The 72089-nt window shown below is 36.0% G+C and overlaps 2 protein-coding genes across 6 annotated transcripts; both read left to right on the top strand.

Moving 5' to 3' along the window:
• The first annotated feature begins 7889 nt into the window (after positions 1–7889).
• LOC128201153 (uncharacterized) lies at positions 7890–9320 on the top strand. The gene has a single exon (XM_052897142.1). It carries the CDS (start codon positions 7890–7892, stop codon positions 9318–9320), a length of 1431 nt encoding a protein of 476 aa, XP_052753102.1.
• Positions 9321–23778: 14458 nt separating this feature from the next.
• On the top strand, positions 23779–71710 carry LOC113519456 (transcriptional activator protein Pur-alpha). 5 transcript variants are annotated; one of them, XM_052897167.1, is made up of 9 exons: positions 23779–23918; positions 54690–54737; positions 58704–58816; positions 61399–61563; positions 62200–62378; positions 64141–64246; positions 65864–65986; positions 66793–66903; positions 68975–71710. In XM_052897167.1, the coding sequence occupies exons 1-9, from the start codon at positions 23876–23878 to the stop codon at positions 69002–69004; spliced, it is 918 nt and encodes a 305-aa protein (XP_052753127.1). In that variant the 5' UTR covers positions 23779–23875; the 3' UTR covers positions 69005–71710. The 5 variants fall into 5 exon arrangements, with proteins under 5 accessions (XP_052753127.1, XP_052753126.1, XP_052753129.1 ...); XM_052897166.1 differs by having other exon boundaries at positions 64141–64264; XM_052897170.1 differs by lacking the exon at positions 23779–23918 and adding an exon at positions 24206–24404 and having other exon boundaries at positions 64141–64264.
• The last annotated feature ends 379 nt before the right edge of the window (positions 71711–72089 follow it).

The following is a 72089-nucleotide window of genomic DNA, read 5'->3' as shown; positions in this document are numbered from 1 at the left end:
TGGGTCTTCAGTTTGTTTGCCATTCTAAGTTGTACAAAATAAAATCACTAAATCTGAACATTTTTCTAAATAAACACACGCCAAATAACAACGAAATTTTCAAACCCCCTACTTCGATAGCAGGATACGTCGTATTGGCATAGAGACTGGTGCTCGCGTCCCGATTAAAGTGCTGAGAAGGAACACCGGGGGGTTTTAGCCGATAAGATACTCACATATCTCCCCAGAGGTATGTGGGTCTGCATGAGCATTTCCCTTCGACAAAAAAGGCTCAAAATTTTGTATCCTTTTCAATCTTTACTATAGTAAGGCAGTATAGTAATCTTCTTAAACAAATATATAAATATCAATGCTTGTTTATTAGTCTCGCTTTAATTCATAAACAGCTTGTCCGATTAAAAATTATATATTATTTTTTTTCATTTTATTAGTTATAATACTAGGATTTGGAACGAGGATAAACATCAATGGCGAATACATCACTCGCCTTCGTTTGCCGATGATATAGTAATTATGGCGGGATCCCTGGAGGATCTGAATACTATGCCCAATGACCTCAATGGTGTTTCTCAACAGGTAGGTCTTAAAGCGAGCATGAACAAGACTAAAATCATAACTAACGTCCATCTCACACCTATACTGGTCATGTTTGAGAACACCACGCTCTAAGTTGTCGACGATTATATATACCTGGGACAACTTGTCTGATTACGTAAGTCCAACTTCGAACGAGAGGCAGAATTAATCACTTCTTCCTCTTGTTCGAAGTTAGTGATGCGGACTACCAGTCCCATTCAAGGCGACCTTCCTGTGGTCCCTCTGGAAACAAACGTTGAATTCAATGTGGTGAGTGCGAAAGCGAACCCATGTCTCCCACATATGGCACCTCGAGGGTATATCGTCTGGTTTTTGGTGGGTACACCCCCGCCTAACGGGGGAATTCCCACAGTACCAATTCACCTCCCACAAGGTGTATGGGTCTGCATAAAGCATTTTCCAGACGTTAAAAAAAATGAAAGGTGTATTGTGTATATATCACGATGGGTTATCTGACCTGCCCTTTCATTATCATATGTCGCATAGCATATTCGCCTGCGCTAACTGTATACGCTGGTAAAGCACCAGTAAGGGATTATAGGCGAAAATGAAAAGGCAGGTCTAACTGACCTGCCTTTTCCATCGTGTAGAATTTACTTGGAATAAAACACGATGGTTTTCAGGGGGAATCGCGAGGAGGTCAACCTGGCAGAGTGTATTGCTAGCAATGGGGCTAATAATCTCCATTATTAACAATCCCTTCTCCCCCCGCGTATACTGTTAGCACAGGCGGAGTTACCATTCCATTATCATCTATTAAAAAAAAACTTTGAACAAGAGGTTAACTGACAAATCCAACTCGGTTGGCCAGCATTCTGGAGACTACACCGTATCTTCACATCCAGAATGCCTCAAAGTTTGAAGACGAAGGTCTTTAGCTAATACGTGTTTCCACTACGAAACCGAAACAAGGTCTACACGATTTCCCGTATGAAAAATCTTTAAATTACTCGGCGAACTATGGAGACAAATATGTTTGGAGTATCTACGTGACAGAATTCGAAACGAGGATATCCGCAAAAGAACCACAGTGACCGATATAGCCAGAAAGATAAGCAAGCTAAAGTGGGTATGGGCTGGTCACTTAGCTCGAAGTATGAAGAACTGATGGGAAAGAAAGGTTCTTGAGTGGCGACCTCATACAGGCAAACGCAGTGTAAGACGTCACCCCACTATATGTAGTGACTATCTCAAATACATAGCAGGGAGTCAGTGTATGCAGGTGACTCAGACCGTCCTTTATGGCAGTTTATGAGGGAGGCCTATGTTCAATAGCGGACGGATAATGGCTGTGACGATGATGATACGAGGATGGTTTCAAAGAGAAAAAGTCGAAAAAACTCTAAAGTTCAACTGGAAAATAGAAAATTTAAAGGTGGTTATTTTGTATGAGCATTGCTACCTTACCTCAGCTTACTTTTAATAAATGATGTTGTATTGCAAGTGAGACAAACTTTACCAGGTCCTCTAGTCTAGTTTTATATATAAAAGGACGCTAATAAATGCTGGAAGAAATCTCTTTTAGAGATAAGTTCGCCTTTGCTAATATTGTTATTAACTTATTGTTGTTACTGTATGTTTTAGTGCAAAATTATACTCTACTACGGTGATGCTGTCCTTTTCACACTACATTTTTTTATTTTATTTATTTAAACTTGTGTAAGGTGTAGCACTTATAATTACTACATTGAGTTAATATAACTTATAGTACATATACTTACAGAAGAAACAAGGTATTGGCATTGATTGGCGTTGAAGATCTGCCTTCCCTGTCGCAGCATCTTACTGGACGGCAGGGTGCTCACATAGAGTACAATAGCTCCCGATATCAAATATAGATTTTCACGTTTTTTTATGCAACTTAGAATGGTAAACAAGCTGACGGCCCACCTGATGGAAAGTGGTAACCGTCGTCTATTGTCATGGACGGTACCATAGACATAAGAGAGTCGACATCGTACAACCCGCCATAAACTAAAATTTCATTCTAACCATCTGGACGAGTGGCGGTCCTCCACCGTGCGTTTTTCAAGACACTTTCTCCCACGCACAACCACTCTTTGGAATCAACTGCCAGCAACAGTATTTCCGAACCGATACGACAATATAACCTTCAAGAAAAGAGCATATTCCTTTTTAAAAGGCGGGCAGCACACCTGCAATGCCGCTGGTGTTGTGGGTGATCATGGGCGGCGGTAGTCACTTACCATCAGGTGAGCCGCATGCTCGTTTGCCCCCTGTGTTGTAAAAAAAAGTAACATAATAGAGTATAGTGTTTCACCTATGATACCTCTCATGCGTTTCCATTCCTAAGGACTAAGGTGTTATGCCCGTGTACTCTGTAAATTCACTACCATATCCCACTCTTCTAACCGAAACAGAATATAGAGTACTCTTGCCCAAAGTCTCTGACTAGGGTGGACTAAATTTAGTACGCAATTTGCAGTGAATATGCAAGCTTGTACCTTAGCTTGCGTATTCTCCGCCATTTGCTGTGGCTCCAACATTTCAGAACATGTCCGTTACCACCGCCAAAAACATTCGAGATTATTGATGTGGACATTTCCAGTACGATTAAATTCCAAGGTCATCTGGGGAACAAGGTCAAGCTTGGGAGTGGTAAATAAAGTGAAACAGTACTTCACCCCAGGACAGAGACTGCTATTATATCTCATAACTTCGACCCCATATGGAGTATAGTTCTCATTTTTTTTATGGGTAAAAATGGTATGGTAACTCTGCCTGCGCTAACGGGATACGCTGGCGGAGCACCGGTGAAGGGTGATGGATGGGAATGAAATCAGGCCAGTTAGCCCATCATGATGAATTCATCAGGAATTAACCATGATAGTTTCCAGGGAGCTTCGACCCTTTCGAGGTTTCGACCTGGTTAGGTATATTGCTAGCAATGGGATTCTCAGTCTCCATTATTAGCAAACCCTTTCCCCCCTATAGTTCTTATTTGTGGGCGAGAGGTCCTGGATACCAACTTAGTCCTCTTGATATGATCCAGAAGCATACTATAAGAATTGTGAACGATCCTAGGTTAACAGGCGGTATCGAGCTCCATAATTTAAGGCGAGACTTTGCTTCTCTTTGAATCTTTCTACCATCGTACGGCTCGCCATCGACAGGCAGTTCATCCTCATGTCCTACAGCCTCAATGGTCGCGTACTGCGCGGTTTCAGAGATGTTTCCTCCCACGAACGCTCGGATTGTAGAATGAACTCCCTGCCGAGGTTTTCCCAAGAGACTACAGCATGGGGTTCTTCAAAAGGGGGGTAAAGAGGTTTCTTCAGGGTCGGCAACGCACGCGTAATACCTCTGGTATTGCAGGTGTTCATAGGCTACGGTAACCACTTACCATCAGGTGGGCTGTATGCTTGTTTGCCACCTTAGTGGTATAAAAAAAAATCTTATACCGCCTGTATAACGGATTGTGTTTTGAACAACTGAAGTTCTTATATGATGCCTACAGCTACCTTTCACCATCGTACCGTAGAGAATCCATCCTTCTGTGATGTATGCGGGTATACCTAGTTTTTTATAATAATTATATTTATCGGGTAACTGTTTTAGTCTAAAATAGAAGTAATCCGATCCAGGTGTGTTTTATTTCTCTCCGTCATATTAATACCTAGAGGCGGTAAATAACTATCAAACAGTAAATCTTCTTCATCATTCATCACAGAACCAGAATGGTTGTACAGTAAATGGACAGTGAGGTTTCAGAGGAGTTTCCTCCCGCGAACACTCAGGTTGTGGAATGATCTCCCTGGTGAGGCGTTCCCTAGAGACTACAACATGGAGTTCTTCAAAAAGGGTATTCGTATTAAGGGTCAGCAACATGTGCGTGACTGGCCTGGTGTTACAGACGTCCATAGGCTACGACTAAGTTTACCATCAGACAGGCCGTATACTTGTTTGCTGTATAAAAAAAATAGTCTCAAAACGGAAATAAAAATCATTATTTTATGTAAACCCTTGAAACTACCAATATTTTCTGTGATTTGTTATAATTATCCAAACTATCAATTTATGTACCTTTAACATTTGCTTTTAAATACAGACATATAACGGAATCAATTCTTCTATAAAATCCACTGTGTTTCTATATTACAAAGAAAATAATCAGATTTTTAAGTTTCTTTGAATGTTTTTCGATGATAACAATATTTCCTTTTAAAGTCAAGATTGAAAAATAAACGAAGATAAAAAATAAAACCTCATTTTACAGAATAGTGAGTATACTTTTTTCTTAATTTGCCCAACTACTGTAACAAATGTCTGGTGTAATGATAATAATAATAATAATAACCCCCCCAGGGGATTGAACCTTGACGTGGTGGGGGGGCTTAAGGGAAGGAGGTACAAATTAGTAGTCAGCACATCTAGACTAAATACCCCATTCGGGAGGAACTAAGCTACAAAGCCTGCACAACAAGGCTACCCTTCCTACTAATCATCCCAAATACAAAACCCTTATGGAGCAGAATATTAAAAAATACAATTTACGGTCGCTGCCCGGGGGTCGCCGGGGCGCACCTGGAGCCGGTGCTGGGTGCTACAGTTTACGGGACACCGGTGACGAGGCGCTGAGCAGGCGGGCACTCGTTACACAAGATGCTACAGCCGGTCGTCGGGAGTTGAACAGGCGGACTCACGACGTAGAAGCTACAGCCGACATTATAGACGACGACTCTACCTCTTTATACTCATCCATTCCTTCAACCCCTCCTTCGTATATTACAAAACGAACTTCATCATCTAGTACACTTGATAGTGTTGTGCAAGAGGCCAATACTGACCATGTACTTGCACCCACATCAAGTATCCCTCGTAAGCGCAAACGATGGACAGTTGAAATGAATAAATTCATACTGCGCACTTATCTTTTATTAACATCACTAGATACTGACAAAAATGCCTATTTAGAAGCACTCCATCTGAGATTTATAGAAAAATACCCACATATGCAAGTCAGCCGTCAGAGAATAGGTGATCAGCGCAGAGCTATTTTACGAAACAAACTTCTTCCACAAACAACAATAAATGAAATTTATATGGAAGTGACAGAAAAATTACAGTGTAACCAAAACAATATAAACCAAATCACCAATGAACATTCACAAGTATCCAATAACATAAATCAACAAAATACTACACAACAGCCCACGCAGACATCTCAAATAAACTCAGAAACAGGAAATAAGCAAATTAAACAAACCCGATTAAAATGGACAACTGAGCACAATGAAACCCTAATGCGATTTTACTATCGAATCACACTTTTGGAGACAAATAAAACTGCTTATAGGAAGAGCTTACATGAGAGTTTTATTACCCACTTTCCATCACTCGCTCATTTAAGTGAACAAAGAATAGCTGATCAGAGAAGGGCTATCATAAATAATAAATATATAAGTGAAAACAGATTAAATACAATAAGACAAGAAGTGTCTGAAGAGCAACTCACTCAATCAAATCAAATTAACACAGATAATCTAAATCCTGATACAAACACTACACATAATTTTGTCAATGATAATATTGAAATAGAAATAAATAGCATGTATAATATAGAACAAAATGATCAACAACTATCATCTCCAATGAATACAAGAAACCTAGAAAGAGACTTGAAAATTGACCAACTTTTTGAACAAGCATTACAATACTATAAATTTACTAACCCAACATCCAGAACATATATACCTAAACAAAAATCATCATATAAATTTGCGAAAATAGTTGATTACATAAATACAATAATTATCCCTGAAAACATCAACAACAATACAGACTTTAACACTTTACAGACTATTATATATTGTGCAGCCTGGACGGCCTCTAAAGCTAATGGGGCAAAATTAGAGCTGAGATCAACAGATAAAGAAAAAATTACTCAAAAACAATACAAACCGAGCTGGCAGAAACGACTAGAGCATAAGGTAAATGACCTCAGAGCAAAAATAGGTAAAGTAACACAATTTATTAACGGAAATAGAAATAAAAAGCTTAAGATACAAGTAAATAAAATAAAAGAGCAGTACAAAATCCATTCCATACATGAATCACCAAATACATGTTTTACACATATATTAGACACACTGAAACAAAAACTTTCAGTTACATCGGGTCGGCTAAGAAGATATAATGCATGTACACTAAGAAAACAACAAAATAATCAATTCGACACTAACGAAAAACAATTTTACCGAAACATTAAACAAAATACGACAAACACACAACACAATAATAGCAATGAGATTGACACACCCAACCCCGAAGAATTACAATCTTTCTGGGCAGGAATATGGGAACAACCTGTTCGACACAATTGCTCTGCTGATTGGATCCAAAAAGAAATTAACAAAAGTGATATAACAATAGAACCAATGGCATTTGAACATATTCCGACAGATATATTTGAAAAGGTACTTCGTAATTCATATAATTGGAAATCACCAGGTTCAGATTATATACATTGTTATTGGTATAAAAAATTTACAAATACTCATATCCATTTACTTAACTACATAAACAATTTTATCCAAGACTCTAATACGATGCCTTCCTATCTAACAATGGGAATAACATTTATGATACCAAAAGACCACAATGACCGTAAAAATCCGTCCAAATATAGACCTATAACTTGCCTACAAACACTATACAAAATACTTACTGCCTGCATAGCTGAATTAATATATCAACATGTTGACACTAATAATATTTTGAACGAAGAACAAAAAGGATGCCGGAAATTTTCTCAAGGATGTAAGGAGCAATTAATTATAGATTCAGTAATACTAAAACAAGTTCATAAAGCTAAATCAAACTTACACACTATGTATATTGATTATAAAAAGGCATATGACTCAATACCTCACACTTGGTTAGTACAAATCTTAGAAATGTATAAAATTCATCCAAAAATAACAACTTTCTTGAAAACAGCAATGGCAAACTGGACAACACAATTACAACTTAAAACTCTCACAGCTACAATACAAACTATACCGATCAAAATACAACGAGGCATATTCCAAGGAGACGCCCTCAGCCCACTCTGGTTCTGTTTGGCTCTAAATCCTCTCTCAAATATGCTTAACTCTTCTTCAGTAGGATACCCTTTAAACTATAAAGAAACTGATGATCAGTCTTCAAATATGAATAAAAATGTATTAAACCATTTATTGTATATGGATGATATAAAATTATATGCCGAAACCGAAAACCAACTGAACCAATTAACTAAAATAGTAGAACAATTTACAAATGACATAAAAATGGAGTTTGGATTAGAGAAATGTAAAATAAATTCCATTAGGGCAGGAAGTCAACACCCATATAACTACACATTAGAATCAGGAGAACAAATAACATCACTTAGCGAACAAGAAGTATATAAATATTTAGGTTACAACCAAGCACTTTTTATAAACCATAAAGAAATAAAACTAAAACTACAGCAACAATTCCGGCACAGACTGAATGCGGTATTAAAAACCCAACTTAATTCCAAAAATATGATTAAAGCGATAAACACCTATGCTATACCCATACTAACTTATTCTTTCGGCATAATAAACTGGACCAAATCAGACCTAAAATCATTACAGCGCACAATCAACATAAATATGACAAAACATCGTAAACACCACCCTAGATCTTGCATACAAAGATTAACTCTACCTAGAAAAGAAGGAGGCAGGGGTTTGATTGATATCGTAAACTTACACAACACACAAATTTCAAGTTTAAGACAATATTTCTTCAGCAAAATGGAATCATCAGCGCTTCACAAATCCATAGTACAAAATGACAATAAATTGACACCTTTAAATTTGAAAGATGGAAGTACACAGACAAATGAGATGCTCGTCAACAATCAAACTAAACTAACGGCGTGGTCTGAAAAGTCCTTACATGGGAGACACCGACACGACTTATGTCAATCCAATGTCGATAAAGAAGCATCGAACGCATGGCTAAGTCGAGGAATTTTATACCCGGAGACTGAAGGTTTTATCATAGCTATACAGGATCAAGTCATTGAGACCAGAAACTATCAGAAATATATTACAAAAACACTCACCTCTGATACATGTAGAAAATGCAATAGCTCTCCAGAAACAATTCAACACATTACAGGCTCATGCAAGGCAATAGTACAGACAGACTACAAGCACAGACACGATCAAGTAGCTAATATTATTCACCAAAACCTAGCACACAAGTACAATCTAATACAAAACACACATACTCCATATTACAAATACACTCCACAAACTGTGTTAGAAAGCGCGACACATAAGCTATATTTTGACCGAGCCATACTCACTGATAAGACCATACATTACAATAGACCAGACATAATCTTACAAAATAAAACGAATAAAATAACTTACCTAATAGATATCGCCGTCCCCAATACACATAACATCCAGAAGACAATAGCAGAAAAAATAAGTAAATACACAGAACTGAAAGACGAAATAACAAGACTTTGGAAACAAGAAAAAGTTTATGTGATACCCATTGTCCTCTCAACCACAGGTGTTATACCCAAACATTTACACCATAGCCTGAAAGAAATAGACCTGCGTAAAACACTATATACAACACTACAAAAAGCTGTAATATTGAATACATGCAGAATTGTTCGAAAATTCCTGCAAATAGAAAACGAAACATTTAATAATACCACAGTGACATAACATGTAATAGTTGCATACACATAGCCATAGGTGCGCGAGCATGCACATGCATATGCATGCATGGGCGCGCACACACACTCACAAAAACTCACACACTGCACTTACTTGGTCTCGGCCCGTAAGTGCAGTATACGCAAAGTAGCGTATATACCAGCTATAGCTGAGTAATAAAGTTTGCATAAGTAATAATAATAATAATAATTTATTTGGAACAAAAACATTGGTTACAATATTATTGAAAAACGATGATATCCGCAGAAGTATAAAACTGTGTCGCGAATATCAACGCCCTCCTCCTTATAGCAGGATTCCAAAATAGACAAAACGTATAGTAGTTATTACATCAACGAAGATAATTGTTTGTATCTAGCAACTAACCAACCACAATACTAAATAATAACTATAAACTACAATAAATAAAATAAAAAAGTAAAAATTTAAAAAACAGTAGCCTACATGTTAACTTAAAAAATAAATAATAATAATGTGTGTGTATACGTGTGCGTGTGCGTGAGCGTGTGCATGTACGTGTGTGTGTATATGTTTGTGTGTGTATGTGTGTGTGTGTATGTGTGTGTGTGTATGTGTGTGTTTGTGTGTTTGTGTGTTTGTGTGTGTGTGTGTGTGTGTGTGTTGTGTGTGTGTGTGTATGCAGGTGTGAGAAAAGTTATAAATTTATTCGGAAAATTTTATAAGATCTTCTGTTTCATTATAAGATAAGGATTGGAGAAATTTTAAACATTTATCTTTGCATAAATGGTAAGGTAAAGGATATATCTTTAATTCTTTGTTTAAGCTATTATATAGAGAGGAACTAATATGCTGATAATGACGGCTCGCTATAGCAGTGCGTCGAGGTTCAACTTTACAAATTTTATAAGAATTACGCTTCGATTTTATCAGATTTAGTTCATACGGTTGTTCAGAATGCTTACGTAGCATAGTATTTAAAATAAATAATTGGCGAACAGTTAAAACCCGACAGAGCACATACAGTTCAATAGTGGGAAATAAAATTGGTTTTTTAGCCATTACTTTCAAAACAGCTCTTTGAGCCCGTTCAAGCTTCAGCAAAACTGTTTTAACAGCTCCACCCCAGGAGGTTATACAGTATGTTATTACAGACTGTGCCAGTGCATAATAGACAGTTTTTAGGTTGTTAAAATCCACGACACCTCTTAACCTCTTAAAGACGAATATCAGTCTTCTTACGCGGGACACAGTACAATCAACATGTTGCCTCCATGTCATCGAACCGTCCAACGTTACCCCAAGATATTTTATACTAGTAACACGTTCCACGGATATACAACTGCAAGGATTAGAAACTGTTGGAGTTGGACAAATATGTGGACGAATTGAAAACGCGGAAGAAGGCCGAGAGACACTGTTTATAGAGAAGGGAATAAATTTTGTCTTTAAGAGATTAAGTGTAAGAAGGTTCGACTGAAGCCACCCCATGACATGTCTCAGTGCATTCTCTGAATGCATTTGTGTCTCCGTCCAGGTACGTCCACTGATGAGGAGAACTGTATCATCCGCATAGGTAACTATTTTACAGTTTTGAATAGTTAAGTTACAAAGATCATTGATATAAATTAAGAATAAGGTAGGCCCTAAAACACTACCCTGAGGAACACCATAACTGATATATTCATCTTCACTTACATAACCATCAATAGTTACACACTGAGTACGGTTTGTAAGATAGCTTCTGAACATATCAAGAGCTATACCTCTAACACCCACACTTTCTAGTTTCCGAAGCAAAATAGGAATAGAGACAGTATCAAAGGCTTTAGAAAGGTCTAAGAATATACCCACAGTTTTTTTCTTATTGTCAAAGTCTTTAATAATTGTATTAGTAACTTCTAAAACTGCATCCTCCGTAGATTTTTTATTTCTAAATCCAAATTGGTTAGGTGATAGTATATTACGACTCTCAATAAATGTAATTAATCTACGGTTTAGGATTTTTTCAAATATCTTTGAAAAAACGGATAAGACTGAAATAGGTCTATAATTAGAAATAACATCTCCATCTCCACTTTTAAAAATTGGATGTACTATTGCTTTTTTAAAAGCGTTAGGAAAAATACCCATATTAATAGCACAATTGAACACATATTTCAGTATGGGAATAATTACATGTCTTGCTGACTTAATTATTGAAGTAGAAACACCGTCCCATCCAACAGCACAGTTGGTCTTTAAATTAATGATAATATTTTCAATCTCCTCTTCATCCACATCGAAAAAAGCCATAGAATTGGGAGAAGATGGACTGCAGGTATCATGCCTGTGTTGTAGAGGCGTAGCTGAATCATGTCGTATCCGTGAAACCGTGATTCAATGGTGGATGCTAGATTCTTGCCAATGTTAGCAAAGAATGTATTAACGGAATTAACAGAAGATAAGGGATTATTACTTAATTTCAATAATTTTGTGGAATTAGTTTGTCTTTTCTGAAGATTTGCCATTCTCTTTATCAAACTCCATGTTTCCTTTGAATTCTTTTTGACCCTTTGGATCTCATTCTGTTGAAAATTCGTTTTAATTTTTTTTAAGAGATTATTACAAAAGGTACGATACCGTGTGTAAATTAATTTATGAGTTTCATTATTGGGATTCTTCCTAAATTTACGGTATAGTTTGTCTCTATGTCGTATACATTTAAGTAGGCCAGGAGTAATCCATGGTCTAATGATGCGTTTTCTACTGGAAATTTGTATATTACGACTATGAGTTTTGACAACGTTGGATACAATACTAACTAAGAGATCAGCAGACATATCAGGATTATTAGAGTCAAATACGGGAGAAAAGTCTGTAGATTCTATTTCTTTTACAACAGCAGAGATATCACAATGTTGAGAGAAACGCCTTGCAGAGGTTGAACTTACTTTAGTATGGCAATGGAATAAAATAGGAGCATGGTCCGTTATGAGTGAATCAAGAATGATGGTGGATGCATAACCCAAAGAGCGCAGCATAACATGGTCTAAGCAATTGTTTTCTCTCGTAGGCAAAAGATGAGTTGGGAGCATTCCATGCATCGCAATTAGATTTAGATATTCATCGGAATTCGAGTCAGTATTAGTGGGTGCTATGTTGATATTTATGTCACCAATTACAGCACAAGTTTTAAAGTTACTTAACATCTTAAGTGTATTATCAAGACTTTTGTAAAAAGAAATTAAATTATTATATGAAGGAGAGCGATATATTGCTATGACGGCAAGGTTATTGGAATATTTTAAGATAATACAATTTGCATCCTGAAACTCGGGAATTTCTACAATGTACTGAAGATCGCTTTTAACATATACCACTACACCATCATTTTGTTTTTTAAAATTAGATTTAAAGGATTCATAGCCGGAAAGTATGGGAATATAAGGGGTTTTGCTCAACCAACATTCCGTTAAAATTATAATATCAATATTTAATTCTATTCTATGAAGTAATGTTATAAAGCTATCAAAGTTACAATTAATACTACGAATATTGACATGAAAAATATTTATTGAGTTTGTGTCCGACTTTAAATTTATAGGAATATCCTCGGGGGAACATCTTAGTGATTCTGATAAAGAAATTTCTTCGATATCATCATTAATTTGATTAGTATTATTCATAAGAGATATAGGAAACAACCAAGGATAAGAAACGCGGATCATGGTTAAACCAGAGAATGGGATCAGTGAGAATGAAATCTAATTGAAATAAATTGAATATAAAGTTATTTATGTCAGAAAATCTGTAATATAGATTAATATTGTATTGTAAGTGATGTGTATAATTGTATGTGTGTGTTATAAATGATTGAAGATAAAAAAGTAGGCTAGTGTATACATTATTAAGAAAATTACATAGTACAATAGTAAAGAAGACTAAACAAATATTACAATATTTCATGAATATGTAGCAAGCAAAAACTGTTTCTGTCACCAGAGTACATAGTCATTTTGATATATTAATTTTCTCCAACACGGTGTCATCTGTTACTGGAATCAATGAACCATTATCACTTTTGCGAAGAAATATTTTTCCATGGGATACCCAGCAATATTTATAATCGTTAGTTTTTGCAAATTCTCTGGCCAGATAAAACAATTTCTTCATTTTGGAAGACAAATTTTCCGAGATATAAATAGGAGATACTGGCCCACTTAGATGAAGCGTTTCTGTAGTTAATTTAGAGCTTCCCTTGTTATATTTGCGGTACATTGCAATAATTTTTTCCTTCAATATAGAGCTCGTTAGATCTACTATGATGGTTTTACTAGCTTGTTGTTTGGTTTTTATGCGAAAAATGTCTTTTATTTCGCTGGGTTGAACTGGTATACTTAATACACCGCTAGTTTTTATAAACGTCTCTAAAAGAGAATTCTTTGTTTCAGTAGGAGAAGTTGGAATATTCCTAATTTCCAAACAAGTCGACCTATTGTTACGTTCAAGAGTTTCTATCTTATCTTCCAGCGTCTTTACATACCGCATATCTGCGTTATGGTCAGTTTCCAACTTGTCCATTTTTGATTTGAGTAAGTCGTATTTATGAGCCAAAAAATCAACAGATATGCGGAGATCCTCAACTACAGCACACAACCGTTCATTCCTCCTATCTTGCTCATCCCTAAAATCTTTAAACATTTGTCTCATTTCTGTTATAAACGAATTTAACATCTCATCATCATAAAGTGAGTGTTTTCGTTTGCGTGTAGCATTAGTAGTTTTCATCTCATTCAGATTTGGTTCGGAAGAAGAACCATGTAACTGTTCCGAATGAGGTAATCTTAAAGCTATGCCCGCGTCACAAGAGGGACGGTCTGGAGCAACAGTGGTGGACACATTCAGCTCTAGTTGAGTAATACCAGTGTGAGGTGCAGGTGAAGGCGGAGGTGTGCGCTTAAGTGGCATCGTCAATTATTACGTTGAAAAAATAAAAAAAATGAATAAACAAAGAAATATACTGCTGAAGCTAAATTCTTAAATAATATTTCAATGAAATAACCACCGAACACAAATTTCTTGCAAAAATTCTTTACAAAAAGAAAAAAAAATTGATGAGAATCGATCCTCGGAGTATTACTTAAAACTTGCACGTGGTGCCACTTCGCCAACGAGTAATCGTAATGAAATGTTGAATTATAGTATCACTCTTCAGTACCGCTATTGTAATATACTGCATGAAATTTCAGCGACCACGAGTCAAGGTCAAACCTTTGTTTTGTTATCAATTTGTAAACGGGTATGTCGTTGAAATGGTCTTCTACAAAATATTCATGCACTATTTATCGGTACTCACGATACTTATTTGTCGATGAAATATAGTCCGTCGTAAAGATCTCACTTTGTTCTTTAGTTTGGTATAATATTATTTTAGAAATGATAACTTTTACCACAGATTTTAATTTTAAAACAATGGAGCTAACACAAATACGTCTTGTTTTAACGGCAGTTGCGGGGGGGGGATAGTCAGTTACATAGATTAAGAATAGTAGCTAGTTATTTTCTGCTTCAACGCTACACTACCTACCAAAAGCCACAGACATTAAAAACATAGATGTCTGAGAGTTAATGAATGAATCATAACTTTATTTGCTTAACTAAGAACAAAAATTAGGTACGCTGTCATTGATGAAGTGTAAGAAAGAGACAACATGACTATCACAGTAGAAATGTTATCACCGTACGCCTTATGAAATATCAATAGAATGACGTCATTGAGCAAACGAACAAAAAGAACATTTATTTCCTTATTCACGATATATCATCATCATTATTAATCATCCATTAGCTCCCCATAAGGATCGGTTCTGAGTCAACTGCATCTGCTGACTCATGTAATGCATTTTAGGTTGTCACTGCATCTAGTAGGGGTTGTCCTATACTGCGTATACTTTACCCGTACAGGGTCGCCACTCAAGAAGCTTTCTTCCCCATCGGTCGTAAGTTTTTCGAATTATGTGACCAGCCCACTGCCACTTCAGCTTGCTTATCCTTTGGGCTATGTCACGGTCACTTTGGTTCTTTCACAGATATCCTCTGTTCGAATTCTGCCACGCAAAGAAACAATATATAAAAGTAGCATATAGTCGGAAATAATATTCAAGATCATAGATTAAAGATAGTCCCGCGGTCCTCTCGAGATCAAAAATATAAACAATGTAATAGCTGTTTCAGGGATATAGGTTAGAAACCGCAATTGATCACCGGATGGTAAGAAATACATTAAACCTCAAAAGGTTAAAAAAATTTCATCGTGCCATCGTTATCCAAAACCCCGAGAACTTTCATCTTTATTAAATCGCATTCAGTGCCTGGTGAAGTGTGAAATAGCGGACTATATTAACGATAACCTAGTGGAAACTGTTCTAGCAGTGGGAGCTAAATTTTGCAACTTCGTATAACGACCGTACTCCATATAAAAGGAAAAGGCGTGAATTGTGGTCCCAGTCTTCAACGTCTACATCAGTATATAGACAGCTTAATACGTAAAACTCCAAATGTACACGACGTGATATACGCCACTTCAATACTACATACATTGAGCAGGCAATAGAGCGGAATCAAGGCTCCAAAGTGATGGCCAGAGTTTTGGCTATTGGGCGAAGTCAACTGACAACGTTGAAGACAGACACAGGTGATATAATTTCCAACACATCTGAGATTTTGAGTGAAATTGAGAAGTTGTATGGACAGCTGTGCACAACGTCATTGTTACATTAGTATGTGAATAACGACTAAAGAGCTAAAGTCCCCCGACACTATACCGATGATAATCCGGACATAAGTTTGCAGGAGATTGAAGTAGTTTTCAAAGAACTCAAAAACGGCAAGGCAACGGAGGAGGACGGAATTACAGCAGAACTTCTATGAGCTGGTGAAAAAATGGTACTTGTAGTCTTTCAGAGACTATTTAACTTCATCATTAATAATGGTGTTATACCCGAGGCATGGAGCAGAAGTGCGGGAGTCCTATTCTTCAAGAAGGGTGACAATACCCTATTGAAGAACTATATAGGAACCGCGTCTACGTACTATTTTCTAGAGTCTTAACCAATTATCTCAAGTGCAAACTTCCACCCACCCGAACAAACTGGTTTCCGAAAGGGCTTTGTATTATAGACCACATACACGTAAAACCACATCTGTTAAATGCCTGTTTAATGCAGATAAATAAATATTTAAATTAATATCATTTCATATAATTTCATTTCGTTTTATTTAATTTCTTATCAAATCGTTTCATTTCGTCTCCTTTCATTTTATTTAATTTCAGTCTTTGATCTATGGGTGTTGCCGGTGATGAATTACGAAACCGAAATATGGTCTTAGATGGTTGGCCGTGTACAGAAGTTTCAAGTGGCTCAGCGTACTATAAAAAGGGCTGTGTTCAAAGTTTCTTTGCGAGATAGAATCCGAAATGAAGATATCCTTAGAAGAACCAAAATAACTGGCATACTCCATAGAATAAATAAAATGGAGTTGCAATGGGCTGGTCACGAAGTTCGAAGAACCGACAATGGATAGGGAGGAAGAGTTCTTGAGTAGTTGCTCTGTATGGATAAAGGTAATGTAAAACGACTTATATGGAGTGATGACCTTAAATGCATTGCAGGGAGACAGTAGATGCATGTGGCTCGGGACCGTTTCTTAAAGCAGTATACGGAGAAGGGCTATGTTACGTGGACAGTTAACGACTTATTTTACGTAAATTTTCTTTTAAAATTAATATTATACATAGTTTTACATGTTTCTTACAATCTATGACATTTATATATGTAATATTATATATAATTTTGATTTTCATCATCGTACAACCCGCCATAAACTAAAATTTCATCCTAACCATCTGGACGAGTAGCGGTCCTCCACCGTACGTTTTTCAAGGTACTTTTTTCCACGCACAACCACTCTTTGAAATCAACTTCCACCAGCAGTATTTTCGAACCGATACGACAACATTACCTTCAAGAAAAGAGCATATTCCTTTTTAAAAGGCCGGCAGCACACCTGCAATGCCGTTAGTGTTGCAGGGGGCAAACGAGCATGCGTTTGCCCCCTGTGTTGTAATAAAAAAAAATTCCTTATTTATTATAAATTAAAATATTTATCAAATTTAAAAAGGGGTCAAGGTAGTCATAGTTTCCTACTGTATTAATCTCACGGATGCAGAAAATGTGCCAAATGTTTAAAGTGATTGCCTTAATGCCAGGGTTATAAAATGAGTTATTACAGTTTTTGCTTTAAAAAAAAGTATCAGTTATTTTTAGATCATATTTTATGTGTATTCAATGGCAGAATAAGCCAGTCAGAGGTCCGGGACGGCAAAGCTGAATGAGGCCCTCATTTTAAGAAGTTATTGTAATTTTACGAACTTTTTATTCAATTCATATTTGTTTTTATAAGTGTTTGTGTGCGAATTTTTATATGTATATTTAATCTTTTTAAAAGTTTATTAACATACTTATGTTTGTATGTTTAAAATATACATAGAATTTAAGCACGATTATTCGGTATTTTTAAACAAACTATGTAAAATAATTCTTCGATATGGTAACTGCGGGGGGAAAGGGATTGTCAGTAATGGAGACTCAAAATCCCATTGCTAGCAATATACCCAACCAGGTCGACCTACTCGCGGTTCCCCCTGGAAACTATCATGGTTAATTCCTGATGAATTCATCATGATGTGCTAACTGGCCTATTTTCATTCTCATCTATCACCCTTCACTGGTGCTCCGCCAGCGTATCCCGATAGCGCAGGCGGGGTTACCATACCATTTTACTATATTTAGTTAAAAAATATTTTCAACCAATTTAAAAAAGGAGGTTCTTAGTGAAAAAGAAATAGTTCTTAATTTGAATATAGTTCTTTTTTTGTTTTTGCAGTTGTCTAAAATTGGTATCGAATATACGTTGATACGGAAATAATTCTTTATTGTATTATTTCGTAAAATCACAGGTTATGGGCTAGTTTTTGCGTTTCTGCGCGTAAAATAAATAAAATATAGTAAAAAAAATAAATAATATATTAAATACCTAAAAAAGTGAAAGTAAAAGTAAAAAGAAAAATTCAATCTGAAAATGGCCGTCGCAACAGCAGAAGAAATTCACCGAGTCACTATTTTAGATGATGTAACATTATTTCAGTTATGGAAATTCGAATTAAGGATTCTGCTGGAAGCGAAAGGATTAGTTTTATATTTACGCTGTCTATATATTGTATATAGACAGCGTAAATATAAAACTAGAAAGCGAACAATCGGATAAAGATGCTTTGACTAAGCACATCATCCTTCAAACAGTATCAAAAAAATATAAAACACAACTATTTGATTGTACGACTGCTTATGAAATGTATAAAGTACTAAGCGATTTATTCGAAGGATCGGAAGAACGAAAAAAGATGAGTTTGTTACAAGATTTCTATAATTATAAATTTGAAAATGATATGACAATGGATGAAAATTTCTCAAGGTTTGAAAATTTGGTTCATAGATTAAAACAACTAAAAATGCCCTTTGATGATGCGTTAGTAGAATCCAAAATATTAAACATATTTTCGAATATTGACTCTTACCAACCGTTTGTAACTGCGTGGGAAAGTACTCCTAAAGAAGAAAGAACATTAAAGAATTTAAGATTGAGATTAGTAAAAGAAGAAGAAAGGAAGAAGGAGAGTGTGCAATCAGTGGCCTTAGTTGCTGGAAATAAAGGTAGAATGCTGAAAAAAGAAGGTAATAATAGACAGACAATAACCTCGCATTCTTCTAATAGGTGTTTTAAATGTAATAAGTTCGGTCATATAGCAAAATTTTGTAGAAATTCTTTATACTGTAAAATTTGTAAGAAAACTAACCACAAAGAGAAAGATTGTTTTTTTAGAAAAAATAAGTACGATAATAATGTTGCTTTTTTATCCTCTAGCCGTAATACAATTAAAATGTCAGAAAGTTTTGTTCTCGACTCTGGTTGTACTGTACATATGGTCAATGACAAAACTTTACTTTCTAATATCAAACCTAAGACTATTGATGTTGGTATAGCTAAGAAAGATGTTAGTATGAAGTCACAATATGTAGGTGATTTTATTGGAACTAAATGTGATGTAACAAACGTATTATGTGTGCCGGATCTTTCGCGTAATTTATTATCTGTTCCAGAGATTGTTAGGAATGGTGGTTCCGTTCTATTTAATAAACATGGTGTAGAGATTCGCAGCAATGGTAAAGTAATAACTGGTAAGAAAGAAGACTCAGGTTTATTTGTAGTTAAATTAGAAAAAGAAGTAAAAATAGAAGAACAAGTATATTTATTAAAGGAAAATGATAATTCTGCAGAAAATTGGCATAGAAAATTAGGACATCCAGGTGAGAATATTTTAAAAATTTTACCTAATGTAGCGGATGGTGTAAAAATAGAAAATAAGGAAGGTATGAAGGCAAGTTGTGAAGTATGTATAAAAGCTAAACAAACTAGACTGCCTTTCAATACCGTAAGAACTAGAGCCAGCAGAAAACTAGAAATATTACATACAGATGTTTGTGGTCCTTTTGAGATGGAAACGTGGAATGGTAATAGATATTTCTTAACTGTTTTGGATGACTATAGCCATTACACTAAGGTTTTTCTACTAAAATTTAAAAGCGAGGTTTCTACTTGTTTAAAGAATTTTATTGCAGAAGCAGAACGTGAAACCAACTTGAAAGTTGTGACAGTTCGTTGTGACAATGGTGGTAAGTATACTTCAAATAATTTTAGAATGTATTGTAAGGAAAAAGGAATAAAACTAGATTACTCAATACCATATTGTCCTCAATTAAATGGTAAAGCCGAACGTTTAAATAGAACCTTAAATGAAAAAATCCGTTCATTGCTGTTTATGGCTGAAATGGAAAAAGAAATGTGGGGTGAAGCTCTTTATTGTAGCGTATACTTACTCAATAGACTACCAAGTGAGTCTATAAATAATAAAACTCCTTTTCGAACTATGGAATGGAAAGCTACCAAATCTTTCGAATATTCGTGAATTTGGGTGTGATGCCTTCGCTAAAAAATTGCCATCAACTAAAAAATTGGAAACCAGAGCAATAAAATATAGGATGATCGGATATACAAATAACGGATACAGACTTTGGGACGATGTTAATAGAAAAGTTATAGTTGCGAGAGATATCACATTCGTAAAAAGAAATAGTAAAAATATAAACACCGAAATAATTACAAAACCAGAAACTATTAATGTAAAAGTCTACTCAAATAACCAAGATGATCAAATTGAAGAAGTAATACCACAAGAAGAAAAAGAGGCAGAGAAAAGAATTTTAGAAGAAACGGGACAAAGAGAGGCTGAAGAAACAATAATAACATCAAAAAGAACTAAAAAATTACCAGAAAAATATAAGGATTATGTTTTGCTTACTTACGAAGAAGCATTGAAAAGTTCTGAAAAAGAACAATGGGAAAAGGCTATAGAAAGTGAACTGAATTCTTTACAAGAAAATAATGTTTGGAAAATAGTAGATAAAACTGAGACGAAAGGACATAAAATACTTTCTAATAAATGGGTGTTCAGAATTAAAGAAAACGGAAAACATAAAGCCAGACTAGTAGTTAGAGGAAATGAACAACAAGAGGTAGATTATGATGATATATTTAGTCCAGTTGCATCTCAAAATGCTATTAAAACTTTGTTTGCTATAGCCGCAGCCAAGAACTACAAATTAATGACGTTCGATGTAAAAACAGCGTTTCTTAATGGAAATTTAAGGGAAGACGAGCAAGTTTTCATGAAAATTCCTAAGGGAGTACAATATGATTCAAAAAATAAAGTTTGTAAGTTATTGAAGTCATTATACGGACTTAGACAGTCTCCTAAAAGATGGTATGAAAAGTTCAATGAAAAAATAAAAGAATTAGGATTTGACCAATTAAAAAATGAGCCATGTATATATAAAAACCAAGATGCGTCAATTTTATTAGCTATTTATGTTGATGATGGAGTAGTAATTGGTAAAACAGAAGAATTAACGCAATTGCTACGTAAATTGAATGAGAAATTTGAGATTACGTCTTATAATGAACCCTCTTTGTATTTAGGTATGGAGTTAAAAGTAAATGAAGTAGGTTGGCATTTGACTCAAACTGAATATACAAAAGCACTTTTAAAAAAGTTTAATATGGATAAATGTAAACCAGTTCCCACACCCGTAGGAGAGGGTGAAATAGAGTCAGATGGAGAAATAGAGTACTATGGAGAAGAAAAATCAAATTATCCTTATAGAGAAGCCGTAGGAAGTCTCTTGTATTTATCGACCAGAACTCGGCCAGATATAGCATTTGCTGTTAGTAAAGCTAGTAGGTGTATGGAGAATCCTGAAAAGAAGGATATAATTGCCATAAAAAGAATTTTTAGATATCTTTCTGGTACTTTAGAAGAAGGTTTGTGCTACAAATTCGGTTCTGATCTAAAACTTACCGTTTTCTGTGATTCAGATTATGCAAGCGATCTTAAAACAAGGCGTAGTACAACGGGCTATGTTTTAATGATGTCAGGTGGTCCTATTTCATGGTGCTCCAGAAGACAGGCAATTGTATCGTTGTCTTCTACAGAAGCAGAATTTATATCTGCAGCTGAATGTTGTAAGGAGGCTATGTTTATAAAATCTCTTCTTAAAGATCTGAATATTGATATAAAACTTTCATTTCATATTGACAATCAGAGCGCTATTGCATTAATTAAAAATGGTGTGTTTAATAAGAGGTCCAAGCACATAGACGTTCGTTATCATTATATACACGAGTTGTATCAAAATAATGAATTTAGCATTACCTATTGTCCAACAGAAATACAAATTGCAGATATATTTACAAAAGCATTGAAAAAAATAAAATTTAACAAACATAAAAGTTTATTGATCTCAAGTATTTGCTAAGTTTGTTATTTAATATTGTTTTTTGTCATTATAGTAATGTAACTTCTTATATATAATAATACTTGTATTAAGTTGTGCTAATTCGTAAAAAGTTAAACTGTCATGTGAAAAGTGTGAGATTTATTGTAATAGTAAAATGTATGTTTATCTGTTATAATTTTCACGTAAACGTAAAAATTAGGAGAGGGTGAAAAAGAAATAGTTCTTAATTTGAATATAGTTCTTTTTTTGTTTTTGCAGTTGTCTAAAATTGGTATCGAATATACGTTGATACGGAAATAATTCTTTATTGTATTATTTCGTAAAATCACACTTAGTTCGGTGGTATATATATTTTTATTACTTCATAACTTAATCACCTTCATAAACTTAACATAAAAGAACATTTTACGGATTGGTCTCATAGAATTTTTAAAAAAATCGCTTTCGTAGTTTAGTTTTTAAATAAAAATAACTGGTTTTGTTAAAATTATAGTCGGTTTTTTAGTAGAACACAATCTTAATTAATACTATATATTTTTTTTATTATAATAGTTAGGTATTTAATTTGAACAGTTACTTTTGCAAATAAGTTGAATCATCTAATAATAACAGCGGACGTAGAGAAAGAAAATTATTTTCGTTCTTGCTCACACTTTTGTGTTTTGTTTATAAGGATGTTTCGTTCTGTTATATCTATTATAATCATATCTATTATATTCAATAGAAAGTTCAATACATATTTTACATTTCGTTGGTGCTGCCTCTGTTGAGCAATTGAAGAACTAGGGTAACGTAAGAGATCTTACTTTTCAATATTGTAAACGGTTGTGCAATTTTGCGCAATGTTTGCGATTGCAGAGAATAAGAGTGGTTTACAGAATTAAAAATTATAGAGTAGCTAGGTGTTTTTATGACATTTACTGGAATAGTACTTTTTCACAATATATATGTAATGACATACAATTATATATTGGTAGATATGTAAATGTTATACTAATTAGATTGAGGTTTATTTGCATATACGACAAAATAATTATTTTAGTTTCTAATTTATAAATTAGTACAATCAACAAATCATTCATTTAATTAATAACATGATTAGGTACTTTATTTTGTAATTAGGTACTTATCTATCTTTACCATTCTATAGGTTCCTATATTAAAGTGGAATTTATTATCTATGGTAAACACTAGTGACAATTTTGAAGTTCCGTATCTTTGAACGCGTAAAATAAATCAGTCTAGCTAATGCCATTGCTGACAAAGAATGTCAATTTCAGATGACTATAGACAAAGGTAAAATGGGTTATTTTTAATGTCAGAAAATTTTTTGAGTGTAATGTATATATATAAAATTGTTGTGCAATATAATAAAATTGAGATGCATGTACTTTTGCATTCTTTTAGAATAATTTTTATTTAATAAACGTATTTTTCACAACATTTTCTTTAAATAATATCTTGTTGAAGTCATAACATACGTATTTTAAAGTTTTTTTTTTAATTTTGTTGTATGTTGGCAATATAAAAAACCTACGTTTGATGGCTTTAAAATCATAGACAATTTGAGTTGTCGAGAGTCTCAAAAAAGGATCGGCGGATCGCCTGTAGAATTCGGTGTGGATTGAGATGTCGGATATCGGCAGCGGTGACGAGGGGATTTCTAGTCAGAGTACGTATTTATTCAATGCGGTGGAACGTCAGGAGTCTCCTGAACCCCTAGGGCGGGTCGTTTATGGTCGCGAATAACGTTCTCGGCCATTCTAGCGGTCAAAAGTAAATATCTCATTGTTCCTGTTTCAAAATGGCGAAGTCGGTTCTGATATTTCTTCGGCTGTGAGGCCTCGGAGGGTTCCTCGTGCAGGACGGTCCCTCAGAGAGCGAGCGGCGGCGCGACGTCCCGCCCGGGACCGGCTCCGGCCGACCGCCGCCGGAGGTTGACGACCTATCGATTTTTTTGTCTGCGACCTCTCGTCGTCGGGTGGGCCGTCGGCGGCGGCCGGGGCGGCTGGCGCGCTCGCAGCTCTCGCTCCACGAGCACGGCGGCACGACGGCACGCTCGCGCGCGCATCGCAGCAACGCGCCCTCGCGCCTGCCACCCTCGCGCCCTTTGTCTACCGCGCAACAGCGTCAGCTGAGCGGCGCGACACCATGGCAGGTCAGTGGCCGCTCCACCCGGGTCTCGCGCGTCTACCTCTCCCACTGACCTGTCTCTAACTCTACTTGGTGTCGCATTTTAGTCCAACTCCGGCCGTAACCCGCATTGTTTCGCGAACGTCGATTTTAACCTTCGTTCTGTAGTGCTTCTTTGTTTCGTGAGTGTCTGTGATCTGTGAGTTCTAGAAGTGTCAGCAAAGTGCATTTTTGTTGTGTCTGGTGTTGCTATGCAGTGGATAAGTGCATATTGTGTCTCATGGACAAAGGAATCTGGTAACAAAGGAACTGTCAATGTGACTGCTACAACCTAATGAAAAATGTGCTTGAATATGTTAATAGTGCTTACTACTTCTTCAGACTGTGTGTAATGAAGGATTAGACAACAGGGAAACTTACATAGCAGAATAGAACATCATGTGTAATGTGGCTCTGGTTTTCATTCTTACAGGATCTTAATATGGTATGATCTGCTTAATGGGTAAGTGAATATTAATTTATTATATGTTTATTAAATTTGCTGCTGTGAAGACAAGTTCCTGTTTGTACATCAAGCAATATTTTATATTGCATTTTCATTTTGATTAAAGTGTTTGCATGCTCCATGTAATCAAGAACCAAAAGCAAAAAAGTAGAGTTAACATGATAGTAACCAAGAGGGCTGAGTTCTTTGTTCACTAAACTTTGCTTCTGCATTCTAAAACTTGAGCTCAATGAGGGGATGCTAGCATATGTTTCCTCTCCTTGAGGTGAACATTTGTTACTAAGTTGCATTAAGCAACTGTTACAAGTGGTAATATTAATTTAACCATGAATTTGTCCTTGTTCTTACTTAGCTCCTAGATATGTAAGTTAAAATGTGTTAGTTAATGTTACTCAATACTGTATCTAAGGTAAGCATTGTCAGCAAGAAAGGTTTATAAGCATTGCATAGCAACCAATCAATCTGGTGTAACAGATATGTATTGAATATATTGCATATAGTTACCAGGTTTTTTTTTACATTAATTTATATATGTCATAAGATTGTTGCTAATTCTTCTATCAAGTGTGGCAACAATTAGCAAAGCCCCTCTTACATTCAGCGGTGAACAGTTGATGACTTTTATGATGATAATAATGTCATAAGACAAGAAAAGCTAGTATCAGAAATATTAAGGTTTGTGATAATGTTTGGATGATTGTGACTCGACTACATTTAAGCAGCTGAATGGTTTTGAATGAAATTTGGTACAAAAATAGATTACATGTGTTATATCTTAATTCATTGGGTCAGAGACACCCTAATCACAAGTAATATTATAATTGTGAAAGGAGATTATAACTGATTTGTGTGAATACACAGGTGGAGAAATGCTTTAATATTTGTTTCATATAGCTGTGGTTTTAAAGCTTAGAAAATAAGCATATATAGTGAACTCAAAAGGAAACCCTACTAATATCTTGGAAATTTAGCCATATTAGTGCAATGAAATTAATAATTTATTTATGTTTTAATTCTTTTAATTGCAGTATGTAATAAAAATGTGGATTCATTAATGAATATTATAATTTATTCATCACAAAGTGGTTATTTTGTAGAATTCAATAGGAATATATTTTTAACAATGTATTAGACAGATGGCCCACTTCTTATTACTGCTGCGGTATGATGGTGGTGCCTTCTCATGTCAAGTTTCTAGGCCCTTAAATGCCTTTGATGTGGCTTACCAGATGATAGCTTTGTATGCTCTCTGAAACATGAAACAAGTAATAGTCATTTTTCAATTAAGTAAATAAAAAATAATAAAATAAATAATCTTTCTTATTCTAATACTAATGAGGTAGTTGGAGTTTTTTGTCAACTGTAGCTGTTGTGGTAATCATACCATTTAGCATCCCTACATTGCCCTGCACATATTAAAACCTAATGTATGATTTGGGTGGGTTCTAATCTTGGGATTCCCAGATTACAATCAAGCATTGTCCGACTTGTAGAATGTATAAAATACTTTAAAGCCACATTTTGGTGTCCGAATTCAACTTTAGCATCGCCAGTTCTAAAAATAACAAGCTATATATAGCTCGATAAGATATCGTACACAAATACAAATAAATATTTATCATGAGACCCCTCCTTTCACATGAGGGGTTTGGCGCCGGTGATAAATATATGACATCAAAGAAATTCAATAATATTATGAATTTATACAATTTTCAGTAGTATTACCATGGTCTGTCCCAGAATTACTTATTAATTTTGTATATTAATTTAAGTTTGATAGATGTTCTGTCTACAGGTATTTGTTGTTAGGTATCAGTACAGTATATCAATATATTATCTTTGAATCAATATCCTCAATGCTGATGGTCATGATTACCTTGATGATATAACTCAATCTATTCAATATAACCTTCAAGAAAAGAACATATTCCTTTTGAAATGTTCAGCAGCACAGAAATTCGTCGGGTGTTGTAGGTGCTCATGACTGGCAGTGGACATTTACTGGCTGTCAGGTGAACTGCATTGTTATTTATCCCTGTATTATAAAAAAAAGATGGAGGTTATATAAAAAGTCATCTGCTCGGGTTCCTCTGTACCACTTGTGATTCTGCTGCATAGCAACTGTGTTTTCAATGGGCTGAACATGAAAATGTAAGCCTGCACTATTCATATTCACTGCTATTCCGCATTATTTGCTTATCAGTGAATAATGGTAGGTGAGGATGAAGTGACATCAGTTTATCTATTGTGAGAATTCACTAGGAATTAACCACAATGATTTTCAAGGGTGATCACCTGGAGGTATATTGCTAGCAATGGGGCTACTAGACCTCATTATTAATAATCCCTTTTTCCCTGCAATGGAACTGGTTTTGGATGAAAATGGGGTAGTATTCCCGTATGTGCTAATTGTTTACGCCAGCGAGGCACTAGTGAGAGTTGATGAATGAAGATGTAAGCAGCTTAGTTAGCCCATCATGATAAATTCATCAAAAATTAACCAAAATGGTTTTCAGGGGAAATCTCGTGGAGGTCGACCTGTTAGGTTATATTGCTAGTAATGAGTCTCATCTCTTTACTAACAATCCCTGTCCTCCAATGTGAAAATGGGGTGGTAACCCCGCATACGCTAACGATATACGCTGACGAGGCACCAATGAGAGGTGATGAGTGAAGATGAAAGTAAATCAGTTGGCCCATCGTGATCTATTCCACAAAAATTAACTACGATGGTTTCCAGGAAGAGCCGCGTGGAGTTCAATCTGATCGGGTGTATTGCTAGCAATACAGTTGTTAGACTCCATCACTAAGAACTTCTTGTCTTTAACAGCAGCTGTGCAATTACAGGGTATAGAGAACAAAGGAGGATAATATAATAGTCTTTTTTTAATGGGTGATAATGGAATTGTAGCCCCGCCTGCGCTATCGGTATACGTTGGCGGGGCACCAGTGATGGATGATAGGTGACGATGAAAGCAGGTCAGTTAGCCCATCGTGACGAATTCCATTACAATTAATCACGATAGTTTCCAGGAGGAACCGCGTTGAGGTCGGCTTACCCCACAATACAATGACTTACCCCAAATTATAACAATACCTTTCCCCCCTAACATCATAGTCGTCGCGGTTGACAATGCATTAGGGGCAATATGGGTATTATGTCTTCTGTAATGTTATGGTGCTGTTTCTATGTGGCCCATAAGTATGATTGCAGTTTCATATACCATCATCGTCATCCCCGCATCCCATCCATCACTGGTACCCCGTCAGCATATAACAGTGGCACAGACGTTATCATGGTCGTGTTATAAAAAAAACCGAAGTGTTAATGGGTTGTTATAATAGTACTAGTCATAATGTCAATACTGATCACGCCCACTCAAAACAAACGAGCCGAGTCTGTCTCCGAAAAGCTGGTGACGAGTTAAATTCTATAAATATAATTATATACAGTCAGTAGGACATTAGCTCCGAAACCTAGAATGCTATATATCTTATCTAAGTGATGGTTTAATAATGTTGACTGAACTAATACTGGCACTCCGTGGTAACAATTACATTTTTTTATACAACTTAGAATGCCAAACAAGCTGACGGCCCCCTTGATGAAAAGTGGTAACCGTCGCCTATAGACATGAGCAGTACCAAAGATATAACAGAGTATACTGTTTTGCCCATGATAAATCCCCATGCGTTGCCATTCCTGAGGACTCCGGTGTTATTCTTCTGTACCCTATAAATTCACGCCATATCCCACCCTTCAAACTGAAACAGCCATGCAAACACGTGGCGTGAATTTACACAGAGGAATAACCAGTATGGCAACCCGAAACAGTATACTCTGTTATGTCCATGGTAAACTGACGGTTACCACTTTCCATCAGCTTGTTTGCCATTCTAAGTTCAAAAAAAAAAAAAAAAAAAAAAAAAAAAAAAAAACACAACTGCTTTACGGTTGAAACACGAATGCGACAGTGGTACTCAAGCAAACGACTTGTACAAAGTCTCCCTCTGGTAATCTTTGCATTCCTTTTTTGAAATTTCAAATAGGTTTTTTTTTCGTATATGTTTCACGATATCGTCGCCAGTTTTCTCGGGTTTTGATATTACTTTTGCAATCATTAAGGATTGTTCCCGTGATCCGTGTTGGCCTCTATTAATTACGTCAGAATACAAGTCGCTATTTCTGTTGTAGAGCAAAATCTTTTTGTTTGTGTGTACGTTACGTGATATACCATTTCTTACACATTTTAATGATGACTTTGGCCACCGATAGGATTTATTCTTGTAATGGTCTCATATTAATTTTGTCGTGATTTAAATGGATTTCTTGGTATTTCGGAGTGCGCGTCAAACTTGCTTGATATGGTGTGTCGAAGGTTTCAATGTATATCGAAACTGATCTAGAACTTCTTTACACTAGAGGGCGACACTCTCACACGAGTAGTACTAGTATTAGTGTGTTCCAGAGTGAACCAATAGCATAGTTGAGGAGACCATTCTATTTAAATATTTAAAAAAAAAATTGAAAAAGTTGTAGTGGCTTACTCTTTTGTCGAACAAAATTTGAAAATGATCCTATTTGTACACTTCATACTTTTTAGTTTTAGAATTATCCTTGTATCTATTTTTATCCGACCGCCAATAAATAGAAGGTTAATGGTTTTCGAAGGTTATATAAGCATGTATGTAACACGTTGGCGCAACATATAGCCTAAACGATTTGATGGGGGGAAGGGGTTTTTAGTAATGCGGATTAGAGGCCACATTTCTAGCAATATATACACTCAGGTCGACCTGTACGCTGTCCTTCCTGGAAACTCTAGTGACTAATTCTTGATGAATTCACCACAATAGGCCAACTGGCCTGACTTCATTCTCATCTATCATCCTTTACTGGTTTACTATGTGCCACTAACATCCATTTAAAAATAGCGTGATAGAATTAAATAAATTTGTGGTCAATAAATTAGTCTCAATTGTATGAAAGTAGTATCGATTACCAATGATTTGATGACTGTGACATGATCAGTCTCAATGATAAAATATGGCCAATCTCATAGGTCTAATTAGATACCGCTTCTGCACGTACCTGCGTGTCAATTTTGGACCTTAATTAGAGTGTAGTAGAACTGACTTCAAATTTTATGTCGAAAGTATTAAAAATCTATTTATCTACCTTCACGCCAAGACCCTTGAGGAGTAAACAGAGAGAACAGAGTGCTTAGAGAGGAAACGGATTGTAAGTAATGGGGTTGAAAGCCCCATTCCAAACCTTATCAAGTTGATCTCTACGCGGTTCTCACTGGAATCCACCGTGCTTAATTATTGTTGAATCAATTGACTTGCCTACATTCTTACCTAATATTCTTCACTGGTGCCACGCCAGTGTATACCTACCGATAGTACAAGCGTGGTTACTATTTCATTTTTATCTATTAAAACAAGTCCAATACCAATGGCCTCTATCCCTTCCTCTTGCTTTCTAACTCGAATCTTGAATCCTCCTTCATATATGTAGAAACTTCTATTTGATTAAAAATATTTAAAAAAAATCACAAAAATAGTCTTTTCGACGATATTTTTGGAGAGTACAGTAGAAAAATTTGTTTGTAATATGCAGTTATATTGCCAATCTATTTTTTTTTTCTTAAATTATATGTATAAATACCTTTTTAATATTATCATGAAAGTCTTTCTTCCGCCATTTATTTCAGTCCATAATATCTCTGTATTGTAATATACACTCTTGTAGGTACTATAATTAATAAGGGAATGCCAGTGACTTTATCGACATAGTTTTTATTTTGATGGGGTAGTGAGGGTTTTGTTTATGATAATAGAATAGTAACTCTCCTTGAGATATCGGTATAGGCTGGCTGGTCACCAGTGACAGATGATAGGTTAGGATGAAAGCTTGTCAATTAGCCTATCGTGATGAATTCAATAAGAATTAATCACGTTGGTTTCCAGGCGGTACGCAGGCATTTGTGGACTGTTACCGTTGTAGTGAACGTTACAATGGTCATGTCCACTTTTCTCTAAGAGGATAGGGACTGGCGGACGCATTTCTTGCAATATAGGGTATATCCGATCAACATCTACGCCGTCCTCCCTGAAAACCACCGTGGATAGTTCTCAATGCATTCGCCACGTTGTGCCAACTAACCTGTTTTTATCATCACCTATCTCTCACCGGTGTCCCGCTTGAGTATACCGATAGCTCAGTCGGGGTGACTATTCCATCATAATTCATTAAACTAAAGGCCACTTTTCGTAGCGCAAATTATAATACAATGTGGCAGGAGGCGAGCGCACCGCTGTCACTCGGGATTAGTATGATTTGTTACCGATATTTTTAATGAATGAATATTTTTAATGTTGGTCAGATACGAACCTACGACCATCGGAGTCTAAAGGTCGGGGTAGTGCCCCTCGGCTACGGAGTTTTCTTATTGAATTACACATTGAAATAAAAGATTTCAACGAGTTTCATTTAATAATCTATTAACTGTTGAGTCTTGAGATGCTTGAAGGGCCTTGTTTATTTTTTTTTTTGTAAAATTTACCATGTAAAATAAGCGGTTATTGGGGTCGCCGTATGGACATGGAGCACGCCATGTATATGACAGTGTACTCTGTGGTGTCTATGAAACAACGCGTTGGCATTCATTAAAGATATAGTGTTGTACTTCTGTGTCCTATGATTTCATTGCCATATCCCACCTTTCAAACTGGAACATAGTCATGCAAGCACTGTTTGGTGTTAGAAATAAAGGTATCCAAAAAGTGGGTTTTTGTACTAAGTATCCTTCTGGTAAATGTCCATGGTGCTATATACTTCTATAGATTATGGTTGCCTGCCTTCCATAAGGTGAATCAGCTTGACATCTGTTCCAATTATTATAGTTAACATAAAGAAATAAATCAGAATTAGTGGTATCTTTCTGGACTTATTAGATAAAGTTCTTGTTTCTAAGTGTTTAATGATTTGCAAAATTTTGTATCATTATGCATTCACGTTGAATGTAAATCCGAAACAAGTTTATCTAGATTTTTCTAATAGCTAATTTTGTATATTTTTTCATTATCACATAATAAGATAAAATGCATATTTTATCAATCGATGTAGGAAACGCGATAAATTAGCTTCGTTTAAAATTTTTTACAATTGATAAACGTTATTTAGTACCCCGCCGCCATCTATCAGATCCATTTTTTCAAATTGGGATATAGTTGCCCGGAATAAAGGAGGCCTAGGTCTTTCTTCATTGAAAGTTTATATGCATTTATATCATTTCAAAATAATTGAATTGTTAAGGCGCCAAATGGTGATAAACAAACCTATTTCCCTGTTTATATTAATAAGGAATTAAATTTAACAAAAAACCAGACTTTAAACTTACAATTAGTACGTAAAATTAGTACAAGAGCTATACTAGAGTTCACCCTGTCGATTGCGACATGGTTGACTCTGGTAATGGATCCAAAATTTATTTATTTATTTATTAAACATAAGAAATATACAACATGAGTACATTGGACCCCGCACTAAGCGAATTTGTATCGCTGGAGTCCATAAGGAGTTATCCAAGATATCGCATTATATACAGGAAAAGCAGTAGAATTAAGAATAATTTTGAAATTGGTTAAAAATATTACGTCAAGTTTAATAGCTTTCCATGTTGTCACGTACAGATAACTCTCCCTCGGACGGTATGGAAAATACCTTTAATCTCTGACTTTATACTTAGCATAATTCGAAAACATACTGTGCGTGTCTATTTAGCAAATTTAGTAATTTAAAAATAAAACAGGTTAAAAGTAACGTATGTTTTTTTTTTGGTGGATGAAAATGGAATGGTAACCCCGCCTGCGCTAATGGGATACGCTGGCGGAGCACCAGTGAAGGGTGATCCGCCAGCGAGGGTGAGAATGAAAACAGGTCAGTTAGCCCATCATGACGAATTCATCAGGAATTAACCATGATAGTTTCCAGGGGGAACCACGAGGAGGTCGACCTGACAAGGCGTATTGCTAGCAATGGGATTTTTAGTCTCCATTACTAACAATCCCTTTCCCCCCAACATAAAATATGTTTGGTAGTTGCCTCTCGGCGCCTTGATAGCTCAACCGATTTTCATTAAATTTGGTACATATGTATTATTTTAAACAAGGATAAAGGCTATATTTTATTACGATCATGCGCACTAAGTCGTGGGTAAAAACTAGTATAGTAGTAGTCTAGTTTTATAATAAGCATCATTTCAGCTATTATCTCTCCATTGCTGAACATAGGTATTCCTTATTTACGGCCATAAGGGACGGTCCTCTAAGCACCGACAACCGGTGGGGACGAAAGGTTCTTGGGTGACGACCCTGTACGGACAATTTTATACGCTATTTTATAATATTAAATACATTTTCAAAATTGCACTGTATTTTAACCAATAAAATGTTATTTGAGTTGCAAAATGCCAAAAGAATTTTTAAGAAAGCGTAGCTTAATTCTCGAGTAGTGAAGGGACAGACAGACGGATTGCGTAAGGCTTAGGCATAATTTCACGCGTATAATGTCGGCCTTAGATTTGATATGGTGCGGTCGGCCAAGGAAATGTATTGTCTTACACAATTTGCTAATAAAAAGACAACGATGAAGTTTGAATTTTGCAAAATACCTAATGCTAGATCGTGGTAAAGGTAAATCACAAAATACCACAAAAATAAAGTTTCTTAACTTCTTTTTTGTTTTAATAGAATACAGTCCATGGGACTCTTCGATAATGTAGGTTTCTATAGGTGAATGAATTTTTAAAAGCGGTTGAATAGTTTTTCAGTTTATCCATTACACACAAAAATAATCTCACTTTTTAATAACATTGGTTTAGATTTAAAATTTTGCTTCGTAGTAAAAACGGAATGGATAAATTTTGACCATTCTATACTGATATGGTAGTTAGACGCGACATGCGAGTACGGGAGCTTTTTCCTCATTTTTCGACCCATGTTTCTTAAGGAAAAATGTTCTGATTCATTGGTAGAACACTCCTTTATGATTTTGATTTCACCCTGTATAACAAGCTCTGTGCGAACCACAGAGTAGATGTATGGCGAACCGATCGGCCCGGTGCGCCAACGCCGGCCGCATCGGTTGCTTCATTCACTATCGACACCTCGAGGCTGTGTTGCGAAAAAACGGCAAGTTTCACTTTTTTGCCCGTCTGGCTCACGTCTGGCCAACGACCCACCTTGAACCACTTACATAACCGTGTGTCTCTCGCCACTTGCTGTGTTGCCAGCTCGCTGTCACGTTTTAGGTCCAATCCGAATTTTAAATAAGGGCTACATTTGTTCACTTTTTTTTTTAAATAAGACTAAATGTAATCTGTTATAATGGTGATTTTAATTTAATACAAGTAATTTTGTATATTAGTATTTAATTTATTTTGTATACTTATCGAATAATATTAGTAGGTAGAAAAAAAGCGAAACTATTTATTTAGTTACAAAACATTGATATTATTTTTAACTGCTCTAATTTACTCTTTATATTTACTATTTGTGGGGTATCCTGGTGCTATTTATGATTTATAGGCGACGGCAACCATTTTGAATTAGGTGGACTGTCGGTTTCTTTACCATTCTAAGTTCATAATAATAATCGAAAAGGGCGTAAAAGTGCAAGTTTTGGTTATATTTTTTATGAAATCGTAATATTTCAACTTTTTTCAATTGATCTCTATTGTGCATTGGATTTGGAGTTAGACGCTGAACGATAATAATTGCGATTGAACGCGTTGAAAGATTACCACACGTGGCTGCCGAATAGTGTAAGTTGGCAACACTGGCCACTCGCCACAGCTAGCCTGATGCTCGAATATAATTGGCCCCTTCTACTCGTCGCGACGCTATTCGCTCGTTTTTTGCACTGTTGCCTCCTTTAGGCAGGCGCGGTCGACTTTTTTCATGGTATTCTTGTAAAACGTTTTTATTGTCATTGACTGGCTTTGTTTAATTGACGTTTTACTCGACAGCACGTATGCGCGTTCGTTTTTTTTGTTCCATATCTAGGTACTTGGTGTAATTACTTTATTTTATAATATTATGTAATGTGGGAATTGTAGTTTTTTTTTTTTTAGTTTAGAACCGGTTTAATATTGGGCATAAAAATTTTACAATGTTAAAGCTAATATTGTGTATAACCTGTTTGTAATAACTATAGTTATATACAGTTATCTTCAGTCTTTTAATGGCCTTGATAAAGTTTATTCAAGTATTACTCTTTATATGGAAATAAAAGATTTAAACGGGTTCCTCCGTCTGTAGGCGTTAGAATTATATGCTTTGTATGCACAACTAAAACTTTATAGGCACTTCTTCGTCTTATAGATCACAAAGGTCGTGAGCTCTGAGTCTTACTGACACCAAAACTAGAAAATTATTAATATCTGATATCTCTATATTGAGTTCTTCTGGACATTGATGACCATCCATTGCGATATCGCCTGTACCAGTCGGATATCTATATTCATTAATAGCGGGTACTTTGTTTCGATATTATATATTTGATAACCGGTACCTAATATATCTGTTATTGGGCCAATATACGTATAGATATTGTAACTACAATACATAGATATTGCTATGCACTATTCACGCTTAACCAAAACCTTTGTGTGAATTAAAATTTCCCCCTCTCTGGTGGTAGATATCATGGATAACGAACAAAATTTATGAGACGATGGGTGATGGGTTCGCCGCCTGCCACGTTGGCTTGTAATGTGCTCGGCGGGGCATGTCGAGTGTCACGTTCACCACAACGGCATCTGGCGACAAATGTGTGACATTCACGATGATCATGTGCATTTTTTTTTAATTCGTTATATGGACAAAGCATTCTAGTTAAATCATGTAGGTTCTTATTGTTAAAAGTGATATTTTTTTAAACGAGTTCTAAAAGGGAGGTGTCCGGTTCGTCTTTAGTTTTTTTTAACTACGTTACGCAGTTATTTCGCTAATTTTGATAGTATTTTTGTAATAATAGTTAGGATTTCTTTCGAATTGTTCCTTTATTAATTTTATGACGATTACAGCTGCCGTTTTATTTTGTTAAGCAAAGATCTACTTGTTCCGAAGCAATTACTACTTGTTGACTTTATTTTTGAATCTATGAAATAATTACAGCTTATACCATAATTCTACGTCTGCGGCTGGTGAATACCTAGTCATATCTAGTCTATATTTAGACTTCCATATTTATAAATATTTTATATTTATGTCTGGTCGTACTGTTATAAAAAGTTGAAATGTCACAGAAGCAAAAAAGTTACGCAGATTACAGTCGTGTTACGTACAATACAATAATATATTTAATTATTGCATCAACATTTTTTTTTTTATACAACTTAGAATGGCAAACTAACTGACGGCCCACCTGATGGAAAGTGGTAACCGTCGCCTATAGACATGAGCAGTACCATGGACATAACAGAGTATACTGTTTCGCCCATGATATCCCCCATGCGTTAACATTCCTGAGGACTCAGATGTTATTCCTCTGTACCCAGTAAATTCACGCCATATCATGCCCTTCAAACCGAAACACAGCCATACAAACACAACTGCTTCACGGTTGAAACACGAATTGGACAGAGGTACCCAAGCAATCGACAAAGTCTCTTTGTACAAAGTCTCCCTCTGGTAAAAATAAAGATAAAGAGTTTGAGATCGTTCTCTTTACTTTCTAATGTAGTTAATAATTTGATATAATAATATTGTTGTTTTATTTAAACTATTTTATTAATTTATTACAAGTGAAAATCAGAAAACAGCAGGAGAACATTTTATTTTAAAGAGAGAACGACACAGATTAAAAAGAATATGTCAAAAGTCTTGAACAACTATCAATCTATGTTAAACGTCAGAACAAAATAGAAGGCGGCAAATTTAAATATTACAACACACTCACCAAATTAGAGCCTTCTATTTAACAAAAATAAATACATCTGATGCTACACATTTATATGAAAAAAAAAATACAAGCAACAACTATAAGTTTATAAACAGTTAAGGATAACAATGTGTTGATAGATAAATAATTAAAATGTATGGGGTATTAACTACATTACTTCACAGTGCAGATACATACACCAATTTTATTTCTGAGATATTGAAATCTTAAGCGTGAAAGAGCTTTTGTAAAAATATCAGCACACTGTTCATCAGTACATAAATACTTCAAATCTATTTCTTTTTCTTGAAACTTTTCTTTTACAAATTTATATTTTATGTCTATATGTTTGCAACGTTTATGAAAATCTTTATTTTTAATTACTGAAATTGCACTTTGGTTGTCTATGTACAAACATATTGTATCCTGATTATATTCATTAATATCTAAAAGTAATCTCTTTATCCATATTGCTTCTTTTGTAGCAGAACATGCAGCCATGAATTCCGCCTCTGTGGTAGACAAAGCAATACTTTGTTGACGTTGAGTTGCCCATGTAACTGCAGCACCATTCTTCATGAATATATATCCAGATGTGGATCGTCTTGTATCTATATCATTGGCATAGTCTGAATCACTGTAGCCTTCTACTACACTCTTTTTTTCTTTTTTATACTGAATTCCATATTCCTTAGTTTCTTTTAAATATTTTAATATCTTTTTCACAGTATTCCAGTGAGTATTATCATAGCAATCAAGATAGCGACTTACCAAGCTGACTCCAAACATTATATCTGGTCGACTAACAATAGCTAGATGCATAAGCGATCCAACTGCTTCTCTATATGGTAGCTTTTCTTCAGGACCCTTCTCCTTTTTCTGCATAATAGTATGAGGATCTACTGGGATGCTATTGCCATTTGCATTATTCATATTAAATTTTATCAATAATTTTTCAATGTATCTACTTTGATGAATAAAAATGTATCCTTTTGTTCTTTCTATCTGTAATCCTACAAAGTTCTTTGGTTCACTTATTTTTATTTCAAAATTTTCTTTAAGATCATTAATAACTTTTTCTAATATATATCTTTCTTTTGATATTAATAATCCATCATCAACATATAGTAGTAAGTAAACTTTAATTCCTTCTACATAACCAGTATACACACATTGGTCAGAGTGACTATTTATAAATCCAAATCTATTTAAAACTGAGCTAAATTTATGGTTCCAACAGCGTGGAGCTTGTTTTAGTCCATATAAAGATCTATTAAGTTTACAAACATAGTTTGATGGCACATCTATACCTTCAGGTGGAGTCATATAAATATCTTCAGATATATCTCCATATAGAAATGCTGTTTTAACATCAAACTGTATCATTTCAAGGTCATGTTGACATACTTCTGATAATAATATTCGTACAGAATCATACCTTACAGTGGGAGAAAATGTGTCAGTGTAGTCAATGTTATATTTTTGTGAACAGCCCTTAGCACAGAGTCTAGACTTGTATAACATACCAGATGGCTCGTCTTTTAAACGGAAGACCCACTTACAGCCAATTGTAGTTACACCTGGTGGCTTCAGCACCAGCTGCCAAGTATTATTCTTTTTATGTGCTTCCAATTCTTCCTTTATAGACTGTTTCCACTTTTCTCCATCTTTTGATGATATAGCTTCACTATATGTCTGTGGTACATCTGCAAACTCTGGCTCTTCACCTTGACAGAAATAAGAGTTATTTTCTTGTAACAATTTTAATTTTTGAGATCTTGTTTTTACATTACTTGGTTGTATTGGACTTATATCTTTCTCAGGTATATATATAGAGTCTTCATCAGAGTGAACAGAATCATCACTTATGCTGACAGTTGACACATCATTTTGTGTATTTTCTAATAAACTATCACTTACAGTATCATTATTTTCAGCAGTAGTCAGAGGTGTCATTACATAATTCTTCTTAATAGAGTTTTCCATAAAAATAACATCTCTACTTATTATAATTTTCTTTGTTTTTGTATCAATTAACCTGTAGCCTTTTGTAGTATCACAATAACCAATAAAAATCATTTTACTTGCCTTTGGATCCAGCTTTTTATGTTTTTCTTTCGGTGTGTGTACCATGGCTTCACAACCAAAAATTTTTAAATGTCTTACATCTGGCTTCTTTCCCGACCATTTCTCCTCAGGTGTAGAATAACCCAGTGCTCGTGTTGGACAGCGGTTAGTGATGTACGCAGCTGCAGCCACAGCTTCTGCCCAATACTGTTTCTGTAAGTTTGAATTAATTAGCATACACCGAGCTCTCTCTATTAAAGTCCGATTCATACGCTCTGCCATGCCATTCTGTTGAGGAGTATATGAATTAGAAGTTTGATGAATTATTCCTGCTTTAATTAAATAGTCTGAAAATTCTTTACTTAAATATTCTCGACCATTATCAGTTCGCAAACATTTAATTTTTAAGTTAAGCTGATTCTCTACTAATGCTTTGTATTCTTTAAATTTCATAAATACATCAGACTTATTTTTTAAAAAATAAACAAATACTTTCCTTGTATAGTCATCGGTGAATGCGAGAAAGTATCTAGCCCCACCAAGAGAATTCACCTCGAGTGGACCACAGATATCTGAATGTATCAACTCCAGTGCTTTCTTTGCTCGGGAACCTTCAGCTGGGAATGACAACCTAGGCTGTTTTCCTTTTTGACAAGATTCACATATCATTTGAATTTTATTTTGATTTATTCTTACACCTTCAACACAATCTGTTAGTTTATTTAAATCACTAAAATTTAAGTGTGCCATTCTTTGATGCCATAATAAAAAATCTGTCTCATTAGATTTGCAGGTGTATGCAGAAATACTATCTGTATTCAGCCGGTACATGTTGTTAATGAGATTCGCAGTTGCAACTTCAGTATTCTCTTTATTGAATATTTTGCAGCCATATTTAGTAAACTGTATTGAGCATCCATTATTGATCATCTGACTAACAGAAAGGAGATTACTTACCAATTCTGGTACATAGAGAACATTCTTTACTTGAATTGTATGTTTATTACCATCTTTTCCAATGACATTTAGATTTAACTTGCCACAACTTTTAACCGGGAGCATTTTGTCATTAGCTATTTTAATGTTCGAGATCGGAGGTGGTATTTCATCATAAATCCAATCACGCCTCATAGTCATATGCATGGACGCTCCAGAATCTATATACCATCCATTGTTATTTTTTGTTGTGGCTGAGAACACAGCTACATATCCAGAATCTCTATTAGTGTTTTGTTCCTTTTTCTTCGATTTACAGTTTTTACTTATATGCCCATATCTGTTGCAATTAAAACATCTAGGACCTTTACTAGGTTTATATGGCTTCTCATTTTTTTGTCTCCCTTTGTTACCATAATTTTTATTTACATATAATGCAGTAGACTCGGAGCTTTTTATTTCTTGCAGAAGCTTAGTCTTTACAGAATCTGCTGATATTGGCACACCAGAACTTTCTAACGCCATAATCATTGGCTTGTAATCATCTGGCAACCCAGCCAAGAGAAGAGTACCAAGCCACTCATCATTTACATCAAATGAGATGTTTCGGAGTTTGTGTGCAGTTGTCATTACTTTATTTACGTAGACCTCAACATTTTGGCAACTTTCTAATGTGGTAGTAATCAAATCTTTTAACAAACCGACTCGACGAGTCAAACCTTTATCATCGAATGCTTTTGCCAAATTTTGCCAAACCTCTTTCGCTGTTTTTGCTTCTTGTATATGTACGTAATTAATGGGGTCGACTAGTAAAATAATTTTAGTCTTGGCTTTCATGTCGAGTTTAGGATCGACAATTTCGGAACCTTCAATACAATTCCATAATTCTTCATGCTGTAGATATGATTGCACAGCAAATCTCCACGTGTTATAATTTTCTCTTCCGACCAATTTTTCAATAAGAGTCATTGCGTTACTCGTAGACATCTTTTTTTTTTATTTTGGTTGAGTAAATTACCAACAGGGTACTGAAACACGTGGCGTTGAGGTTATGTTTCTTCCGACAATTCTGATAGGTAACAATTAACACTTTTTCTGCTTTAAGTACTTTTTAAATTAAATACAGCAAATACTGGGCCCATAACCTGTTGTTTTATTTAAACTATTTTATTAATTTATTACAAGTGAAAATCAGAAAACAGCAGGAGAACATTTTATTTTAAAGAGAGAACGACACAGATTAAAAAGAATATGTCAAAAGTCTTGAACAACTATCAATCTATGTTAAACGTCAGAACAAAATAGAAGGCGGCAAATTTAAATATTACAACAAATATTTTATGTATTTATAAGTCTGTATTTATATAACGTATTTTGTGTATGTTTATATTAGTCTAAGCTTCAACCACTTAACAGACTACTAACATATAAAATTTTTTCAATGGGTGATAATGGAATGGTAACTCCGTCTGGGCTACCGGTATACACTGGCGGGACACCAGTGAGTGATGATAGATGAGGATGAAACACACAACCATTCACAAATTCAGTAAATACTCCACAAAGGACAGAGCAAGGTGGAAGAGGAAGAACATAAAAAATTATTGATAGGGACATATGTACCTTTTTTGCTGTGGGTTGCAGGGCGGGGTATATATGGAGCCGACATAAGTCGAGAAGGTGAAATCCACTAATATAATATAGTATAATAATATGTTTATAATGCCACTTATTAATTTGTTCTCTTAATTTTTGAAAGTACCACCTACTGGTCTCTGCCTAATGGTTGACTAGTAGAGAACACAATTCGGTATGAAGTCCGCTAAATGCTTATATATTCACACTGTGTGTTAAAGTTTAAATAAATAATGATTTAGTTTTGCAAAAATCAGCGACTTCAACTATAAAAAAAAAAAAATTGGTCTAATCCTGGGTAAAGTATAAATTGTACTAGAAGGAGTAATTCAAACTGGTCTAATTGTAATGGAAAACCATAATTTCCTACCTCCTCTTTCTCATGGAAATTTCGAAAAATTCTTTTATTTCACTTTAACCTACATTATATAAGGAACTCTAAAAAATCATGCTTCTAAACCCTGTGGTAAGATTTTTTAAACCTAAGATATTTTTTTATATGTAACTGATAATGGTAAACAATCAGATGGCCCACCTGCTGGAAAACGGAACCCATCGCCTATATACATATATAAGACTATGGACATTGCAATTAATTGTTGTCATTTGTGATATGAAGAAAGAAAGAAACTTTATTCTACTGAAATATTCGACTACACCCATACAGGGCTTAAAAAAATATTAAGAATTATAATAACGAAACTACACACAATATTTATATAAAAATAAAGAATATAAAATTAAAAAGAAAAAAAAATCCTATTATATGGTGGTGTTATGCCTTCGTACCTTTATAATTTCATTGTCACGCCATATCTCACACTTTAACTCGAAGCGCAGCCATCCAAATATAGCTGCTTCAATAAACAGAGAACAGAAGTCTCAAGTATACAACTTTACAATTGGCTTCAAAAAAGGAGGTTTTCAATTAGGTTCTTATATCATAACTCTGTCAGTTCTAAACCCATTTGGAAAATTCTTTGTTTATCTGAAAGGATATACTTACAGATTGGTCCCATTTGCCACAATTGAATTCGGATTTTTTTTTGCGGCACACAATCTTTAATTACTCTATAATGTAGTCTCTAATGATAATACCAATTAGTCCTTTAATTTTGTGTATGTCACTGCCGATTTCTTGTCGTTCCACACGTTAGATACATGCCGCTCATACTTCATTAGTGGCCGCACGCCCCCATTAATCAATTGAGTCGAGCGAATCTGCCGTTTATACGGCCACCGCCTAGCAGCACCTAGACTCGGATGTTAGGAGTTTTATTTTAAATTTTATGATGAAGACCTATTTCTGACTACTAATTCTTTGAATACTACATCTAATTTTAGAGCGCCGTCGCTACGGTATATAGGACGTGGTATGTACAGAATGAATGGTTATGTATCGATGTCGCGTTGAATGAATTACAGACGGAGTTACACGTAGGCGATTTAAAGTTCGTTCACTCTTGTGTTGGGCGCGGTGCTGTGGTCGCGGCGTGCTGCCTGCGACGAAATGTAAGCCCCCACAAAGCCATAATCGCCTGATCCTCCAGCTTCTATACCCTGTGTTTTGAGAAATAATAAATGGGCTTGGATATATCACACAACTCCATCTAGTCCCAAACTAAGCAGAGTTTGTACCTAAACAACTGGTAGACGTAATTAACAATATTTTTTGCTTAGTAAATACATATTCGTATATAGAAAACAGTCAGAGCAATACAAACACATATTCATAAATACAAGACATTCAAAGGCTGAGGTACTGTGTTAATCGGCTGCACCATCAAGCTCGTTATAGACAAAGATATTCGAGGACACGGCCCAGAACAAAGAAAACCGATTCAATTTACAAAAGTTGCTTTACTAAATTTGCTCTACTGAGAATCAAAACCAAGACTCAACAAGTCTAGTATAAAGAGGCATACCGAATTGAGTTACGGTGGGTATCATAGAAGATGATGAGGTGGGAGGAGGGGTTAGTTTGAATATTAGGAAGATACTTGGCTGCCCCTCGTGTTAATACATATTGTTTGATGAGGGGCTCTCTGTAATGTAACCGTGTCTGATTAAATTTGATTGTTAGCATAGTAACAGATGGGCCCTTAAGAGGGCCACGCAATTGACTTGGACTTACTCATATTATATGTTAACTATGAAAAATGATTTACATGGCTACATAAAAAACCTTTAAATTGAATTCCTCAAGCACCTAATTAAATTACTATACTAGAAAAAAAAAAATTTTGCTAAATTGAAACGATGTCAATTAAGTTACAATTTGATTATATTAAATTTCTATGTACATTTCTAATTTAGCTCCGTCTACATAATGTAATCAGATGTTCTGACTGCCCCTTATTATCTGAAATGTATGTGTGAGATGTATAATAAACAAACATGGTATGTCGGGGACAAAGAATTGTCCGAATTACATGATAAAGTGATATAAATGGCAATGGGAAAGCTAAATAACTTACGATTGTGATCTACGAAAAAAAAACTGACCTCAATCATGCTAATAGAAGTTATTTTGAATTAAAAACTAAACTACTTAATCGATTTTGATAAAATCTCCATGGGATCAACATGTAAGTATATCTTTTCAGATAAAAAAAGAATCTTCCAAATCGGGTTACAACTGACGGTGTTATGAGGTAACAAACATGAGTACCTTCTTTTTGAAGGCGGTTAAAAAACAATGATAGGCTCATTTTGTCTATGCGTTTCTAGAAATCTATATACATATTAATGATACTAAGGATTTTTTTTAGAATTCAGTAAAAAGAGCAAACCTATCGAGCGATTAAAGTAGAACTCTTCATTAACCGAATTGTTTATATTCGTCTCAAACTATAAATGTCTGGATCTTCAATTTACTCGTATCTTTCTTTCATTGTCCGTTGCCAGTTGCCTGGTGCTAGGTGATCGCTTTCATACCTCCATTTTTATAAGTTTTTTTATACAACTTAGTGTGGCAAGCAAGCTGACCGCCCACCTGATGGAAAGTGGTAATCGTCGCCTATAGACATGATCAGTACCTATTTCTCCCATGACACTCTCTATGCCTTGCCAGTCCTGAGGACTCGGGTGTTATTCCTCTATACCCTGTAAATTCACTGCTATATTCCCTTACACCCTTCAAACCGAAACACGAATCGGACAGAGATGCACAATCAAACGACTTTTGTACATAGTCTCCCTCTGGTAAAGTGTCTCTGTCATATCTGTATTCTGAATGTAACCTTTGTCCAGTACATACCCAATTTTTTACATTTTTATAAACTTTGTAGAAACTTTTGGAGGAAACGGTAGGAGTCACATAGAGGAAAAGTGCCAAAGTGAAAATGGAATGGTATTTCCGCCTGCGCTATCTGTTTACGTCGATGTATCAGTGAGTGAAGATAGGTTTTTTTTTTTAATGGATGATAATGGAATGGTAGCTTCGCCAGCGTTAACGATATACACTGGTGGGACACTAGTAAAGGATGTTGGGTGAGAATGAAAAAGGCAGGTCAGTTAACCCATCGTGATGTATACACCTCGAATTCATGTAATCTCGGATCACGTGGAGGTCGCCTTGATAGAGTATATGGGATTGGTAGTCCGCATTACTAACAATCCCTTTCCCCCCAGTGATGATAGGTTAGGATGAAGCAGGTCAGTTAGCCCATCATGAGGAATTCAACAATAATTAACCACGATGGTTTCCAAGTAGTACCGCATGGAGATAGACCTGATAAGCAATACAAATTGTAAGACCCTGTTACTAACAATCTCCTTGCCCCAACTCACGTTAGGCGGGCCGTCGTCACTTACCACGAATTGACCGCGATGATTTAGTAACTGATTTTAATAACTTAAAAACTGGTGCAAGATCATAGTTTTTTTATCAAACGTTTTTTTTGTGGATGGACTATTAATAAATTAATTATACGAATTGCAAATACGAATCTTTTAATCGTCCTTTTGGTGATGTATAACTCGAATTAGCCATTTCAGATCCCCTTGCCGATAAGCCTACAAACATTATATATCTTTCGCTCTTAGTATAAAGATCGAGACATTACTGTCGTCGTAAATCACCTAAATAGACACATTGTTTATATCTATCTACAATATTTATCATCACGCCACGTAGTTAGAGAGAACCGAGAGCCAAAGGCTTCCTTATGTCTCTTGTTGCAAAATGCACTAACTGTCATATCTGAAAGTTCCAAAGACTTGACTCCTCCCCCAGATAGATAGACGCGATCTACCTGATCACTATAGGTAAGTCAAAGCCTCCCCCTGTAACAGCATCCTTGTACTTTCGCATTGTATGCCTTTCATTTCAGATAATTTCCACATTCACGAACCAATGTAGTTTGGCGCAGCATACACTTTCCAATTTGAACATTGTCACTTTGAAATTTAGTATTTATAATTTTTATTTATTTATTTTATACTAGCTTTTATTTGCGACTTTATCCGCATTACCGAGATGTGATTAATAAGTGTGAATTTATTATAAGGTCTGATTCGTTAACTAGTTACACGTATATCGAGAGCGAGCACGTGAAGTTTTTGTCTATCACCGCAGTAGCAGAACGTCGATGTCTCGCTTCGCTCCGGTGACGTTTTATCATTTTTGCTCAATAGATGGCGCCAACAATAACTTATCTCCTTTTCCGTCCAAAATACTTTATTTTAATATCAAATTTTGTAATTATTGGTTGAGTCGTTACAATGCCAAGTGGTAACAAACATGCTTTCTCATTTAGAATATTAGTAAGGATTATCATTATCATTTCAGCCATTATCCGTCCACTGCGGGACATAGGCCTCCCCCATAGACTGTCATAAGGAACGGTCCTGAACCACCATTAATATAGAATATCTTAACTAAGGATATTGTATATATTTCTATTGTCGTTTTATATTAAAAGTTATGTTTTAGATATATAGATGTATAATTTATTTTCATTACATACAGCACACAAATAATAGACATATGCAGTAAAAAAATGCATATACAAAATAGTAAAATATATATCTAAAGCAACAATTTAACAATTTTTTCTTTCATGCGTGTGCTATTTTAATAAAGTATCAATGAAATTAAGCTTCTCAATGTTCTAATAATTGACTTAATTTACGTATTGATAGCGTGGTTTTAATTATCTAAACTAAATATTGTAAAGGCGAGATTGGATATTTTGTATGTAATGTATAAACAAAAAACTAATTTAAAAATTCTTTTAAAAGACTACATTTCCAGAATATCTTTATTTTATTTTCAAAATAACCGTGCTACGTCGAACGGGACGTTAGTTGCTAGTTTTCAATAATAATTCATTATTTAAACCACCAATGCGAGTATATGACATTACGTCTATACAATCATCATTTTTCATCTGTCAACATTATGTCATTATCTTACACGTGTCTACAGAGACGTGACGTCACAATTGTCGCTGCGCGACGCCTGCAAGCGTTTTGCTATGAAATTCAAATTTGATAATTGTAATGTAAAATTTGCTGTTGTGCACCCAAAGTTCAGTATTAGAAAAAACATGGTGTAATTAATAGATATCCCCATATGTATGCCTGCAGCATTATCCATTCGTACTCATTTCAGTAAGGATCTAGACTAACATCTGCTGGTATACGCACATACTGGAGAAACATTACCCTCCTATCTTCAGCAGTCGGGTAAAACAATCTTGTGTTGAGTAATTGTGTATGGACCATGAGCGACATCTATGCAAGTCGGTCAAGTGTGTATTGACTAAATTGAAGTTATTTGGCCAACTAGAGGCCGAAGTGACCGCATATGAATGAATGTGGAGGAAGCGAGAAAAGTATGTCACACGTTATCTGATCTCTGCCTACGCTCTAGAAAAAGTATTGGCCAAGAACGCGTCGGACACGCGTTGCTATGGTTCCGTACATATCTGGTTCCGTAGCTTGATTACTTTCATATCTGTACAATTAGATAGACACTACAAAGGAACTGTGACGTTAGTCTTGACAAAACTAAAGAAGTAATTTCATTATTCTGATTTAAAAAAATGACATCACTTCAGTTCTAACAAAAGTAAACCAGTATTAGTTTAAACATCTTCGTGTCTTTTGTGTCAAAATTGAACAAATATTTATATAAAAAAATGTCGAGTTTAATTAGAACTAAATTAATTCACTATTCTGATTAAAAAAAAAATGGCGACTTATTAGTTTTTTAAACAAATGACACTCACCATTGAAGGCGCGATGTTTCAAAGCTACATAATAAAATATTTGAATTAAGAACGTAGCGTCGTATGTCAAACAAAGAAGAGTTTGCTTCGCGAGAGAATTTTTTGCGAAGCAAAATCTAATTTTGTAATATAATTCTATTATATTACCCGTCTGTATGCGAGGTATTTACGTTTGCTGATTTTTTTTTAAATCGGCTGTAATCAAGACACCGGTATTGGGAAACTACATGAGAACTTTAATGTTAATTACCGTTCAAATATTAGTATTGTGAATTTATTGAACGAAATTATGAACCAGCCGTGAGTTCCACAGTCGTATTTATTAGCTGTGCCAGCAACTGAGGCTTTTTGTTTGTAATGGATTAACTGCAAAATATTTATTTTAAAAATGGTTTCATGAAAAGTTACATTAGTAAAATAACATTGGCACTTTTAATCCCAATCGAGGCAAGTAAAGTGACGGGATACAACTAAGTAATACAATTAGAAAGTTCTGTTAAATCTGCTCGGCCATTTTGTCATGATACTGTAGTACATGTATCATTCTGTCTGCTACAGCAATCTGATATCGATTCCAAAATGTGATATCTATCACTTATTTATTAGTCCTAATCAATTTATTTAGTTCCAAAAATTATAAACATGTACGTGACTTGGGGAATGCATTCATTCAAATGTGTATAATCCTTATTCCAACGGTTGATTGTCTAATGCTGAACATAAGCTTTCCCCCCATATGGGGAGTTTTGACAATAGTTGGCACAGTTGGTAGACGGATTGGCAACAGCAGTTAGGCTTTAGAGATGTTTTAAGAGGGACACTGCTGCCCATCCCTCGCCCTCCCTTAGTCGCCTCTTACGTCACCCACGGGAAAGAAAGGGGTGGACTATTCTATATAGCAGGACCTCATGGCCATGTGTGTATATTCCCGCAAAAACAATAATTGTCATGCACATTAAGAACAGTAAAATCCAGTTGATAAGACTGGATTTCCCTTTGTTAATATATTTACTTAAATTTACTTATGTGGTCAACAGGAAAACCAGGTGGGTTTACCCCTTTTGATATGTACTCGTATGGTTTACTCTAAACCTATTCCTTTTTTAGTTAATCCCCATTATTTAGACTCAGATGTGTTTGATGTTTTATGTAGTACATTTACTCTTTTGCACTAGAAAAATTCAATAATTTTTCGGTTTGAAGAGTGGGATATGGCATGTGTTATTCCTCTGTACCCAGTAAATTACTGAGTACAGAGGAATAACACCTGAGTCCTCAGGAATGGCAACGCATGGGGGGTATCATGGGCGAAACAGTATACTCTGTTATGTCCATGGTACTGCTCATGTCTATAGGCGACGGTTACCATTTTCCATCAGGTGGGCTGTCAGCTTGTTTGCCATTTTAAGTTGTATAAAAAAAATCTAAACTTGGATAATATTTATCTTATACCAGCTCTATCATACGGGATAGGCAGAGAATGCAAGGATAGAGGTCTTCGGCAATAGAAATTGTTTTTATCCTGACACATATCTCTTGCTACAGTCACTTCTTTACACGTATTATGCACATCGGTTCTAGACACTTCTCTATCATACTCGTAAACACTTGATCACAATAGGCCAGTCTAGATCTCTGCATGTATCCTTCCGTTTTCGCCATGTTTCAAAATGGAGGAGTTTCTCCTTTTTATGCATGTTAAATTGTTTTATTGCCAATGTTTATTTTTATTATTATGTTATAAATATGTTCTTATCAATTGTATTGTAAAATCGAGTTGCAGCGATAACGCGTTCTAAATTCAAAGATAATGAATCTTAGAATCATCTCGTCTCGCTCATTGGTTGTCAACGTTAGTGTAGTCACTATTATATATATAAAATTAATAATTACAAATATGGTACGTAATATTTGTTAATCTTTCCGTGCATAGAATATGTTAGGACACTAATTGCTTTAATATAAATATTGAAAAATAAATAATTTTGAAATTACCACGTTAACTTAGGTTCAAAAATTTTAGGACGTACGCGAGGCTCTAAATTCTTAGTCGATTTTCAACCCATTTTCCCTTGGTGATAATTTTTACTTTCACTGCTAGAAGTCTCCAATAAAAGGATGTTTATGATTTACATTTTACCTTGTATAGACCTAAACTAATATTGCAAATTAAATTTTATTTTTCGTTTGTAATGAATAAATTAAAAAAAGTAAATAGATAGAAACTCTTTATTATTTCCTTCATAAGATTACAATAGTAGACTTGTTATAGATATAAACAATTACAAGAAAATATTACATTGGGAAACAATGGGCGGCTTTATCGCTAAGAGCGATCTCTTCCAGTCAACATTTGGATGGAGAAGGTAATTAAATAAAATAATTAAAAATAGTTTGACTGGTGGCGCAAAAATTTGTTTGTTTTTAAATACATATATAGATATGCATACTTACAATAATGTGAATATATAAATGTATATTTTAAAGTACTAATTCATACTTAAATAAATCCATATATAAACTGAAGGAATTTAAATTTTACTTGATTTATATTAATTCTTTCACCTATAAAAAGCTACAAGTATGTACTATATATCAGCGTAAGAGTTGTATTTTATTTAAAAAAAAAAAAAAACCGAGCAAAACCGGGGCGAGTTGTTAGGAAGTAATATAATTATATAGGTATGCATATTAATCGAATCCCAGCCGGTGTCGTAAAGCACTTGCTAATCAGTGCACATTAGCGGCACCGCTCGACTGGGCATTGTGCAAGTGAACTGTCTCCTAGCAACAGCAAGTGTAACTACACTGCATGCCTAGTACACGCTATCGCTGTATCATATTATATGGATATAATGCACTCAGCATAACGACTAGATTTTGTAAGCTTCTGTCGTGGGAAAATTAATATAAATAAGTTTGTCGATATAACACTTGAATGGCAACCAAGCTGACAGTCCATCTGATAGAATGCCCGTCTCCTATAAAGCATATGCTTGACGTGTACTCCTGGCATAGAATAGGCCACTCCATCCTTTCCTGTGGGTGTCGTAAGAGCCGATATGTCATACTCGTATCAGCTTTTAATTGTGAACTGCTGAACATAAACCTATCTCTAGGAGGACTTTGCCAGTAGTTGCCACGCTTGGCAGGTGGTTTTGCAACTGCAGTAAGATTTTGGAGATGTTTTAAGAGGGACGCTGCTGTCCATCCCTCGCCTTCACTTAGTCGTCTCTTACGACACCCACGGGAAAAGAAGGGGTGGCCTATTCTATGCCGGGACCACATGCTATTCTATGCGGTAAGCATGAAAAAGAATGTATAGTAAATATATATTTATTTTTCTCACAAAATAGCATAGTAAAACTTACAGCTACATAGATTACAATTTATAACAATCTTTGTAAGAGCCCGGTGTAAGTAATAGGGTAACCCGTCTTACAGATCACCAGCCTCCCAAACTCAAGGGGAAATTAATATACAAAATGTTCATTTCTCGTTCTATCTCAAGCATGTGTCAGCAGAAACGTACGTGCGATGGTTCCGTCTGCCAATTATCCAGGTGGGCTGTAGGCAAAGTGGCCTGACGTACACTAATGCAGTGCAGTCGCAATTAGATTCTATGCATATTGCGTGCGGCCCACTGCGCCCTGTCCCGCTCCCATTTCCACCGTGCGCCACCTGTAATTACACACAAATTTATGCGCTCCATATTTATATAGTTAGGAATATTATTGTTTTAAATAAAACCGTGTGTTCAGACTGAATTTGACTGGTTGATATAATTTTAGCCTTTTATTCGCCTCCACCTCTGAAGGAAAATTAAATGCTATTCTATCCGGCGTGTGAACTGTATTACGTTTTTTTTTAAAATTGTTTAAAAAAAGAAGAAGAAAGGACAAAGTGACGTATTTAAATTGTTAATCTACAAATCTGGAATGAGTATAGTCCATTTGTGTACTAAATTTTTCGGATTTCACGAATATCTAATTCTATAAGTAACAAATTTTTGTACATACTTTTACTTTTATATTATATACATAGTGGTGTCTTGTTTCTCCTTTAAATTTTCATTAGCCCTTATCGGATGCTTATATTTCGGATGCTTACGTTCCAAATTTCAGCTTTCTAGAGTAGTTAGTTGTTTGAACTGTGCATTGGTAGTCAATTATGACAAATGATTTGAAGTACTTGTAGTACAGAGATTTATTAGTTGTACTTTTTTTTGTAAATTTATCTTTGCAAATATTAGACCGATTTTGATGATTTTTATTTAATTGAATGCGTTCACAACCACCTTGTGTTGATCCTAATCCCATTAATTCCCATTAATTCTATCTAGACTGAAAAAGATTTTTTTATTTTTACATTTGGGTTTTCATTCACTGAATCGTGGTTATGTAAACCATCGTCTGTTGAGTGAGATCAAAGGCGTTCGTACAAAACGAACACTATAAAACAATAGAGGGCGCCACTGTTACATAAATTATAAATAGTATTTATGTAATCTAATTAAAATTAAATACAACAAATTCTTATTATAATTTGTTCTAATTTAATCATAATAAAAATGTATAGCGATAGAAAAAGTAGGAATGGGAAGCGACAGCTGCCTCTCGAAGTGCCGAGTTATTCTGTCGTCGAGTCGCAGGATTACCTAGTTTGAGGTCAGTGGCATACGAATGTATCCAGGTGGAACTGATACTCCCGTGAATTCAATAATAATACCTACGATGGTTGCGGTGACTGTTCGCGTCCTATTATGGGTCAGTCTTGGATTTTTTTAATGGATGATAATGGAATGGTAACTCCGCTTGCGCTAACGGTATACGCTGGCGGGGCACCAGTGAGGTGTGTGTGATAAGTGAGAATGAAAAGGCAAGTCAATTAGCCCATCTGATGATGAATATACCTGGAATTTAGTGCAAAGATTTTCAGGGGGGATCACGGGGAGATTGACCTGACAAGGTTATTGCTAGCAATGATGCTGGAGGCTGGACGCTGTTAAGAAAGAAAGAAAGAAAGAAATATGTTTATTCAAGTAAATTTATATTTAAGCATTTTTTAAAAAGTTTTTTTTCTTTACTGGTAAGCAACAGACACTGAGAGGTTGCACTTTACTTTGATGTATGTATGTCGCTATCATAAAACTAGCTACATTCCGCGACTCCGCCCGTGGTCGTATTGTGATGTCGAAGACTATAACCTTGCTAAGAAATGATCTGTCAAATGCAAAAAGTATTTTTCTAATTCGACTGGTAATTCCGTTTTGATTAATAAACATTATTTTTCAAATGCTACAAGTGTCATGGGGACTTTTGGGTCCGGTACGGATCATAAATATTTCTTCTTCTATCTTTATTTATTTTTTCATTAAAATATTTTTGTAATTCGAATATAGGTGTTAATATTATAAATTTTAATGTAAATTATGTAAATTTTCAAATAATTGTATATTTGTTAAATATGAATAAATTTGTAACAACCCTACCACTTACGCAAGATCTGAAGCGAAGAACTGCGGGTCTACCATGAAATGAAATTCCGAAATTTCAGACTTAATTTCGTGTTTTTGTTTATACCAAAATCGGACCAATAAATGGAGTGTAACATTTCGTTCGTCATACACCCTATCATAAAAGTTCAAAGGAACAATATTTTAACATTTTTAATATTTCCAAACGGCATGTATTATCTAATTTTAATATCTAATTTGTGTTTCGTTTGGCTCCGAAATTTCGGAAAACATTTCATGGTAAGCCCTTTGTACTCACAGTTTGCTGCATTGCCGCATTCAGAAACTGCGAGAAGATTGTCACTTGTACATAATTTATTCATTCTTATGCCAATAGTCGACTTCATGATTGTAACTTAAATGTTTTTGTAATTAAAAATATTGTTAATATGTTGTCACATAAAAATAAATAATTGAGAAAACTGTTTGGTTTTAATTAACTTTGACTTTTACCTCTGTCCTATTCGTGTTTCAACCGTGAAGCAGTTGTGTTATCATGGCTGTGTTTCGGTTTGAAGGATATGGCAGTGAATTTACTGGGTACAGAGGAATCATACCTGAGTCCTCATGAATGGCAACGCATGGGGGTATCATGGGCGAAACAGTATACTCTGTTATGTCCATGGTACTGCTCATGTCTATAGGCGACGGTTACCACTTTCCATCAGGTGGGCCGTCAGCTTGTTTACCATTCTAAGTTGTATAAAAAAAAATGGATAGTGCCAATCTACTTACCTAAAAGGATAAGTCCACCTGTGTATATTTTGGTATAACTTAATATTTATATTATAAATGGATGTAAAAGCATATAAATAAAATAGATATGTCTGTAACAATCCTGTTATGAATTGTAATGTCAATGACGTTGTTATTGTCTATAGGCGATGGTTATCTTCCATCAGGTGGGCCGTCACCTTTGCTTGTTTGCCATACCGAGTTTCATAAAACATTAACTTACATAGAATATGAAAATAGTTATGTACATGATGTACAAGTACTTGTAGTATACACAATACTTGTAGCAAAAGGGTTGATAACATGCTTCTGGCCTTCTAACTGAACGGTGTCCCCTGGTGTTGCAAGCGGCCTGGTATTCGTCAGGCGGACCGTATGCTAAATTGCATTCAAAACGAGTACATATTTTTTTTGATGAGTGAAAATGGTAATTTAACCCCACCCGCTCTATCGGTATACGCCGGCGGGGCGCCAGTGAAGGATGATAGGTGAGGATGAAGTAGGTCAATTAGCCCATCATGACGAATTCAATGATAAATTAGTCACAATGGTTTTCAGGGGGAACCGCGTGAAGGTCGACCTGATAAGGTATATTGATAGCGATGGGGACTAACCTCCCCCATTACTAACAATCCTTTCCCCCCACGAGTACATATTATGTTTATCCATGTATAGTAGTTATAAAAAGTATATTATTTGTAATTGTTTTTTTTTTATTGCATATGTTTCAGAATATCATGGTCAAGGAATGGACGCAGGCGGGAACAATTTTGACTCTGGTAAGTTGATACTACCTCTCTCTTTATTAACAATCAATAAGAGGAGCTTCTGAACGCAACTGCATCCAATTTGGTGCAGTAGTTTTTGCATTGGTATCTCTCAGCTTTATTAAACCCCTCATATTATTAATTTTCCTTAAATATCTCTCATGTACAGTCATTGTCTAGGTAGAATTTTGTTAATTTAATTAATTAAACTTTTTTTATAAGTTGTTCAATTGCCTATAACCTTAGCTTAGCTATAAACTAGAGCTTAGTGCATTTAAACAAACCCTTCTGCGTGATTATATTAATACAGACATCATGAAGCTTATTTATTTAAATTGTCATCATCACCTTCCTACACTTATATTAATTATTATTTGGTATCTGTGTATTTTTTTTCCATTCTTCTATATTCGAAGTTATTTCTGCATTAACTCCCATTTTGGCTATATCACTGTTTACAATAAAATCTGATAAAAACTGCTTTCTGTACCAGCCGTTCCTTAGAAAGTTTCATTAGGATGTCACAATAGGTGTATATTTTCTAATATTATAAATGTAAAGGTTTGTTTGCTTGTTTGTTACATTTTTGTTCAACTAATAGTTGTGAAATACACATAGAAGGACATATCTCTCATACTAGTTTACAGTCATTGTCTAATTATAATTAGTATAATGCACCATCAAAAGTCACAACACAACATTTGTTAATTGAATTAATTTAATGATACATTTTTCGCAACACTAATGTACTATCTCCGTCTATAGTGGTTATACATCGCTTTCTATGCGCCTTGAAATAATGTTCTTGCCATTTTTATGCAACATGAAATGGCAATGGCAACAGGCGCCTAGCGGCACCATGGACATTAATCATGGAAACATTCATGCACTACCATTACTAGATGACTTCCAAAAAAAAATTTAGGATGTTGATAGTTTTTTTGTGATATTTAGAATGGCAAACACGCTGACAATTCACTTGATAAAAAGTGATAAATAGACGCAGTAGTTAACAAGTAGATTCAAAAGGGGGGTAAAGAGGTTTCTTCAGGGTCGGCAACGCACGCGTAATACCTCTGGTATTGCAGGTGTTCATAGGTTACGGTGATTATATTATAAAAAAAATACTTCAGACTTCATCATCGGAGATGAACAACATAAGAGCTTATTTATCTCTGAAGAGTTGTGCATCCTACAGGTCACCTCCTCCTTTTTTACCACTCTTGTAGTATTCTGTACTTTTCGTTCCTTATGACGTGACCGAAGTACATTTTCCGAAGCTTAACAGTGTTCTGGCATGAATAAATTATTACTGTATTCAATATTCTTATATTTTAAAAGAACAATACATATTATGATCGAGAAAAGATATTTTGTGAAAACACTACATGTTTGTTTGTTTGGTTTGACCATTTGGAGAGGATGGATAAATAAGGCGACGAATGAACAAGAATGAAGATAAAGGCGACGTGCTGAAGAAGGGCCAAATTAAAAGTATCCGTAACCGGCGAGCGTGTATGAAAAGATTTGCGAATGTGGAGAAAACGAAAGAGGTGTGTTTGAATTAGAGCATTTGGCATTCCATAGTTTCTGCTTATCACAATGGGAGACAAGCGTGACAGATATGTATGTACTAGATTTGAAATATTTGAATTTAGAACACGGAATCGTGTGAGGGAGATTTTTCTCCGCAAGTCCAATTGTAACAAAGTTTATATGGGACTTAAACTCTATCGATTTGAAAAAATAGTCTAACTCGACTGAGATATTTACGATGTTAAACACACATACAAAATATAATAAACGAATTAAGAGCCTCTTTCTTTTTGAAATATGACTATTACATTGATAAATATTAGACATACAATTTAGTTATTTTTATTGTCATTTTTTACATTTTATTATTATTATTGACATTGTTTTTATTGTTATATAAGTTATGATTACTTTAATTTTATATTGTACACGCCGATATGGTAGAATGTGGAATAATGGACATGTAATTATTATTTTCATCTAATGTATGTACCCATATTCGTGCAATAAATAATTTGAAATTGCTTCAAAATTGAAAAACCTGGAAAAGAATGACGACGGTCAGAATAGATAATATCAAAGTTTTTATTTCAAAGACCGTATAAATCTTAATCTTTATAGGTATACCGTATCAATCGCTTCATAATCTACTTCAATTTAATCGTATTTGGTTCACAATGCACGATGATATCGCGTAACACACAAAAAATACCGAATCGGCAACGTCCACCTGTTGGAAGTCGATTAATACAAAAAAAAAAAAAAAAAAAACTAGTACATCCATTGCTGTATTCTATTTACCAGCGAATATTTCTTTGTAAAACTACTGAAGCGATTGAATGGCATAATTAAGTTGCAATTGCAACATGGCTTCCTCGTGCATCGCCGAGGAAATGACCAATTCCTGTTGTAAAACAGAATAGTCGGGCGTTACGCGGCGCAGTCCACGTAACGATCATATTAGTATGAATGCGTAATTAGAAATCGGATTGTAGATAATTACACAACTGAACATATCAATAACGTACCTACATATATATGTTTTATAATGATTAAGTGGTGTCAGCAAAGAATAAAGCGTAAGCAGAATGAATGCTTATAGTACGGAATAAACATATTCTTTGGTGTCAAACACTTTGTAGTATCAAATGTCTTGTGACGACGGAGAAGGAATATTACGTGTGACTCATCGCCATTATTTAAAATTCACATGTACATCTGAAAACATTATAAAGCATGTAATGTCGCTATCTGTTATCCCAGTGGAAGATTTTATATAACGCCCTCTGCATGGGTACCTCTTGCCTATTTTTCCGCCAACCAGAGGGCCTACCATGAAATGTTTTCCGAAATTTCGAAGCCGAATAAAATACAAATTTGATGTTAAAATTACATAATACTTACCGTTTAAAAACATTAAAAATGTGAAAATATTATTCCATTGAACTTTTACGGTAGGATTCATGACGAACGAAATGTTAGGCTCCATTTACTGGGCCGATTTAGGTATGAACGAAAACACGAAAATGAGTCCGAAACTTCGGAAATTTTAAAGGACTTGCAGCTCTTTAGCCACATTACCCAATAATTTCACTTCTGTAACTCAGATATCAAAGGTGATACGTGAGGTTTTAGACTTGTCTTTTTGGCTCTTCGTGTATAACAAATACGGTCTAACTCTTTACAACATAGGTCACCATCTGCGTACACTGCGGACATTAATTCTTCTTTCTTTGAAGTGGCGATCTTCCACCGTGGGTTTTCAAGGCATTTTCTTTCACGCACAAACCGATACAGTATCATAACCTTTAAGATAAGCATATTCCTTTTTAAAAGGCCGGCGATCTTCGGTATTTTGGATGATCGGCGATAGTTACTTACCATCAGGCGACCCGCTTGCTCGTTTGCCTCTGTGTTATAAAAAAATTAAAAAAATCTATATCGTCTGAGCATCGGAATACGACATGTAGGGGAATTAATAGTCTGCGATATGTAAAAATGTTGCATGCCAAGCTGGCTAAATGTTAAGGCTGCACAAAATTACACAACATACATAATATTATCTAAATTTACCACATTTATTGCAATAAATTTCATTTAATTTAAATAATTCTAATCAACTTTTTTTTTTTGATGGGTGAAAATGGTATGGTAACCCCGCCTGCGCTAACGGGATACGCTGGCGGAACACCAGTGAAGAGTGATCGATGAGAATGAAAACAGGCCAGTTAGCCCATCATGATGAATTAATCAGAAAATCAAAGGAACCGCGAGGAGGTTGACCTGGTTGGGTATATTGCTAGCAATGGGATTCTTAGTCTCCATTACTCACAATTCCTTTCCCCCCATTCTAACCAACTAACCAGTTGGACTTCGGCAAAATAACACTTAATTCAACGTATAAAGACATTATTACTAAATATAATAATCCATTGGTTCCAGGTCAGCAGCCACAGGAGCAGGAGTTGGCGACGAAGATGCTGCAGATCCAGTCCAAGCGTTTTTACTTGGACGTGAAGCAGAACCGCCGGGGGAGGTTTATTAAAGTTGCAGAGGTAAGTAAATCAGAGACCCTTTGTACAAAAGTCATCTGCTTGGCTACTTTTGTCCCACTCGTGTCTCTGCTGTGAAGCAGTTGTGCTCGTATGGCTGTGTTTCGGTTTCAAAGGGACGGTTATGGCAGTAAAATTACTGGGTACTGAGCCATAATTCCATAGATCTCAGAAATGTTTTCAATATAAAAACATTACAACTTAAAAGAGCTTTTGTGTAAGCTTACTTCAAATTTATTTTGAATTTGAATAGTAAGGTATGAGGGGTACCATGGGCATCATAGTGATGAACCATGGTGCTGTTCATGTCTACACAACGCCATCTAGTCTCAAACTAATTAAACTTCATTATGGGTACTGGATAACTAATAGGCTTACTGTTTTTTATTTGTATATATATATATATATATATATATATATATATATATATATATATATATATATATATATATATATATATATTCTTTATTGCACTTGTAAGTTACATATAAAATAATGTATTCATAAATATTGTGAGCAAGGGTGGACTTATCTCTGACAGAGATCTCTTCCAGTCAACCCAATACAGTAAGAAAGCATTTCGTTAGCGGGCGGCTGAAGTGCCACAACTATTATTGCTTATATAATAAATGTTAAAATAAATGAATATACTACTTAGGTACATTAGAAATTTCGTTTAATAATTTTAAGATTTGACAGTTCAATTAGAAATACATATAATTGTATTACACATTCAATTTAGACAAAAACTAACAGACATACCATACTATATTATACCAATAATTGTCCACTGCTGAACATAGGCCTCCCCTATAATTAAGAGGGGTTTGCCAGTAGTTGCCATGCTTGGCAAACGGTTTGGCAACCGCAATTATGCCTTTGGTGTTGATTTAAGAGGGATGCTTCTGCCCATCTTTCAACCATTATGTTCCCTTAGTCGTCGCTTACGAAACCAATGACAAAAAAAGTGAAGGCCAGTTTTATGCCGGCACCTACACCGAGTATGTCTGTACTCGCCGTACAGACATGTTTTTTTTTTCATTTAAGAGTTTCCTCTTGTCGGTGCAACCAATTCATGCATCTTCCTCCAGCCAGCTCTATCCCAGGCCATATCCTTTATCTCCCTATACGAATGATACCTAGCGTTTCCTTTATCTGTCCCATGTAGTTATTCCTCGGTCTTCCTCTTCCTCTTTTGCCCTCTATTTTTCCTTCTACTATGCTCTTAAAAAATCGTCATGTCGTATAAGGTAGCCCAGCATTTTGCCCCTTCTATTCTCTACACGTACGTCGTACGTAGAGACGTACTGAGTATGTCTGTACGTCTCTACATACAGACACACTCAGTTAATATTACGGAATTTTTATATGGCAATCGGTAGCTACGTTGACGCAAGCATCGCGTGAAACCAGCGGTCGAGTAGACAGCGCGAGCGTTCAGTACCGGCAGCGTGGGGCGATACCTCGCTATCGGCATTACATAACCAGCTCGTTAATCGTAACTCTTTATTATGCCACCTCATTTATCGGAGATCCCTATCATTTTATGTAAAACAAAACATAAATTAGAGAGCATCTTATGCCTATTACCGGCGCCGATATAAAATTCAATTTGTAAACAATATAAAATAAAATTGCTAAGTGGCTATTGTCACTTATTTGTTTCACAGAATAACTAGTGTACTTCTTTTATTTTTCTGGTCTGATCTTAAGTTTTAATATATTCTAGTTGTTAAGCCCCATCACATTGTGTGAGATCTATGTGTATACTTGAATCGTGCTATATGTATCAAATCAGAATAAATTAATTAATTACATAAATTAAAAAAAATACATTTTGTGTTGAATTTTATAATAATAAATTTTATGATTTAATTAAATAATTATCAGTTAATGATATAAATAAAAGCATACCAAATACAGTGCTTAAGTAGGTAGAGCGCGTTGAACCAAGTTATACATACAATCATTTATCATTTATATACAATAGTAATATTATAATAATGTCATACTTATTTAAACACATCTATTGCTTAATCATCAAGCTAGAATATCTTGTGTTAGGAACCAGGCAACGAATTATTTTTTTTAATGAAATGGTAACACCGCCTATGCTGGCGAGGCACCAGTAACGGATGATAGGTGAGAATGAAAAGGCAAGTCAGTTAGCCCATCGTGATGAATACACCTGGCATACAGTATGATTTTCAGTGGGGACCACGTGGAAGTCGACCTGATAGGGTATATTGCTAGCAAATCCAGGCTCGAGCCAATTTAGAATTGTATTCTGAATTCTATTCTATTCTGTTCTGTTCTATTCTATTCTATTCTAATGTAATTCCGGCTGAAAAGAATGGGCAAGAAATTTATTTGTTAGTTTTTCAAGAAGATTTGATTTTTCAATTATATCCTATTTATGCCAATACAAACTAGTAAACAGTTATTTAAATTGTTAAACAAATCAAGTGCTTTATTGTAAATATATTATGTATTCAAATATGATACATTCATATGTATGTCAGAATTAATTCGTAGTATAGAAAGAATAAATATCGCAGGCAAGTTGTTGTATTGTATGTGTTCAGATCGGCGCGGACGGGCGGCGCAGTCAGATCTTCCTGGCGATGTCGACGGCGGCGGAGTTCCGCGACCACCTGTCCAGCTTCAGCGACTACTACTCGTCGCTGGGCCCGCCCAACCCGGACAACGTGCCCGACGACGGCAAGCTCAAGTCCGAGATGATGCTCAAGGTAACAGTGTGCGCACCGGTGCGCCACCGGCCGACACTGGGGCCTCTCAATTGCCAAACACCACTCAATTGTTGAACGGTTCTCTATATTTTTCCATGATTATTTAAAAATTGTTCTAAAATATTAATAAAATAGAATAAGCTGCATCTAAATCGGCTATTAACAATTTTGCACCAATTTCATATTTTGCTCATGAAGTTCTCATATACATTATTATTTCAGCCGTTAACTGTCCACTGCTGGACATGAGCCTTCCCCACAAGGGGAGTTTTGCCAGTTGTTGCCATATTCGGCAGGCGAGTTGGCAACCGCAGTTAGGCTATTAGAAATGTTTTAAGAGGGACGCTGCTGCCCATCCCTCGCCCTCCCTTAGTCGTCTCTTACGACACCCACGGGAAAGGAAGGGGGTGGCCCATTGTATGCATCATAATTAATCAAATAAAAAAATTCAGTGATAGCTTAATAATAATGTTATTGTATTACATAAATAAATATTCTAGTTTAATTACGTATTGGAGCTTATATAAATAATTATTAACAGCATAACTCCATGATAGTTGTCATTCAACACGAGACTCATGCGTTTAAATGACCAGTAAGTATGTTGTAGTACACGTAAGTTGATGTGGACGGCAGGACAACCGGCGGTACTACCTGGACCTGAAGGAGAACTCGCGCGGGCGGTTCCTGCGCGTGTCGCAGACGATCACGCGCGGCGGGCCGCGCAGCCAGGTGGCGCTGCCGGCGCAGGGCATGATCGAGTTCCGGGACGCGCTCACCGACCTGCTCGACGACTTCGGCGTCGACGACGGCGGGTCTGTCGCACGCACACGCACACGCACCACACCACCCACACTCCCACACTGTCCACACTGCCACACCACCCACACTCCCACATCACTCACACTCCCACACCGTTCATACTGCCACACACCCACACTCCCACGCCACGTTCCCGCTTCTTTACCCCCTCGCCTCTGCTTCCACTTCCTCCTCCAGCCCACTAAGGACTAAAAACATTTTAATCAAATAAGTGAAACACTCCTTTTCTTGTATTTATTGTACATTTATTTTTACTATCCTGACCATTTAAATCTGTCAGGTTAGAAAAAGTTAATTTCCACTGAGGAGCAAACCAGAAATAACATTTGTAGATAAGACATCCCACTCAAGAATTTAATATCGATAATCTTGTAAAAGAATCGTATCAATCAGACTGATTTTTTTTATGGCAAATGATAAAAATAAGAATAAAGATTTCGCACAGTTTGGCAGCTAACCACAACATCACTTGAATTTTGTAGCTTTAAACCTATCTCTCGGGTGGTTTTTTTTTTTAATGGATGATAATGGAATGGTAATCCCACCCGCGCAATCGGTATACACCGGCGGGGCACCAGTGAAGATTGATAGGTGAAAATGAAGCAGGTCAGTTAGACCATCGTGACGAATTCAACAAGAATTGTTCACGATGGTTTCCAGGGGGAACCACGTGGAGGTCGACCTAATAAGGCATATTGCTAGCAATGGGGCTGTCAAACTCCATTACTAACAATCCCTTTCCCCCCCTCTCGGGTGGTTAACATCGGCGTCTTGCAGTCAGTTATATGTATCGATCTTGCAGTGTGGTTGTACACCTTTCTCGACCTGGATACTGCTCAGCAATATCTCCCGTGTTAATGTAACGCTGATGAAGACGGCAAATAAGGCTTCTGTTGAAACAAAAATACCGAGATACCTTAGATTGACTTCCCGCTTGCAACATGCCTACAGCTCTTTGCATTTCATCTGTGTTCAATTGACGTCGCTCCATGACGTAAAAAATGTCTTAAAATCCAAATTTGTTCAAAACTTTTTTCATATTATTGTTTAAATCATAAAATTGATACAGAATACAAAATTTTAATAAGCAACAAAGAAAACGCCATAAAATTCGAACAAATGCATTCGCTTTTGAATTTGTGAAAAAAAAACAAATGATACTCGATTTTTTTTTACAACCAGCCAGTATGTCTTCTAGATCGAAAAAGTTTCCATAGGTATTACCTACTTTGTAAGAAATTATATAATAATTGATTGATAATTTAAAATAGTGCCTATGTGTTGCTTAGACTTTTTTGAGCAGTGTAATATAAAATAAATAAATAAATATATACGGACAAATCACACAGATTGAGCTAGCCCCAAAGTAAGTTCGAGACTTGTGTTATGGGATACTAACTCAACGGTACTATATTCATAATAGATACATATATAGATAAACATCCAAGACCCAGGACAATCAGGAAAAGATCGCTTTCCATCATGACCTGGCCGGGGATCGAACCCGGGGCCTCCACGTCGCAGGCAGGCGTGTTGACCGCTGCGCCACGAAGGACGACGATTATATACGAATTCATATTTACAATGTTATAATACCATACAAACCATATCATAATATTATGGTTTAATTTTCCAAAGATTTATGTCTCAGTCTATAATACTTTAAATTGTCTATTCTTGGATGCAGTAAATGCTCGTGTTAATAGGTGCATACTGTTATGGCATTATTAAACCATGGTGCTCGCACTATTACAGTTTCAAAGGCGAGCTGCCAGAGGGGCGGCACCTGCGCGTGGACAATAAGAACTTCTACTTCGACATCGGACAGAACAACCGAGGCATCTACATGAAAGTCAGCGAGGTGGTACCATCGTTACAAGTAATTGTAGCTCGCAGGCGCGGCGCTCGCAACACCGCTTGCATCGGCCACTGGCGCTCGCCAACCGCTTTACACTCGCCACCTTACTAACTATTCCTTGGAGGACTATTTATCATTTACAACTCATTACCAACAGTGTACATGTCCATAGGCTACAGTGACCGTTCACCATCAGACGGGCCGTATGCTCGTGTTGCCACCTTTGTGGTATAAAAAAGAACACTAATAGTGCTGAAGAAGGGCCAAATTAAATGTACCCGTAACCGGCGAGCGTGTAAGAAAAGATTGATGAATGTGGAAGAAGCGAAAGAGGTATGTTTGAATCGAAGCATTTGGCGTTCCATTGTTTCTGCCTACCGTAATGGGAGACAGGCGTGACAGATATGTATGTATGTATGTATGTATGTGCTAATATTGAGTCGTATCACCTCCTATAATTTACCATTCGCAACTCATCTTTCGAATTTCGAGTTTACCACTCACGTCTCGTCTTTGACTCAAAATGGAACATCGGTATATTTAGGACAATTAACAGGTAGTCAATAAAAAAACTTTTTTAAAGTTATTTATTCAGAAAAAGTCAACTTGAAAGTTACGAGTTAGATAAATATAGGATGAACAAATTATCGGAGGAACAAATTTGTGGTGAATATTTTAAATGAGAATGAAACTCTTGGCATGTTTTTTTTTTATATTCACCTTAACTATCGATATCGCCCTTAGACTACTCTAATTTTCGCGTGGTTTTTGAAAACGAGACAATTTGGCGTCCCAGAGTTTATTCCAGGTACACCGGGACAAGTTTTCCCTGATTCCTGTCAAGTTGTAGTCCGTGGTTGAAATTATGAAAAAAAAAATAAATAAATAAACTAACACCTTTAATACAAATTGTGCCGGATCCTAATTTGAGCCTGTGATATAGTAAACAGTATAAAAAATAGATTTAAAACTATCCTCACAGATAGAACTAAAAAAAAAAAAAAAATGGAAACAATAAATTATTTTATTTGCATGGCAGTGGCCGATGGAATCTCGTTGTGTGGCGCTATGACCGTTGACATGATGTTATTTTACATTTAATTTTTAATTTAGTGGTGTAAATGAGAAGGAGAAATCTCGAGATGGACTCCTCATAATAACTTACACTAGATCGACAAACATGAAGCGACACTAGATTGTCTTCTGCAATCGACAATGCTGCAGTGCATTAAGGCGTGTTTAGGAAAATGCACTTTATATTAAACTTTGTTGTAATTCACATTTAAAGCTTCATAAATAGCAATCACTACTATAAAACCTCTTTCATGCTAATCTGATCCTGAGAGGATCCAATCTTAACGGGATCTCAAAGAAAGATGTGTATACTTTGGCGGCATTGTCGTATCTTTTAATTACGAGACATACTATTGTCAATAATCTGAATGGTCTACCTGATGATAAGTGATAACTGTCGTCTAATGACATGATAACATCATGCCTATGATAGAATACACAAGTAAGCAGTGTTATGGGCGTGGCACAGATTATCCGGCGGCGGAGGACCATGACACGTGCTGGCTGAAAAATGCACATTTTGTAAAACGTAATTTGACATTTCAGGTGAAAAGCAACTTCCGCACGGCGATCACAGTGCCGGAGAAGTGTTGGACGCGGTTCCGCGACATCCTCGCCGACTACTGCGACAAGATGTGTCGCGCGCAGCATCCGCAGGACCCGCACCAGGTGACTTGACCATACGTTATGAGCCCCCCCCCCCTTCTGATATAAAAATTACAAGGTTTTACCATATCGACGACGTAACAAAATAGTTGTTGATTTTATTTTAAATTCTCCTATCTTTTCTATGTTATTAGATATATTATTTATAGTTATGTAATGAAAATTGATATTTTAAGTGAAGTTTTATAAAAAAAATCAATTATGACAAAAATACTTGTTTTCATTTAGAAACTGACCTTTTTTTTTATACAACTTAGAATGGCAAACAAGCTGACGGCCCACTTGATGGAAAGTGGTAACCGTCGCCTATACATATGTGCAGTACCATGGACATAACAGAGTATACTGTTTCGTCCATGATATCCCCCATGCGTTGCCATTCCTGAGGACTCAGGTGTTATTCCTCTGTACCCAGTAAATTCACGCCATAAGTTCATCGTGACGAATTCCACTAGAAATGGAACGAAGAAACGAAGAGGTCAATCTGATAGGCTGTATTGCTAGCAATGGGTTAGTTAAGACCCCATTACTAACAATTCCTTCCCCCCCCCCCCCCCCCCCCCAACAACACTGTTTATTCTGTGTATTTCACACAGTTCACAGTTTATAATTAGTTGTTGATATCTTGTTGAGCATTCATTTTTCTACGCAAATGAAAATGGTGGGTAGATACGGGTGTGACAAACAGACCTGGCATTCAGCACGATGGTTTGGAGGTCGCTAACAATCCCTCCCCGCCGAGCTGGCAGGATGTGTCGCTAGCGGCGAGATTTACTTCCGTGTAGTCAGTGGGTGGTGGTGTGTTGCAGGGCGGCGCGGGGCCTGCGGGGCCGGCGGGGCCGGCGGGGCTGGCGGGGGGCGCGGGGGGCGCGGCGGCGGGCGGCGGCCGCGCCGGGGCCGCGCAGCCCGCGCCAGACATAGTCAGTATACACGCGCTGCCCTAGTCGCGCGCATGCACCTACATGCAAACAACGTATCGAATAGCGGAAGCTCTCCCTCCCGCGACATCACCGCAAACACATCGATGAGCAATTAGCGATCGTCACCGCACACGTTAGCACATCATACCACCGCGAACCAATGAAAATAGGAAAAAAAACATGCAAACACCTGCGGCCCTCTCACCTTCACGTTCACCTCCTGACATTTATCGCTTATCACATTCTGACAAAGCACTTTACATGTAGTTGCATGCGACTGCGATCATACACAAGCTCGGAATAGAACGCCCGACGCTACTAGGACGTTCACAGGGTCTACCGTGAAATGTTTTCCGGAATTGCGGGTCCGAACGAAACACAAATTTATTCTTAAAATTACATGATACAAGATTATATCATTCTTTTGGACTTTTATATTAGAACTCATGACAAAATATTAAGGTTAATTTCGGTATAAACCAAAACACGAAATTAAGTCTGAAAATTCGAAATTTCATTTTATGGTAAACCCTCTGATCTGGCGGATACGTTGTTCGTTGGCTGATTTCTCGTATCATAGCTTGAGGAGCAGGCGATCAGTTCATTAGTTCGTTCGTACAAAAACAAATTGGTAGTAACAGTAGTTACTACCAATTTGGTAGTATTAGTAGAATGTAATATTATCAAAACTGTCGGTCGTTCTGTTCCGCCAAGTATGTTGGTAAATAGAAATACTTAAAAAATATTTGATAATAGTTTTTATGGGGATAAAAAAGTAGCTTGTGCCCTCCATTCCAAATACTATGTATATACCAAATTTCATAACGATTGGCTGAGTTTTTCAAAATGCTAAGCAAATTTATTTGGATATTTGTAATATTGTATAGTAGGAATTATTACAATATATTAATTAAAATTAAAAATAACTGACGATACCTGAGGATTTGTTTGACATCTGTCAAATAAAAAATAAATTCTAATATAAAAAAAAAATCGTATGATTATCGCAAACAATTGTTTTCTTTTTTATATAGAATAAAGTTTTTAATCCTCATTGCTCATAAATTAATATTTGAATTTCGAATGACATTGTTTTTAAATAACATAGATTACTTTATTAAGAGATAAATGTAAGAGAATAGTCTGTCAATTTTAAATTTTTTTTTTTGGCGGGATATCACTTGTCATAGATACTCAATTTATAGGTGTGAATTGTATGGCAGAAGCAAGCGTGAAAGCAGGCAGTAATAATGTTGTAAAAATTAAAACTGACAAATTTGGGTGTAAGATAATAAAGACATGAGTTAAACTGAACGATGATGTAGTGATAATTACCGCAAAAGGGATTTTTATTTCGTCATGGTAGAAAAAATAGATGAAGAAAATTACGAAAGATATATGTCAGATCGCGAATGGGTGTAAATGTCGCTAGAGGCCATCTTAGATGGTCATACGTCGATCAAATAGACGGTACTGAAGCTTTTTTTATGCAACTTAGAATGGCAAGGAAGCTGACGACCTATTTGATGGAAAACGGTAACCATCGTCTATAGACATGAGCAGTACCATGGACATAACTCCCATGTGTTGCCATTCTTGAGAATTCAGGTGTTATTTCTCTGTACCCTGTAAATTCGCTAATGTGAATGATTGGTTTGAATGAAAGATCGATGATTGTGGAGGAAGTGAAAGGGGGTTCACCACGCCAGCCTTAATGAGAGGCAGGCGTGGTGTGTATGTTTGTATCGCTTGCCAATTATTATTAGAAATCTTAGTTCGTTTATCATAGTGAAAATTGAATTGTAAAATATAAATAAATACCAAGTGTCACGAGGAATCAGGCGATATTCGTCGCATTAGGAGCACAAATTTATGAGCAGTTAGGGTTGAACTCTTAGTAAAATATGGGCCCAATTTAAAATTAGCAAATTTTGTGGGTATTTGGGACATTATTACCTAAAGGCTAGGGAGTGTTTATGCTAACTGGGTTGGTTTATTTATTTTTGTTTGGTGGGTATTTGAGCACGTTGGGCCGACTGGGAGTGCGTCCGTACAGCGCGGCACGTTGCAGGAGGCGGGCCGCGGCGCGAGCCGCATTTGATGGCCGGGCGCGCGCGCCGCGAACTGAGCGCCGCGCGGCCGGCGCCCCCGCTGACCGCCGCGGCCGCCGCCGCCGCCGCCGCCGCCAGACGCCTCCCGCTCGCACGTCATCCACATCTCACCCCGAGTTCGGTTCCCTTGTGTTTCCACCCGGAACGCTGACACCCCGTGTATATAGTATTTTATATACGTATCCTAGTATGTTATATATATTTAGGCGCTACGAGTTTTCGATCGGGACATTCCTGAGGTCTCCGACCTTCAAAATTGACGCGTTCGTAGTGCGAGCTACTCTCATCTTGACACGTTAGTTGTAAGGTAATGTGATAAACACGTTTGAGCTTTATTATTTTCGGTTTCGTTGTATGTAATGTACCGGCGGAGCGCGGCGCCCCGCCACTCGGTGGCCGGACACGAGACATCGCTATTGGAAAAATATTTAATTTTTTATATATATATATATATATCTTGCATTGGAACGGGCCCCCTGGTTTGATCGATGTGATACACTCCCGTGTATTTGTTTGTGTGTGTCTGTGTGTGTGGGTAGGTGAATGTATGTGTGTGTATGTGTGCGTGTATGTGTGATAGTGGGGCCCCCGCGCTCCGCTCAGCATTCATGTTTGTGGCCTTTTAATCTAAATTATTACTTATATAGCCGCCCGCCGAGGCACCTTACTTTTCCGAAACTAACATTAGACAGCTTTCATCATTTTATTTTTTATTTACATTATTTTTTTATTTGTGTAAATAGTTTGGCACATGACGCGTTATGAACGAATTACGTTAACGTTATTCCAATTACGAGTCATAATTATTTTTAAGTAATACGATATTAGTCAGGCGATGTATGGCGGGATGACCGAGTGACGCGAGTTCTTTGTGACTTGAACACATCCCTGGCGGCATCATCATAAATAAAATTATGAAACAAAATAAAAAAAAGTTAAATGTAAAATGCCACTTATCTAGTTTGTAGGTGTATGTGTTTTTTTTTAATATGGATTATTTAATAATAGTGTATTGTCTGTTTACACTGAGATGCATACGGCAGGCACGGAAGTGCGCGCCCATACCGCGCTGCGGTGAATCCACTCGGAGACGGATCCGAATTTAAAACTATTAAAAATTAAATATATATTCCATATTGGATAGTGGAGGGCCGGCGGGGCCAGGGCCGTCTCCGGGGCACAGCGGACTCGACGGGGGCAGGGGCAGGGGCAGGGGCAGGGCGGGGCCGCAGCGCGGGTGTGTCCGCACCGGCACCGGGTGTTTACTGGGGCGGCCGCACTCGGCCGGCCTTATGTAGGAGCGCTGCTGTGATATATCGTACGTACGGGCCGGCGATCTAGTATCGCGGCGTGGACGAGGCCGCTACTCCTCCAATATTCTACTATTCATTTACCTTGAAAATCTCATTTATTTCCACTTAATGTTCTAATCTTAATCTACGTCCGTTCCTAACATATTAAATACTACTATAACTCTTACTAGTGTAACGTTATATTTTTGTTAAGACAAATTGCTGCTAAATATTTAATATTTCCCATTTAATAAATATTTAAAAGTGAACACAAAAAATATATACACTAAAAGATAAAACGAAAAAAAAAATTCTAAATTTCAAATTATTATTAAATTAATATAGGTTTGGTTATAAAAAAAATATACGTTGTCTCTGGCATTCGTTGAATATAAAATTGTTTTTCGTTTATCCGCCTAGTTGGTAGAGACAGCGTTCACGCGCGGCCACGTTCACGTGGGTAGGTTAAGTTTGGTTATGTAAGCACCCTGGTCTGATTGATCCATGTTCAGTTGATATTGGACTCTTTGTTTTCATTGCTACTATAATTACTATCGATTTCTACTACTTATTATTAATTTCTACTATATCAACATGAATTGTCACCTGGCAACACCAAATTCGGCTTTAATTATTTCTACTATTTTACGATATCAAAAATGAATTCTAAAACACCAACTAGTTAAGTGAATGTAATGAAATGAAGCGGGCCCTAATGTATCTACTTAGATTTTATAATTACAGTAATGACAACAATTGAAAATATAATATTAATATACAAAAAACGTGTCCAAGGAACTGTCTATAAATTGGAATATGTATACTCGCTGTATACAATACGTATATTGAAATATTAATGATGAATTGGAACGTATGGACATATATATACATATATATACAGCGCCACCCCAGGGTCCAATAACAACTGGACACGTGACGTAAGCGTGAATGTGTGCGTGCATGTGTGTGTATATATGTATGTAAGTACGTGTGTGTGCGCGGGACGCAGTAGCTTAAGTAAGCATTACAACAGGCGTCGGGCGTGCCTTCCACTTACTTTACTGATATATTTATGCATTTCTTATTTGTTTTCCCCCCTTTTATAACTATCAGTGCGTCACTGTTTTCACCCTTTATTGGTAGCTTCGATGCGACACCGTCGCGAATCAGCCGCTTAGAGACGCTTACGACAAACATATGCTCCCAAAAATAATATCGAATGAACTGTATACATATGTATCTATATATATATATATTTTTATTCAACAATACATCGTTGTCGTAAACGTTTTTGTTTACTTTTAATTTTTATTATATATTTTGTAGTTATGTATCACTTTATATATATAATATATAATTTCTTGTCAGAATAAACTTTTGTATTCCGTCAGTGAATGCATATTATATTTTTTTTTATTTCACGCGATTTCTCCTAACTGTCGGCGCTTTGTACCCGCTTAATGGATATTAGCGATGCTCTAGGTCTATTTTACATTTGTACCCGATTCCCCCGCTACTGTTAAGGCTCTTCGCGTGTTGCACTGCAACTTGTGGACCACAGCGGGGATATATGTATTGTATAATTATATTTTAGTCTAGATATAAGTTTTACGGAGTGCGACTGGCGTCTATCTATTAATTTTTAAGTTTAATTCTAATATAAAGTGTTAAGGTTATATTTTGTTAATTGTTTTGTGTGTTTATGTGATGGAAAATTAGTTTTTGTCTGTTTCCTATCAGATTCCGCGGCGGAGACTCGCGAAGGGCCTTGCACATTGCTTTA

Source organism: Galleria mellonella, unplaced genomic scaffold (assembly GCF_026898425.1).
Source record: "Galleria mellonella isolate WM207_F2 unplaced genomic scaffold, CSIRO_AGI_GalMel_v1 utg352, whole genome shotgun sequence".
In the NCBI taxonomy this organism is placed as follows: Eukaryota; Metazoa; Arthropoda; class Insecta; order Lepidoptera; family Pyralidae; genus Galleria; species Galleria mellonella.
Note: the sequence above shows the minus strand (reverse complement) of the source record. Positions and strands in the feature narration are given on the sequence as shown.

Coding starts and splice junctions, on each gene's coding strand:
- LOC128201153 (XM_052897142.1), top strand. CDS start 7,890: ATGGAGTTTGGATTAGAGAAATGTAAAATAAATTCCATTAGGGCAGGA.
- LOC113519456 (XM_052897166.1), top strand. CDS start 23,876: ATGTCGGATATCGGCAGCGGTGACGAGGGGATTTCTAGTCAGA. Junction 61,564..62,199: donor AGTCCGAGATGATGCTCAAG/GTAACAGTGTGC, acceptor TGTGGACGGCAG/GACAACCGGCGGTACTACCT. Junction 62,379..64,140: donor TTCGGCGTCGACGACGGCGG/GTCTGTCGCACG, acceptor GCACTATTACAG/TTTCAAAGGCGAGCTGCCAG.